General features: G+C 45.8%; 1 protein-coding gene across 1 annotated transcript; it reads right to left on the bottom strand.

The window, feature by feature from the left end:
- Positions 1-18,621: 18,621 nt before the first annotated feature.
- LMOD1 (leiomodin 1) lies at positions 18,622-65,903 on the bottom strand. Its single transcript, XM_075333831.1, has 3 exons — positions 65,448-65,903; positions 39,075-40,472; positions 18,622-19,345 (listed from the first exon to the last, which is right to left on the bottom strand). The coding sequence occupies exons 1-3, from the start codon at positions 65,673-65,675 to the stop codon at positions 19,319-19,321; spliced, it is 1,653 nt and encodes a 550-aa protein (XP_075189946.1). The 5' UTR covers positions 65,676-65,903; the 3' UTR covers positions 18,622-19,318.
- Between the last annotated feature and the right edge of the window lie 6,186 nt (positions 65,904-72,089).

The raw sequence follows: 72,089 nt of genomic DNA, 5'->3' as shown, positions 1-72,089 counted from the left end.
TCCATGGATGTCTCCTCGGGTAAGTCCTCATATCCTCACTCCTCTATACATAAAGTTAAAAGACAGCTGTAGGGCCTGAAGCTGGTGGACGCCTGGAGGGTTCTTCACCCAGACACGAGAGACTAAACCTACTACTCCATGCCACACCGACTTTACAGCAGGATTGACTATTTCTTCATATCCCAGACACTCCTAGATTTCCACTTAAACACAAAGATAGGCTCCATCCTTTGGTCCGACCACGCCCCTATATATCTTTCCATACAACTTGGCAAAGCAGAAAGGCCAGGATTCACATGGCGCCTCAATGAGAACTTACAGTGCCTACAAGTAGTATTCAACCCCCTGCAGATTTAGCAGGTTTGATAAGATGCAAATAAGTTAGAGCCTGCAAACTTCAAACAAGAGCAGGATTTATTAACAGATCCATAAATCTTACAAACCAACAAGTTATGTTGCTCAGTTAAATTTTAATAAATTTTCAACATAAAAGTGTGGGTCAATTATTATTCAACCCCTAGATTTAATATTTTGTGGAATAGCCCTTGTTTGCAATTACAGCTAATAATCGTCTTTTATAAGACCTGATCAGGCCGGCACAGGTCTCTGGAGTTATCTTGGCCCACTCCTCCATGCAGATCTTCTCCAAGTTATTTAGATTCTTTGGGTGTCTCATGTGGACTTTAATCTTAAGCTCCTTCCACAAGTTTTCAATTGGGTTAAGGTCAGGAGACTGACTAGGCCACTGCAACACCTTGATTTTTTCCCTCTTGAACCAGGCCTTGGTTTTCTTGGCTGTGTGCTTTGGGTCGTTGTCTTGTTGGAAGATGAAATGACGACCCATCTTAAGATCCTTGATGGAGGAGCGGAGGTTCTTGGCCAAAATCTCCAGGTAGGCCGTGCTATCCATGTTCCCATGGATGTGGACCAGATGGCCAGGCCCCTTGGCTGAGAAACAGCCCCACAGCATGATGCTGCCACCACCATGCTTGACTGTAGGGATGGTATTCTTGGGGTCGTATGCAGTGCCATCCAGTCTCCAAACGTCACGTGTGTGGTTAGCACCAAAGATCTCGATCTTGGTCTCATCAGACCAGAGAACCTTGAACCAGTCTGTCTCAGAGTCCTCGAAGTGATCATGAGCAAACTGTAGACGAGCCTTGACATGACGCTTTGAAAGTAAAGGTACCTTACGGGCTCGTCTGGAACGGAGACCATTGCGGTGGAGTACGTTACTTATGGTATTGACTGAAACCAATGTCCCCACTGCCATGAGATCTTCCCGGAGCTCCTTCCTTGTTGTCCTTGGGTTAGCCTTGACTCTTTGGACAAGCCTGGCCTTGGCACGGGTGGAAACTTTCAAAGGCTGTCCAGGCCGTGGAAGGCTAACAGTAGTTCCATAAGCCTTCCACTTCCGGATGATGCTCCCAACAGTGGAGACAGGTAGGCCCAACTCCTTGGAAAGGGTTTTGTACCCCTTGCCAGCCTTGTGACCCTCCACGATCTTGTCTCTGATGGCCTTGGAATGCTCCTTTGTCTTTCCCATGTTGACCAAGTATGAGGGCTGTTCACAAGTTTGGGGAGGGTCTTAATTAGTCAGAAAATGCTGGAAAAAGAGATAATTAATCCAAACATGTGAAGCTCATTGTTCTTTGTGCCTGAAATACTTCTTAATACTTTAGGGGAACCAAACAGAATTCTGGTGGTTTGAGGGGTTGAATAATAAATGACCCTCTGAATAAACATTTCACAATTTAAAAAAAATAAGAAATAAACATTATTTTTTTGCTGCAGTGCATTTCACACTTCCAGGCTGATCTACAGTCCAAATGTCACAATGCCAAGTTAATTCCGAATGTGTAAACCTGCTAAATCTGCAGGGGGTTGAATACTACTTGTAGGCACTGTATTGCAGGATACGTTATGCTTGGCAGACGTGACCCAGACAATCTCAAACTTCACACTGGATCACATGGCTGACCAATCTGCCCCATCCATGAAGTGGGAGGCATTAAAATGTGTCTTGAGAGGAGTCCTCATAAAACATGGCAGTCGGCTTAAAAAGGAAAGAATGGAGAAGATCAAAACGCTTTCTTCCCAGATCTCTGACCTAGAATCCGCCCACAAATGCACAAATGCGCAGGACATATTTGGTCAATCTACAGCCAGGCAGAAACTACTGTCCATCTTAGACCAGAGAACACGATGCTGGAGGGAAAGACTTAAGGGCAAGTTCTACCAGTATGGGAATAGGAGTGGCAGGTTTCTGTCCAGAGCACTACACCCCCGCAACTTGGCTACTCACGAACCATTCATAAATGATAAACAGGGGAAAAAAATCCAGAACATAAAGGGGATATTACAATGCTTTAGGGAATATTATCAAAATTAATACAATATTAAGGGTCATTTTTCTGATCTCCCTAAACAACAATTAATAGAGAAAATAAAAACGTATATTCGCTCTACCAAATTACCAGAGCTGGACCCAATAATAACCACAGGCCTAGAGGAGGACTTCTCATTAGAGGAGGTAACAGACGTCATTAAAGATTTAAAGATTGGGAAAAGCCCAGGGCCTGATGGGTTTACAGCGGGTTTCTATAAGCGCTTTATTGACCAATTGAACCCCCGATTTTTGTCCACTTGTAATTACGTATCCAATGGCGGATCCTTCCCGAAACAGGCACTGGCAGCCCACATAATTGTCCTCCCCAAGCCAGGTAAAGACCCCTCCCAGTGCGGGAGCTATAGACCAATATCATTGATCAATATAGATATTAAAATGTATGCCAAGCTCATTTCAAATAGACTGCAGCCGCTTCTTCCCTGTCTGATTAGCACTGATCAAGTAGGATTTGTTAACACAAATAACACAATACGTGCAATATCCCTGATTGATAGAGTGTGGAGGACTGGATTACCCACGTGCATCCTGTCGGTGGACGCAGAAAAGGCCTTTGACAGGGTGCACTGGGAGTTCATGTTCCAGGTCCTTGAGGCGGCAGGTCTGCAGCAAACAATGCTACATAGGATCTCAGCTTTATATACTCTCTGCTCAGATTAAGTTTAACGGGGGTATTTCCCATTCCTTTGACATCAAGAACAGAACGCAGCTGGGGTGCCCGTTGTCCCCCCTGCTCTATGTTCTCACAATGGAACACTTGGCTGTGGCAATAAGGTCCAACCAATCAATTAAAGTGTTCCCGGCTCCGCGCAGGGAGGATAAACTAGCTCTCTTCGCCGACGACTTGATGCTGTTCATAACAAATCCAGTGATGAGCCTACCGAACATTATGTTGGAACTTCACAGATTTGGCTCTTTGAGCAATTTTAAAATGAACATGCACAAGTCGGAGGCGCTTAGTATTTCCCTTACGCACCAGGTGACCGATCAGCTTCGAGCGTCGTTCCCCTTTAGGTGGCAAGGGAAATCATTGTCATATCTTGGCATTGACTTGACTGCTGATGTCTCATCCTTGAACGGAGCTAATATCCTTAAAGTTTTGGGGAAGATAGAGGCGGATCTCCTGAAATGGAATAAGCTGCCAATATCCTGGTTAGGCAGGATAAATGCCATAAAGATGGATATTCTGCCTCGTCTGTTATATTTTTTCCAGGCAATTCCCATACCCTTGCCAGCTTCCCTTTTTTCACGATTAAAAACGGCCATAACCAGATTCATCTGGGCACACAGACGCCCTCGGCTGGCCTATAGAGTCCTGAACAAACCTAGACTTGCGGAGGGGGGCAGGCCTTCCAGACCTCAAAAAATATCACCTTGCTTCATTGGGAACATGCCTTCTGGATCTCTACCATAACAAAACCTCCAAGCGCTGGGTGGAGGTGGAGATATCTCAGACAGACTGCGCCCCTCTCGTAGCGTTGTGGTTGCCAGCCCCCTCGCACCCGTGCACTCAAGGCAGGCCATTCCTCGTAAAGAACTTGTCCTCATTTCTCAGGAGTTCGAACGCACTCCTGGGCATTTCCACTATATCTGGACCACTGACACCTTTACATAATAATTCTCTACTCCCGACAGATTTAATAGGCAACATATTTCTTCACATGTCCAGTGGCATGGTGTCCATAATGAGGGATCTAGTGTCCAATGTGGGTATGAGGCCCCTTCATTCTTTCTTTCCTGACAACCGCACTCCCGCAGGAGCTTGGTTTGGTTATGAGCAATTGAAGAGCTTTATTAACTCCCTTTCACCACAAACTACCGTATTTTTCGCTTTATAAGACGCACCTGATTATAAGACGCACCCCCAAATTTGGTGAAGGAAAAGAGAATTTTTTTTTTTTAGTGTTAAATGGGGTCCATCTTATAATGCCAGTGTCCCTCAACAAATCATATAGGATATATGTCCCTCATAGCCCCCCATCCTAAAATTAGCCCCCTTAATCTGGATATGGCCCCCTTATATTGAATATAGCCCCCTTGTGATGGCACACGTTCCCCTGTGCTACCTATGGCCCCTATGGATTGCATACATTCCCCTGTGCTGCCTATGGTCCCCTATGGATTGCATACATTCCCCTGTGCTGCCTATGGTCCCCTATGGATTGCACACATTCCCCTGTACTGCCTATGGTCCCCTATGGATTGCACACGTTCCCCTGTGTTAGATATCGCCCCCATAGTGCTGCCCATGGCCCCTATATAGATCGCAGAAGTCCCCCTGTGTTAGATATCGCCCCCATAGTGCTGCCCATGGCCCCTATATAGATCGCACAAGTCCCCCTGTGTTAGATATCGCCCGCATAGTGCTGCCCATGGCCCCTATAGATCGCACAAGTCCCCCTGTGTTAGATATCGCCCCCATAGTGCTGCCCATGGCCCCTATATAGATCGCACAAGTCCCCCTGTGTTAGATATCGCCCCCATAGTGCTGTCCATGGCCCCTATAGATCGCACAAGTCCCCCTGTGTTAGATATCGCCCCCATAGTGCTGCCCATGACCCCTATAGATCACACAAGTCCCCCTGTGTTAGATATCGCCCCCAGGCTACTGCCCATAGTAAAATAAAACCCTCTTTCCTTACCTCCTCCAGCGTTTATCTCCCTCCTGTCTCCCTCCGTGCTTCTCTTTCTCCACTTCCTGGTTCTCAGTGCGGTCATGTGATCGGCACAGCAGCCTGAGATCTCTGCCTGCCTGATCACAGTGGAAGCAGGGACACGGAGAGAAACGCTGCAGGGGTAAGTAAAGATTTTTTATTTTAGAATGAGCAGCAGCCTGAGGGCCAAATCTAACACAGGGGGGGTATGTGCCATCACAGGGGAGCGCAGGTTCATATAATATGCACCGCTGCCCCAGCCCCTCACTGCGTGCGATTTCAGCACCATTGGAGATGGACAGCGGCTGTGCATATTATATGAGCGGGAGCAGGAGATCAAAGGCTGCAGCCCGCAGCGTTCCCCTGTGCTCCAGAGCTGCTGCCCCCACCTCCCCTGGACCCTGCAGTGTACATATATATATATATATACCCCCCCCCCCGTATATTCGGCTTATAAAACGCACCCCCTACTGTCCCCCAAAATTTGGGGGAACAAAAGTGCGTCTTATAAAGCGAAAAATACGGTAACTTTTATAGGCCCTTGACGCCCTTTGAGTCTCTGTGTCTGGGGGGAGAGCCTCTGGAACACACCATTGCCCTGCTATACAAAATGTTCCAGATTGAGTTGTCTGGATGGGAGGATGATGCCCCTTTCTTCTTGAAATGGGAGGTAGATTTGGGGAGACCCCTCACGCGTGAGGCACGCTCAAAAATATTACTCTTTACCCACAAGTCGTCGCTGGATGTAGCGTCACAGGAACGGGGCTACAAAATAGTTTCTAGGTGGTATCACTGCCCCCCCAGAATTCATTCCATGTTCCCATCTGTCTCTGAAGAATGCTGCTGGAGATGCTCAAACGATAGAGACTCATACATCCACATGTGGTGATCTTGTCCTCTCATACAATATTTTTGGCTAGACGTGTTTGCCCTTCTGAATAAAGTATCATCCACTAGGTTTGAGCCAACGCTGGAACTGGCTCTTCTATCCTTAAGCAATATCTCGATCGCCAACTTCAAGAGAAGCCTGTTAAGGCATTTTTTGACGGGGGCAAGGAGATTAATCCCAAGGTACTGGAGGCAGACCAAAGTGCCCTCGCGGGCTGAACTGGTGGCCGAGATGAACCAGATCTATAGGATGGAGGAGCTGGTCGGCCAGGCGTCTGACTTGGGGGAACGAGTGTTCAGACTGTGGGCGCCATGGATTATGTATAGAGAGACACCAGACCTGGTACTATGGCTTCAAGCTTCAGTTGAGGGCGTGAGACCTCTGTGATTGTCCATTCCACATAACAAAAGTGCCGGGGGCTGCACACGACCCAGTCGAGACATCTTCTTCGTCCTTCTTTTCTTTTCCCTCTCCCCCTACATTTCCTCCTTTCTCATCTTTCTTTCCTCTTTGTACATTTTATGTTATGTTTCCATTGTTAGAAAGGATTGTCATCTCAGGGACTTTGTGCATCTACGTTGCCTCCCGTTTGTAAACGAGGCTGCATAAATTTTTGTATGGGGGTCGGATTGTTGGTCACCCAGTGGGCATCATCTCCAAAGCAAAGCTATTACATGGGTGATGATGGTCTGACCTGAAGTGTGTAATGAAAGGAATTATTATGCAAGTAGAAAAGTGTTGTATTACTTATTACCTCCAAGATTTGAGTTATTCTACTGTATATCATATGTTGCCTATCCTATAACTTGTAAACATGTTCTTTATTCGAATAAAATCTGATTTACACAAAGCCCACAGCCACAGGCTGCAGCCCCCAGCTGTCGGGCTTTATCTTGACTCTGTAGCAAAATAAGACCGGAGTCACACTTGTGAGGGACGTGCGCGAGTCTCGCATCGCATTACCCAGCATGGCCTGATGCTCTCTGGACATGAGCGTGCAGCTGCATAGAAATACATGCAGCCAACCCGCTCTTGTCAGGAGAGTCTGCGACTGCCGGGTGATGCGATGCGAGACTCGTGAGAGTCCCTCGCAAGTGTGACTCCAGCCTAAGAGGAACCAGATGCGGCTTTTTTTTTCTTTCAATTATTTAAATAAAAAAGATTAAAAAATGATGTGCGGTTGCCTCAAATTTTGATACCCAGCCAAGATAAAGCTGACAGCTGGGGCTGGTATTCTGAGGCTGGGGAGGTCCAGCCTAAAAATATCAGCCTCCAGCCGCCCGGAATTATCGCATTCATTAGATGTGACAATCCTGGCGCTTTACCCCTCTCTTCCCGATTGCCCTGGGGCATCGGGGTAATAAGGAGTAAATTACAGCCCACAGCAGCCTCAAAGTCCTGAATTAGTGATGGCAGCATCTATGACACCCAATCGCTAATCTGTAAGTGTAGGTAAATAAACACAAAAAATCCTTTATTTGGAATAAAATATAAAAAAAAAACATATTTCTCCGCTTTAATAAACTATTGTCCCTATTGAACAACCGGTTAATACTGTTCATTGATCAGTCCAGCATTGTGTAAGAGTATCAGAGCAATTGCTAATAGTGCAACCAGGGTGTGGCCAAGAGTTACCTGTAGTGGCCCTACCTCACCGCGGAGGTTGGCACCCTAAACCTAGACGCTGTGGCGCCCCCGCTCGACGATGGCAAGTCTTTTATAAGTGCAACTTTCCCACACTCCCCCCTTTCCCAGATCAGCTGCACATTAAATCAGCGGAGGGAAAGAAGGGTGAGCCATCGTTGGCTCACCCTTCTTTAGGGACAGTTGATTTCCCCCCTTTTTTGACACTTTGACCTGTTAATTCTGTAGAAGGGTCCTACTGTACACTGGCGAATTTGGGACTTTGTGTCCTGTTTATGTGTGTTTGTTTGTCTGGGGAATGTTTTAATTGTATCAATAAAATTGTACTTTTAAGGGTTTTTTTTCTTTGGTCTAAATATTTTGATTGTCCCCCACACCAAGTTTATATGGTCTTTGTATATTTTAATCTCACAGCGAGAGCCATAGAGTCTGACTGCCCGCTGTAAGCTCTAGAGAATGAATGAGCTGCAGCAATCAGTGGTGATGTCACTCCCGTTATTTGCGGTCACAGCTGGAGGTTTCCACCTGTGACCGCAGGTAACCTGACCCCAGAGGACCTCTGATGACCTGAATAAACTCAGTGAACTCAACTGCATCTCCTGGAAGAAAAACACATTTTTTTTTTTGCCAATAGATGTAGATTTGGTGCTGAAATGTTAACACCATATTTCTGCACCCATTCTACACCTCCTGGCAAAAAATTGCATCACTACTGCATCATAACTCATGAGGTTTTGATGTGTTTTTTTGCCAAGAGGTGTAGATTAGGGGCATGAATATAGTGTCAAAATTTCATCACCAAATTTGGATCTTTGGCCCAAAAATGCAAAACAACTGTTTTTTCTTCGGGAGGTGCAAATTTGATGCTGAAATCTGGTGCAGACCATTTCAGCACCAAATGTGCACCTCCTGGCACAAAACTGCGGCAAAAGTATAGAACATATATAAAACATACCAGGGAGGTACAGACCCCCGAGATCAGTGGCGCCAGCTCCTGCAGTTATACACCCAGTATATAGAACATAGCAGGGAGGTACATACCCCCAAGATCAGCGGCGACAGTGTGGTACCCCTGAGGCTTCAGTTGCCACAGTGTACTGCACCTCACCAGAGGTGTAGTATTCATGCCGGGTACAGAGGAGATCATTGCCAGTAAACCACCACAGTCCACCAAAACACAGTTAGTTGCCCTCTCACCGGGACTGGGTTATGGTAGGGTCATTCAGATGGTCACCACAAGGTATGGGACCTCCCATCCACTAGTTCATTATCCTGGTGGGAGGAGCTACACAATGGGGAGTAAGGTGACACGCACACACAGACATCCAGTCAGTAACAGCCTGTAGCAGTCTGGGACAGTTACGCACAGACCACGCAACAAGTGAGACATGGGGAGAACATGGTTGCTGAGGGGAGAGCTGTGCCATAGCTCCCTCAGGAAAGAGCGCATAGAACAGGATGTGGAGCCCTAGGCTGGTGGGCACTGCACGTCCCGGCAGCAGAATCCGTCAGGCGGAGGATTTCAAGTCTTCTGGCCCACACAAAGTGCCCAGGGCACAGCAGCATATAAAGCCAGGAGTCGTGACAAAAGAGCGGCACCAGTAACGGACTCGCGCTGCCTGCTATACGGGACAGGATTGGAGCCCATCCAAGGACTCGGGTCCCAGCGTAGCTTCAAGCCACAGGGTCTCACACAGCGCAAGTAGGAAGGACTCACAGAAACAAACGTCGGTTCTGACCTCCGAACTATCCGGGATCGGCTGGAGCCCATGCCAGTGAAGTCCGGCAGTCCAAAGGTGGTGGCATCTCAGTGAGTAAAGAACTTTAACTGCAACCCCTTGTCGTCCAATCCTTCCCGCACCTTAGCTGCACAGCAGCAGGAGACTACTATTCCCAACCTACCTGTGGGCTTGAGCTCTGCCTGTGGAGAGCTGTACCAATCTAGCTGCATTACCATCTGCCCTCAGAGGAAAACTCTTGCAGCGGCGACTGCTAGTGTAGGTGTAGATTAGGGGCATGAATATAGTGTAAAAATGTCATCATCAAATTTGCATCTCTTGGCCCAAAAATGCAAAACAACTGTTTTTTCTTCGGGAGGTGCAAATTTGATGCTGAAATCTGGTGCAGACCATTTCAGCACCAAATGTGCACCTCCTTGCACAAAACTGCGGAAAAAGTATAGAACATATATAGAACATACCAGGGAGGTTCAGACCCCCAAGATCAGCGGCTCCAGTTCCTGCAGTTATACACTTAGTATATGGGTGCGCTCACACGAGCCGTATGGCTTGCACGTGTCTCGCATCGCATCACGTGGCATGGCCTCACAGTCTCCTAAAGGGAGTGGGTTAGCTTCATGTATTTCTATGCCCTGTCCGGAGAGTATGTGGTTGTGCCGGGTGATGCAATCCGATACTTGTGCGAGTCATACATGACGTGTGAGCGCACCTTATTGAATATATCAGGTGTCATGATCCAGGACCAGGAATCTCCGCTCCAGAGTTTCCCAGACCCGGCCTAGTCATGTCAGGGGTTAACTCCCATCAGCCTCGTTCTGATTTCAGGTGACACTATATCTGGTCTCTGCAATTGCATCCTGGTGCTGGTTATAGTTTTGCTCTGCAGCCTGTGACTTGCTCTGGTGAGAATTCCTGTTTGATCTGACTCCTTGTTACTGTGCCCTGACCTGTACCCTTCCCCGCTCGTCTGTCCCAGCCCATGACTTCCCGCTCCTGTATGTTGTTTCTATTTCCCTCTGCATATCTGATCTCCCGGCTTCCAACTCGGTTCTGTTTTCTAACTTGGTTTTGCTCCTCCTTTTGCAGTGACTTGACTTTCTTGGCTTTAGACTCTGACTGTTTGACTACTCTATTGCCGCTGGTGGTTTGCCGGGTAACTGCCTGCTGAAGTTACTCTGCTGTACTTCAGCTGCCTTTCTGTTACTGTGTTACTTTGTCTCTCCCTCACTACTCTGCTGCCACCTAGTGGGGAATACGCTTTACTACGTCCTACCAACCCTTTGTACAGCGTGACATCAGGGAGGTACAGATCCCGAGATTGGTTGCAGGGAGACGGGCTGGGGGCGCGTCTCACTGCAACCAATCAGAGACAGCAGGCCGATCGGTGGGCAGGGAAAGTAATACATATGCAATAGAAATGATGATCGGCCCAGGAAGTGAAGGAAAGGCCGCAGGAGCAGTGTACAGCTGTGACAGAGCCTTAGTAGGTATGAAGCGCTCGCTTCATTCTTATTTTCTTTATTTTTCGTTTATTTTTTTTTATTTTGTCGAGTGCTCTATCCGGATCAAACACCCGAAATCCCGGGCCAGGCGCCTTTGAAACCACGTGGATCTGGACTTTTAGGCTGGGGCCACACAAGCGCTACTCCGAGTGCATTGCATGACACTTGGCTCCTGCTCTGCTGGAGTGTAAACCGAGTGTCATGCCACTGTGCTGCGATCCTGCGTTTGCAGCATAGCTGCGGAGGAGAAGGCTTCTGTGGGTTGGTTAGAGAGATGGGCCTTGTGAGGAATCAGTTCTGCAGGAGGGTTCGAGTGAAGAGGATGTGGCTATGTAGTCAAGCAAGTTAAAGAACCCAAAAGTATCCTCGTAAGGTAAAGAGCCTATGGCTCAGCCTGACAGGCTTTGAGAGTCAGAGTGCGGAGCCCCCATTGCTCGACATCCTCACCTTCCTACAAGTGGCGCTGCAAGCAGGGTCTTTCCCAACACAACCCCTCAAGACGGGCTGTGAGGAAGACTAAGATGGAAGGACTGTTGGCCGTAGAAACAAAGATGGTATGATATGGCCTGGGACTGACTGCAAGCACCACCCATCATCTGTGGTACAGAGGGAAAAGAGCACAAACCTGTACCCTGTATGCTCGGAAGGCGATGGGGATTAAGAATTGCCCTGTTTTCAGTAGCATCTGCTCCCGGCGGGTGCATCAGAGAGACATTGTAAGGTGTTAAATACTGTTTGTATAGAGTCTAGTGCAAGGGTACAAGGGAAACACAGAGACACAGGTTTGCTAAACAGTTCTTGTATTACTTCATACAAGTAAGTGCTCATACAAGTAAGTGCACAAAACATGAAGGGTTAAACAGTTGCAGGGTGCAGAGGCTGGGAACAAATTAAGCAGGAATGGATCCTCAAAGTTCAGCAGAAGTGTCAAAGTAAAATTCAGTCTCTCTTACTGTACTTGTAAATGTCCATGGCAGAGCAGAAAGGTTCCTGTGTGGACACGAGTTTCAGAGATCCAAAACAGAGGCTGGCAGAAAAGTAGTTCTTCCAAAGACTTCAGGAGATCAGGTTACAGGCAGACTGCAAACAGGATTCAGAAGCACTGGTCCATCAGCTGAGATGGCTTAAGCAGGTAATTGGCAGGAAACAGGGCAGGAACATAGAAACTGAGGAATTTATATTGTCTGAGGGCAAAGGTGAGGGAAACAGAACAGGAAGCAAGATGTCCAATGAAGAAAAGACAGATTAAAGCAAAATGACAAAACAAGGCAAAAAGTCAGAAAACCTCACAGACAGAGCCCACCATTCCCATGAAGTTGATGGGGAATGAGTGGCAGCTCTAAAGAAACGGGAGGAGGAACCAGAAGAGGACCCACCCTGGAGAGTGCAGTCCGTAAAATGGAGACTCCTTCAAGACAACTGTTCCTTGCTATTGTGGTTCCTGAAGTCACGGTGAGAGCACCCTCGACCCTGAAGTCCTTGCCCCGACACCCTCCATCCGAGAAGCCCCCGAACTTGCATCAGGCGGAAGCCAAGTAGGTGGTCCGAGTGATTGCAAGGAAGAAGAAGTGGGAGACATGTGTGCGCACCCAGCTAGCACTTCGAGGCGGCAGCACCATCGGTGGCTGTGTTCATTCAGGAGGACAGGTCCAAGGAGAAGGTGTATATAAACGCCTGCTCAGTGTGCAAGAGTCTCGCTCCAACCTGGGGGGCCTGACTCTGCTTTGTGAAAGAGGGTGGGCCCCGTGGGTGGTACGCGATGGTCCTCATCCATGCAATGACTGAAGGGGTGTTCTGGGAGGTATTGTGGGCAGAAGAAGAGAACCACAGCAAGGCCATTCGAGCCTCGCTTATGCTGCGCACCAGCCATCCCAGAAGAGAGATGGAGGCCAGTTTCTTGGGATCTGCCCTTGAAGGTCGGCAAGAGATGGGCGAGTCAGTCAGTCACTTGTCTATCGTGAACGTCACCCAGGGTGCGCATTTGAACTTATACATGAAAGTCTAAGACCACCTGGGTCTGAAGGACGTCCACAATTCTTGTATTGGCTGTGAGAGGAGCTGATACCACTGCGGCCCCTGTTGTACTTGTTGCACCCTAAGTACGAGATTGTTCAGTGTCTTGTTGGAGCGGGTTGGGAGATCTGGCTCCCTGAAGAAGTTGGCCTGGAGCGGCCGAAGTTTGAGTTGATGTTTTTCCCTCCCCAAGTTGTTTGCATCTGTTGCACTCACCTCTGCTGCAATGCAGAATTGTTGGGCCGGTGACAAACTTGTCCATCCCCTGTGCTGTGGAGACTGCCCAGGCCCCATGGACTTGGCCTCCACTCTGAAGACATTGCCCCTTTGCACCAAGGATTTTGCCCCATGGAACTTTACCTACAACTGGTGCTTTTGGACAGTGTTCTATGTTAGGGACTTGCACCCGCAGAGAAGGGACAAGGAGAGGACTAGTGGACCCTGAGGAGTGGAACCAGGACCGCGACTGTCACATGTTCTGCGGGCAGCCTGTTTTACTATTTTACTCTTTTTAACGTTTTTACTAAAAATGGACTTTGGCCTCTGGTCATCATATTTGTTTACTCTAAATCAATGTTTTTTTTCATATATATAATGTGTGTAGCAAGGTTGTGGTCAAGGATGACCACATTTAAGAGAGGAGACATGTAGGAGGTTGTTTCTGTTCACCTCCACCCATACTATGTTACACTATTCCCCTGTATTGCAATTGTCATTGTAATGTTATAAAGTTCTGCTGCTAGTATGATGCAGTTCCTTGATGTAGCAGAGCCAGTGCCATACAGTGCTCCCTAGCATTGAGGCCCGATAATGTAAAGAGAATGTTTATGTAATGTGTTATGTGCTGTACATGAGTTAACATGTCAGATATAGCAGAGTGGAGAATGTAAAGCATAGGAATCTTATGTAGATAGATTTTGTTGGTAACAGAAACAGTTCATGTCAGGGTCAGCTCACTGAGGGGAGGAGTAACAGATGGCCAGTGGGTTAGTTAGAGATGGACCTTGTGAGGAGTTAACAACAATTGTGAAGAGGATCCAGGGCACTACTCAGCACGTACTAAGTCCATTGAGGAAAAAATCTCTTGTCCAGGAGCCAGAATCAATGCAAGACCGGGGTGCATATATATAGAGGTCAGTTGTCATTCAGTATGAACATAGAAAAAATATCGCACTCACCGGTTTTTTTCTGTGCATGGTGCCGTTTATTCAATGGTGGAGGTTACATATGTGGAGAGGGCTGGTGGGGAGAGGGAGTACACGCCGTACGTGGCAGACGACGGCCGTTTCGCACCTGTCCGGTGCTTCAGCTGGTCTGATTAGGTATGACATCATGTCTGCTGTTGCATTCAAGAAAGAACGTATTAGCGTCCTCCCTCCCCGCTAAAACTCCTAGCCCTAGCTCCTAGACAGGTGTGAAACGGCCGTCGTCTGCCACGTACGGCGTGTACTCCCTCTCCCCACCAGCCCTCTCCACACATGTAACCTCCACCATTGAATAAACGGCACCATGCACAACAAAAAACCGACTTGTGAGGAGTTCAGGCCGCTTTACACGCTGCGATATCGGTACCGATATCGCTAGCGTGGGTACCCGCCCCCATCTGTTGTGCGACACGGACAAATCGCTGCCCATGCCGCACAACATAGCCCAGACCTGTCACACATACTTGCCCGGCGACGTCGCTGTGACTGGCGAACCGCCTCCTTTCTAAGGGGGCGGGTCGTTCAGCATCACAGCGACGTCACAGCAGCGTCACTGAACCACCGCCCAATAGAAGCGGAGGGGCGGAGATGAGCGGGACTAGAGTTGAGCGGATCGGCCATAATCCGGGTCCGGCGGATCCGGATCGGGTTGCCGCCGAAGTCCGGATCCGATCCGGAATCCGTGGCCATGTAAATGAATGGGGAGCTGGATCCTCGACTAGAGAGAGAGAGAGAGATACCGGATCCGGATCGTGCACCCCGAATCCCAGGTACTGGTCGGACTCGGATCGAGCGCTCAACCCGTACGGATCCGGATTTTGCGGATCCGGGTCCGCTCAACACTAAGCGGGACGTAACATCCCGCCCACCTTCTTCCTTCTGCATTGTGGCTGGGAGGCAGGTAAGGAGAGCTTCCTCGTTCCTGCGGCGTCACACGGAGCGATGTGTGCTGCCGCAGGGACGAGGAACAACTTCGTTCCTGCTGCAGTAACTATATTTGAGAATGGACCCCCATGTCACCGATGAGCGATTTTGCACGTTTTTGCGACGATGCAAAATCACTCATAGGTGTCACACGCAACGGCATCGCTAATGCGGCCGGATGTGCGTCACCAATTCCGTGACCCCAACGACTTCGCATTAGCGATATCGTAGCGTGTAAAGCCCCCTTTAGTTTTGCAGCAGGGTTCGAGTGAGGAGGACATGGCTATGTAGTTGTCAAGGCTGTCTCTCTATAGTGTGAGACTAGTGACAGATTCAGGACTAAAGATTCATGTCCATGCAAGACTCTCAATATTAAATGTATTTCCTTTCTTTCAGCGGTCTAAGGGTCAATGTCAGTTTTGCTTTCCAGCAGGTTCTGACTCCTGGCCTCAGGTGTTTCCAGTTTGGAACCACTCCCAGTCCCTATACAGTCATATGAAAAAGTTTGGGCACCCCTATTAATGTTAACCTTTTTTCTTTATAGCAATTTGGGTTTTTGCAACAGCTATTTCAGTTTCATATATCTAATAACTGATGGACTCAGTAATATTTCTGGATTGAAATGAGGTTTATTGTACTAACAGAAAATGTGCAATCCGCATTTAAACAACATTTGACCGGTGCAAAAGTATGGGCACCTCAACATAAAAGTGACATTAATATTTTGTAGATCCTCCTTTTGCAAAAATCACAGCCTCTAGTCACTTCCTATAGCTTTTAATGAGTTCCTGGATCCTGGATGAAGGTATATTTGACCATTCCTGTTTACAAAACAATTCCAGTTCCGTTAAGTTTGATGGTCGCCGAGCATGGACAGCACGCTTCAAATCATCCCACAGATTTTCAATGATATTCAGGTCTGAGCACTGGGATGGCCATTCCAGAACATTGTAATTGTTCCTCTGCATGAATGCCTGAGTAGATTTGGAGCGGTGTTTTGGATCATTGTCTTGCTGAAATATCCATCCCCTGCGTAACTTCAACTTCGTCACTGATTCTTGCACATTATTGTCAAGAATCTGCTGATACTGAGTTGAATCCATGCGACCCTCAACTTTAACAAGATTCTTGGTGCCGGCCTTAGCGACACACACCAATGCATGATGGAACCTCAACCAAATTTTACTGTGGGTAGCAAGTGCTTTCTTGGAATGACGTGTTTTCTTGCTTCCATGCATAATGCCTTTTTGTATGACCAAACAACTCAATCTTTGTTTCATCAGTCCACAGCACCTTCTTCCAAAATGTAACTGGCTTGTCCAAATGTGCTTTTGCATACCTCAGGCGACTCTGTTGCGGCGTGCTTGCAGAACCGGCTTCTTTCGCATCACTCTCCCATACAGCTTCTCCTTGTGCAACGTGCGCTGTATTGTTGACCGATGCACATTGACACCATCTGCAGCAAGATGATGCTGCAGGTCTTTGGAGGTGGTCTGTGGATTGTCCTTGACTGTTCTCACCATTCTTCTTCTCTGCCTTTCTTGTATTTTTCTTGGCCTGCCACTTCTGGGCTTAACAAGAACTGTACCTGTGTTCTTCCATTTCATTACTATGTTCCTCACAGAGGAAACTGACAGCTTAAATCTCTGAGACAATTTTTGTATCCTTCCCCTGAACAACTATGTTTAATATTCTTTGTTTTCAGATCATTTGAGAGTTGTTTTGAGGAGCCCATGATGCCACTCTTCATAGGAGATTCAAATAGGAGAACAACTTGCAAGTGACTACCTTAAATACCTTTTCTCATGATTGGATACACCTGCCTATGAAGTTCAAAGCTCAATGAGGTTACAAATCCAATTTAGTGCTTTAGTAAGTCAGTAAAAAGTAGTTAGGAGTGTTCATAACAAGAAATTGATAAGGGTGCCCATACTTTTGCACCGGTCAAATTTTGTTTAAATGTGGATTGCACATTTTCTGTTAGTACAATAAACCTCATTTCAATCCAGAAATATTACTCAGTCCATCAGTTATTAGATACATGAAACTGAAATAGCTGTTGCAAAAACCCAAATTGTTATAAAGAAAAAAGGTTAACAATAATAGGGGTGCCCAAACTTTTTCATATGGCTGTATATACCCTGTGCTCCCTGTAGAGGATGCTGGTTATTCTCATTCGTTTGGATGCTTGGCCTGTAGGTGGAAGGAGCTGGTGGAGCCCTTATGTTGCTGTATAGGCTGCAGTCCTCGTTCTGACTGCAGCTGTCCGTTGTTGTTTCCCCTGCATGTCTTTCCTTGCCTTGGTGTTTTATTAGTGCAGTGGTGGGGCTAGCGTCCTTCACCTGCCAGCTCACTAGCCAGGGCTATTACAGGGTCTGCCAGGGTCTCAGGTATCCTGTGTGGCGACAGGTGCCCAACCTGAACAGGGACTGGTCAGGAGTGCAGGGTACAAGCTGAAGGTGAGTGAAGGAGGTGTCCCATCTTCCCCCTCATTAGCACTAGGGCCCGCCGTTGTTATAGTTTCCACAGTGCACCCTTTGTTATGTGTCACGTTGTACGCCATACTTCCCATAGTCACTATTGTGACAGTGGTCGAGCCAGTCAGGGAACCCGGAGGTATCCTCCTAAAGTGCGGAGCCTACGGCTAACCCCGACTGGCTCAGAGAGTCAAAGCGACTAGGAAACCGTCAGGACAGAGAATCGGACAACGGTGACAACAGTGGGGGAAGGAGGCACTGGTACCCAGCAGCTTGTGGACTAATTCCAAGATAGCGGTTATAGAACGAGAGCGAGTATCCCAAACAATTATACAGCAGAACCATAGAGAACCATAGGAGTGAGGCCATGTCTGTCATAATGGTGAGAAGAAAAATAAACTGTTCAAGTTATGGTTGACAAAAATAACTCCCACGTCAAGTGTTTCACTACTGCGTCTACAACAGGCACGGGAAGCGGAGTGATGGACACCACCCTGAAGAGAACAGTAAATGCCATACACCCCAAACGCACAGACTCTTTCTGGCGTGGAAGTGCGGAGCCCCCATGGCCCGGCGTCCGTGCCTTCCTACACACCTCTGACACATAAGCCTTGTTTTTAAAGTTCAATTCAGTTCTGCAATTAAAGGTTAGGGTACATAATTTATGCCTTGAAGATGAAGAATGCCTTCATCTTTGGTAATTCTATACAAACATTAAAAATTCTGACTATGCTGACAAGGTGAACACGAGACCTACAAACTACGTGCAGTATAACAAACAGGTATTAAATTACTCAGGTGTAATATGATCTTTTTTAAGGTACAGATCACTGCGAATATGAATAATTAAACACCGCTTACTCTGTTTCTCATCTTTCACAGCCATTCCAAAAAGAGAACAGAAAAAAAAGTCTTGTAATGTACATTCAACATTCTTCTTCTCCGGCTAAGACATATTACGTAGATGGCCTTAGCTATCGAATCATTCTTAGCTTTGTCTCCTTCCACACTCACCCTCCCTAACCCTGAGAACAAGTAATGAGTGGCTCTGATTTCCATATATGGAAAATTGAAGCATAGAGTATCTTTTCCCTGTCGGAGAGATTTGCGGTGCCAAAGAAACACATCATGGAGAAACTTGCAGAGTAAACCAAGTATTCATGCATATCTAAAGTTTATTGAGCTTTAAACAATCTTTTTCACAATAGATTTACAGTTAGTCAAAAAAATATATCTGTGCGAATAAAGCATTTTAAATAAGAGTGATACTCAGTACCCATCTATATGTTCTCACACAGCTGGCGCGCCATGTATCTGTTACCAGTTCACGGTGGAGAGGGTAACAGAGGAAAGTGCTTCATGCACTAAGTGACCGGGAAAATATGTTTTCTTTCCAACAAATTGTGATTCTCCATTTATTGTGGGTGTATAGTATACAAAAGAATGGCAGAGTCCGGGTTAAGACTTCAGGGAATAATTGAATAGTTGTAAAAAGAGACCTTCAAAATGGGCTTCAGCAATATTCAACAATCATACATACAGGAAAAGAGCTTGAAGGATTCCCATTCCTCACTGATCCCTTATTAATCCCAATACATGTGGTGTAAACCATATTATCCAATTGCCGGTGGGTAAAATTGTGGCTCGTCAATGCAAATGATGATCTAGTGGATATTTAAGCCGCCAGTCAGTCACGTTGATAGGATACAAGAACGCATTCATTCGGAATGTTGGCTGAGGAATATTGCAGTTGGACCCTTAGGCAATTGGAATTATTGCTGCAAGAACAGATGTGGATTTAGAAGCGTAAGAGGAATCTGCTTGTTGTTCAACCCAAGAAGATTTTCCCTTGGTAATCATGTATTTACTTCAGCCATTTGGGCACTTCCACCTTAAAAAAAACAAAAACAAACGACAGCGTCAATAACATGTTGCAAACAACATTAGTCTGTAGCCAACGTTAAAATTGTAAAAGGAAATTCATAATGTTTTTAATATCAGTTAAATTAACCAAATAGAAGGAGGGAAGGCAGAGCTGTTCATTAAGACTGGCATAACGCACGGAATATAAATCTGATGCATTAAGCGGCATGCAAGACAAGATGAAACAGGCACGTTTCATGTGAAAATGAGTAAAAAGACATAGACATTGCATTACTGCTTTAGAAATATTTGTAAAGAGAGATTCTCAGCTTATGTATTGGCCAATCCATGTGAGCTCGATAACCTCGACAAGGTAATCTAACTGTAAATGCTTCTACAGGGTCTGACTAATGGTGCACGCTCAAGATTCATTCCCATCCAGGCTATCGACTCAGTTCTTCTCAGCCAGAAAGAGTTCTCCCATTCTGTGCCAAATATCAACCTGCGAGTGGGCTTGGTACATAGTGAACGTCTGTCCTGCTATGTCTTGGAGGGTCTGTCCACTCCCATCATGTTGGGACTTCCTTGGTTGAAAAGTCATAACCCTGTGATTAACTGGCAGCCTGGGAAAGTAGTCAGTTGGGGCAGTTTCTGTGAAACCAAGTGCCTGTGTGCTACCATTTTTGTGCTACTCATTAAAAACCAACCACCCTGTCCACTAGTAGTAACAACCAAGGTGTCTAAGAAAAGAGATGGTGCGCTACCGGCATCTCTGGGGAAGATTAGACCTCAGTGCGGCCCTGGTAGAGATGATCAGGGGAGGGTAGTGTTTCCCGCTAAGTGTGCGGTACTGAAGCGTAAGGTGTTAAATGGATGGAGAGATTCTTCTGTTGTCAGTTTTTCCTCTACCACCAGGTGCATGCCTGAAAATAAATGCTCAGATCCAGACCTATGTAAGGCTATGAAAAACAGGAGGAGAAGGGAGTTTTTGAATGAAAAAATAGTTTATTATAAACAAGGAGGGGTTTTGGCAAGGACATTAAAAACAAGTATAGAGGGCAGGAGCAACGGCAAGTAAATATAGATATCAACACAATAGTGCATACATGATGACGTCAAGCATGGAATTAAAATGCAGAGAACCTGCTGAACAAACAGTGGTCCCTTATGACATTATATTAGATGAACTACCAAAATATAAAGTGCTACAGTGCAAGTGAAAATCAATATCAGGTTAGTCATAAATACAAATTCATATAATTGCTCTTACATGCATAAGCAATTCCCTGCATAGGACATCCTATATGCAGAAAGCATAAAAGGCCTGTCCTGGAGGAGGTCAGAAACACCGCAAAATGATATATACTTATTAAGGTAGGAATAGGATGGAGTCACCAGCGCCGCGTTCACGCCCAGAGTACAAGAGATACCCCCCAGCCCACCTGTGTAAGGCTATGTGCGAACGTTGCATCTTTGTGGTGACCACAAAGATGCACGTTTTTGGTCCCAAAAAGAGGCTCCCTCGGCATGCATTTCTTGCCACGTTTTACTGCGTTTTTTACAACACTTTAACCCAATTCGCTTTTTAAGTCAAGTCTATTGACTGGAAGGGCTCAAAAACGCTGGCAAAAACACAGAAAGGCTATGTGCGCACGTTGCGTAAATACATGCAGTTACGCTGCGCTTTGTAGCGCAGCGTAACTGCATGCGTCCTGCGTCCCCTGCACAGTCTATGGAGATTGTGCAGGGGCCGTGCGCACGTGGCGTTTTAGAGCGCAGCGCTTCGGCTACTGCCGAAGTGCTGCGTTCTAAGAAGTGACATGTCACTTCTTCCGTGCGCTTTGCCGGCAGCTCCTGCTCTGTCTATGGGAGGAGCTGTAGGCAGAGCGCATGGAATCGGCTTTTTTTTTTTTTTTTCACTGCGGACATTTCTGCAGCGATTTAAAGCGCACGTGTGCTCTTCAGATCGCTGCAGAAATTTCTGCAGTGACTGTACGCAACGTGCGCACATAGCCAAAGAATTGACATGCTGATCTTTGTGGTCACCATAAAGACGCAGCCACACAAAAGCTGCAACGTGCGGACAGAAAAACTGAAATCTCATAGACTTTGCTGGGGAAGGAAATGCATGCCGTTTTGGTACCAAAACTGCACCCAAACAATTGCACAAAAACGTGGCAAAAACGCAGCGTGCGCACAAGGTCTTAGAATGACTATGTGTGGGTGTTCACTAAAAATACCAGATGGAAAAGTGTTTCTGAGACTCTAGGCTAGTGGTTTATTGGTCTCTTTAGAGTTACTGACATTCTTAACCCTATGGCCATACGACTGGAGCTACGCCCTGCACTTAACACCCATGACTTTGTCCACAGGTCCTTGCACAGGAAATGTGTTGTGTCTCCAACTGGTAATCGGAGGCACTTTTTCACATTGGAAGTGAACAATTTTACCAGTCTTGAGAGTCCTGAGGCTTCTCGTTAATGGACGGGTCGTCTCTCTATTTTTTGAAGACTAATTTCAGGGATTCAGGATTCAGGGTTGGGATCCCTCATTTCCATCTGGGACTCAACATTTAAACATGATTTCATTTCCTTCAGTACATAATGAGTTAATATCAGTTTTGTTGTCCAGCAGTCCTAGCTGAGTGTTTCGGCTGCAGCTACTTTGTAGCCATGCCCCTTCAGGTTTAAGTAGAGGTGTTAGGCTAGGTTCACTCAGTTCATTTTGCAGCGTTTTTTAACATTATTAAAACATTTTGCCTTGGTTTGTCACCATAGTGACGGGTGGACTTGCAAATACCCTAGATCTGCGGGTCTAACCGGGTTAACAAAAAACCCGGCCCGAAATTGATCCAGGGTATTTGGCCAGACATCAGTCTATGGGGACAAGAAGCCGGCACTTAAAAATGGTGGTGGAAAGGATAGGGGGACTGGAACAGTTGCACTATACTTACCGACACACCAGCGCGGCTGTACACTTGCACGGCCCCTCCTTCACTTCCTGAGCCGCTCATTACCTTCATTGCATATTAACAGCTTTTCCCACCCACCGGCATCTGTGATTGGTTGCTGTCAGACGCACCCTCAGCCTGTGAGACAGCGTCTGACTGCAACGAATCACAGACCCGGTCTGCGGGTCTATCGTACAGTGAAAAATAAATAAATAAAAACATTGACGTAGGGTCCCCTCATATTGTGGTACACAGCACAGATAAAGCATATGGCTACAGGCTGCAGCACCCAGCCATGTGCTTGTCTTGGCTGTGTATCAAAATAAGAGGGACCCCATGCTGTTTTTTATTTAAATAAATAATTTAAAAAAAAAAAAACAGTGTCCCTCCCAATTTTGATACCCAGACAAGATAAAGCCCAGACAGGATAAAGCCTGACAACTGGGGACTGGTATTCTCAGGCTGGGGAGACCCAGCCTAAAAATAACAGCTTGCAGCTGCCCAGGATTGTTGCATCCATTAAATGCAACAATCCCAGCACTTTACCCAGCTCTTCCTGATTGCCCGGGTGTGGTGGCAATTGGGGTAATATCAGGGCTTAATCGCAGCTCACAGCTGCGACTAAAGGGAGGTTTACACGCTACGATATCGTTAATGAATTATCGTCGGGGTCACGTTGTTTGTGACGCACATCTGGCGTCATTAACGATATCGCAGTGTGTGACACTTATGAGCGACCTTAAACGATCGCAAAAGCGGTCAAAATCGTTTGCCGCAGAGAGATCGTCCTGAAACAAAAAATCGTTTTCTTTTTTTTAGCGATGTTGTTCCTTGTTCCTGCGGCATCACACATTGCTGTGTGTGACACCGCAGGAACGACGAACATCTCCTTACCTGCCTCCACCGGCAATGCGGAAGGAAGGAGGTGGGCGGGATGTTACGTCCCGCTCATCTCTGCCCCTCCGCTTCTATTGGACGCCTGCCGTGTGATGTCGCTGTGACGCCATACGAACCACCCCTTTAGAAAGGAGGCGGTTCGCCGGCCAGAGCGACGTCGCAGAGCAGGTATGTGCGTGTGACGCTGCCGTAGCAATAATGTTCGCTACGGCAGCGATCACACAATATCGCACGTACGACGGGGGCGGGTGCTATCGCGCTCGACATAGCTAGCCGATGCTAGCGATGTCGCAGCGTGTAAACCCCGCTTAAGCCCTAGATTGGTAATGACAGGCGTCCATGAGACGCCCCCATTACTAATCTGTAATACGTGTAAAGAAATAAACACAAACACTGAAAAAAATCATTTATTTGAAATGACATACAAAAAACACCCTTTTTCACCACTTTATTAACCCCATAAACACCCCTGCAAGTCTGCCGTAATTCACATGAGGTCCCACGACAATTCAGTTCTGCTACATCTGAATCTCACAGCGAGTGCCATAGAACATGACTGCCTGTTGTCAGCTCCAGAGAGAGAATGAATGAGCTGCGCGTTCAGCAATGACGTCACTCAGGTGATTTGCGGTCACAACTAGAGAGACTTGTGACCGCAAATAGCCTGAGTGAAGTCACCGCTGAATGCGTGGCTTATTCATTCTCTCCCTGGAGCTCACAGCGAGCAGTCCTGTTCTATGGCACTCGCTGTGAGATTCAGATGTAGTAGAGCTGAATCGTCGTGGGATCTCGTGTTGTTTATGGGGCTAATAAAGTGGTGAAAGAGTATGTTTTTTGTATTTTATTTCAAATACAGGATTTTTTGGTGTTTGTGTTTATTACTTTTCACTTATTACAGATTAGTAATGGGGTGTCTCATAGACACTTGCCATTACCAATCTAGGGCTTAGTCACAGCTGTGAGCTGCGATTAATCCCTGATATTACCCCGATTGCCACCGCACCAGGGCAATCTGGGAGAGCCGAGTAAAGTGCTGGGATTGTTGCATCTAATGGATGTGACAATCCTGGACAGCTGCAGGTTGCTATTTTTAGGCTAGGTCTCCCCATCCTGAGAATACCAGCCCCCAGCTGTTGGGCTTTATCTTGGCTGGGTATCAAAATTGAGGGGACCACACACTGTTTTTTAAATTATTTATTTGAATAATAAAGAAACAGCATGGGGTCCCTCTTATTTGATACACAGCCAAGATAACCACACGGCTGGGTGCTGCAGCCTGTAGCCATATGCTTTATCTGTGCTGGGTATCACAATATGGAAGGAACCTACATCAAGTTTTTAATTTTTTTTATTTTTTTACTGTACGATAGATCTGCAGACCAGGTCTGTGATTGGTTGCAGTCAAATGCTGTCACACAGGCTGGGGGCGCATCTGACTGCAAACAATAACATACGCCGGTGGCTGGGGAAAGCAGTGAGTGTACATGAGGCTAATGAGCGGCTCTGGAAGTATGAGGGTCCACAAAAGCAAGTACGATTGAGCCTAGAATTTACGAATGTATGGACTCCTTCCAGGTTAGTGGGTGTGACTGGCTTGGTTAGTGAGCTTGGCAATGGAATCTCCCTTCCACTATAATCATACAAGGGGGGGCTTCACCTCCCCATGTGATAGGTGCATGTTGAAATGATGTCATGCTGGAAGGAAACTGTACACTCCAGCATCTACAGAGCAGGTACAGCGATGACAAAGACTGGTAAAGTATAGCGCGCTTGCTTTATTTTTTTTTCTTTATTTTTACTTCTTTTTTTTATTACACGAGTGCCGGATCCAGGTCAATCTCCTGGGCCTGGAACTCGAGTATTTCTGAACCCCCGAGGGTCTGAACTTAGTCCACCAATCACAGAAGTGCAAAAAAAATGCTGTAAAAACCATACCAAAATTGCAGGAAACTACCAGGAGACTTCTGCCACAAGATTAGGTTTTGGTCAGGAAAAAACGTACTAAAAAATGCCCTGTGTAAATATAGCCTTACCCAGCATTCCTTTCTGAAGATACAACTTAAGTTGTTTTTTGGCCGCTTGGCGGAAGAACCTCTGAAGGAGGTTTCCAGAAGCTGGACTTTATCCTTTTGGGTTGCTGTTTTACCCCTGTTTGTCTCCCCTACCCTCTTGTCTTATTAGTACAGCAGAGGGTTTAGTGAACCTCACCCGCCTCTCACTAGTCAGGACATCTTTAGGGTTTCCCAGGGTCTCGGGGTGCTGCTTGGCGACAGTTGCGTAGACTGTATAGGGACTGTCAAGAACAGTAGGGACAGCTACAGGTGAGGATAGGAGGTGTCCATCTACCCTCTCACTAGTACCAGGGCCCACCATTGTTACTGTGTCTTCAGTGCCCCCCCCACCCCCTGTTTGTGGTGTTGTTTTGGTGTTTTTTTGTTGTGCGTCAGACTCCTTTTGGTATGAATGCACCTGCCAAGTGTTAAACGGGACAGATTGCTGTTGGTTTGCTCTATGATGTGTACTGACCTTCAGTATTTGTTTTAATATGTAGTCATGTAGAAAACATCAACAACATTTTTAGTGAAAATGGAAACAAAAAAGATTTTCACATCATCTTTTTTTTTTAATTTAGCTCTTCATTTACAGCATATCACAAAAGTGAGTACATTCCTCACACTGAAAATATGACACTTTGGTAGTCAGTAAAGTAGTCAGTGTACAACTTGTATAACTTTGTAAATTTGATGTGTCTTCTAAATAACTCAACACACAGCCATTAATGTCTAAACCGCTGGCAACAAATGTGAGTACATCCCTAAGTAAAATGGAGCAAATTGTGCCCAATTAGCCATTTTCCTTTCCCATTGTCATGTGACTCATTAGTGTTACAAGGTCTCAGATGTGAATGGGGAGCAGGTGTGATAAATTTGGTGTTATCGCTCACACACTCTCTTATACTGGTCACTGGAAGTTCAACATGACAAAGAATTCTTTGAGGATCTGAGAAAAAAAAAATTGTTACTCTACATAAAGATGGCCTAGACTATAAGAAGATTGCCAACACACTGAAGCTGAGCTGCAGCATGGTGTCCAAGACCATACAGCGGTTTAAGAAGACAGATTCCACTCAGAACAGGCCTCGCCATGGTCGACAAAAGTTACGTGCACGTGCTCCGTATCACATATAGAGGTTGTCTTTTGAAAATAGAAATGGAATGGTTAAACAGTTTAGTGAACTACACCTCACGTGTGGAGTTAAAACTGTGAATGTTCCTTGCTATTTCATACACCTGATGAAGGGTATGGATCGCCCCAGAAATGCATTGTTTTTAACTGTACTTGGAATAAACCCAACTTTTACACAACCTTGCCTATGGTCCCTGTGGAAGCACCTGGTGTTATCGCCAATTTTCACTTCATCTAGGAGTCTTTTCAAAATAGACTTATGAGTGCTGCTACTATAGCATTGTTTCAGAGGTTAAAGGGGTGGAGGTTCCACCTGTCATTACTCAGACCATACACCACACACTGCATCAAGTTGGTCTACATGGCTGTCATTCCAGAAGGAAGCCTCTTCTAAAGATGATGTACAAAAAAGCCCACTAACGGTTTTCTGTAGACAAGCAGACTAAAACATGGATTACTGCAACAATGTCCTGGGGTCTGATGAGACCAAAAATAAACTTATTTGGCTTAGATGGTGTCAAGCGAGTTTGGCGGCTACCAGGTTAGGACTACAAGGACAAATATGTCTTGCCTACAGTCAAGCATGGTAGTGGGAGTTTCATGGTTTGTGGCTGCATGAGTGCTGCCGGCTGTGGGGAGCTACAGTTCAATGAGGGAACAATGAATGCCAACATGTACTGTAACGTATTGAAGCAGAACATATAGGGATGTATTTTTGGCACACAGTAGAGATAATGATATGCTAAGTAATTTTAAAAGAATGCTTTTAATTTTTGAAAAAAAAGTAACCCCTAACAACGTTTCATCTCATTTTGGAGCTTTTCTCAAGCTATGGCCATCAAGGTTACAGCTGCAGTGATGTCACGGTGGATGAGTGTGACATCACCTGGAGCGTGAATAGTTAAGGAGAACAAGAATGAAATCCAGGTGAGAATGCGCTAGGGCGGTATTGCCGAGTGGAACGCCGAGCTTAAATAGGAACTGGCCGCCTCTACTGTGTGCCAAAGTTATCTCCCTATATTTTATACATTTTACTTCTGAGCACCTTCTTCGTACAATGAGCAGAGCCTTAATTTATGTATTAATATTGAAGCAGAACATGATCCTCTCCCTTTGTATTCCAACAAGATAACAAACCCAAACACACCTCCAAGACGACCACTGCCTTGCTAAAGAAACTTAAGCGGGCTTTACACACTGCGATATCGGTCCCGATATCGCCAGCGTGGGTACCCGCCCCCATCTGTTGTGCGACACGGGCAAATCGCTGCCTGTGCCGCACAACATCGCCCAGACCCGTCACACATACTTACCTGCCCGGCGACATCGCTGTGACCGGCGAACCGCCTCCTTTCTAAGGGGGCGGTCCGTGCGGCGTCACAGCGACGTCACCGAGCGGCCGCCCAATAGAAGCGGAGGGGCGGAGATGAGCGGGACGTAACATCCCGCCCACCTCCTTCCTTCCGCATTGTGGCCGGGAGGCAGGTAAGGAGAGCTTCCTCGTCCCTGCGGTGTCACATGGAGCGATGTGTGCTGCTGCAGGAACGAGGAACAACTTCGTTACTGCTGCAGTAACGATATTTGAGAATGGACCCCCATGTCACCGATGAGCGATTTTGCACGTTTTTGCAACGATGCAAAATCGCTCATAGGTGTTACACGCAACGGCATCGCTAATGCGGCCGGATGTGCGTCACCAATTCCGTGACCCCAACGAGTTTGCATTAGCGATGTCGCAGCGTGTAAAGCCCCCTTTAGAGTAAAGGTGCTGGACTGGCAAATCATGTCTCCAGACCTAAACCCCACTGAGCATCTGTGGGGCATCCTCAAATGGAAAGTGGAGGAGTGCATCCACCAGCTCTGTGATGTCGTTATGGAGGATAGAAGATTCCAGTGTCTCCTGTGAAGCTCTAGCGAACTCCATGCCCAAAAGAGTTAAAACAGTGCTTGAAAAAAAATGGTTGCCATACAAAATATTCAGCGTTTGAGCACAATTTGGCCATTTTCACTTATGGGTGTATTTTTTTTTGCCAGCGGTTTAGACATTAATGGCTGTGTGTTGAGTTATTTAGAGGGCACACCAAATTTCCAATATACAAGCTGTTCACTGACTACTTTACACTGTATCAAATTACCATATCTTCAGTGTTGTCACATGAAAAGATATAATAAAATATTTACAAAAATATGATGGGTGTACTCACTTTTGTGAAATACTTCCCATATACAATAATCAATTTACTCTTTAAAAGGGGTTTATACGGCCTTTTATAAATGTCTATCTTTATGACTTAACCCCTTTTGTATTTAGCTTTAATATAAAATTCCCTTCTATTCTTCTTATACCGTGTGCAGAATTATTAGGCAAGTTGTATTTTAGAGGATTTTTTTTATTGATCAACAACTAATAATAATAATAATAATTTTATTCATTTTTATAGCGCTATTAATTCCACAGCACTTTACATACATTGGCATCACTGTCTCCATTGGGGCTCACAATCTAGAGTCCCTATCAGTATGTCTTTGGGGTGTGGGAGGAAACCGGAGAACCCAGGGGAAACCCACGCAAACATGGGGAGAACATACAAACTCCTTGCAGATGGTGTCCTTGATGGTACTAGTGTAATGGGATCAACAATTCAGACTGCATCATTAATGTAGAAATGGATTTGAATATTGCTTCAGCACTTGCCCACAAGGGGGCAGTGTCAGACTGTGCAACCACAAACACAGAGGTGGGAAATCCCCTACTGCAGCTTGTGTGTTTGAACCAGGAAGAAAAAGTGCGTGAAGATTATTCAGCTCCGGAGCTCAGCCAGAGGAGAGCTGCGTGTGGTCTTCCTGAACAGAGGGCTCTTTTGCCACCGGAGTCTTGGAGGAATCACCCTGTGGAAGTGGTTTCTGCCATTCCCGGTCTGCAGGACTTTGTTTGCACCAAGGATCTAACCGGACTGCAGAGCATCACACCCTGAGTGCAAGTGCAGGGGCTGTGATCTACCTTCTTCTGCTCGGTGTGCCCCGGGACTAAGAGACTGACTAGAATCCGTTACCAGCGGGAGAAGATCAAAGGAAAAGACCGAGGAGCTGCATCCCTTCAGCGTTGCACCGGGACCCATCATCGTGAGACCCCAGGCCTGCGACGTGGGAGCGGCATCTTCTTCCGGGACAGACTGGTACGTGATTGTAGGGAAAGTTAGGGAAAGTTGCCACCATTTCTTTGTTGTTTTTTTTCCCTTTCCTCTTGCTGCGTACCCGGAAGGAGTGAAGATCCGGGGACTCCACTATACACATGTGCGCAGATAGTTCGGTTGATTGTATTATAAATATGCTTCCTAGTAAAGAAATGTTACTACCGGTAAAATCTGAGTATGGGGATTTTGTTGGAATAGAGCATACACACACACCCGCGGCCCTACCACCGGTCGCTTCATGTGGCGTAGTCGGCAGGATGTGTGACCAACAAAATCATCCCCCGGTAGTAACATAACCGGACAGCTCCCCCGCCGTCTATTGTCAATCAGGTGAGAAAGTTTGACGGACGGAACTATCCTGTAACTGAATGGACTGAACAACTTAAGATAGTGGGGGAAATGTATAACACTGATCCTAAGACCTTAGCAGAAATGGCCATGCTAACATTAGAGGGGGAAGCGTGGACGACAGTCAGGCTGGAGACGGTTAGGGGCCAGCGTACGTTGGATGACTTGGTGCGGGTGCTGGAGAACACCTATGGGCCAACCACATATGCGGGAACGTTGCGCTATATGTTCTTCCGGCGTACTCAACTCGAGTCGGAGGACATTCCTCAATATGCCAATGCCCTTCAAGTGCTGCTAGAACAAGCCTGTAGAAAAGAAGAACAGATAGCTAGTACGGGTGCCCGTGACCTGGTGTTGAGAGATCAGTTCGTGACCGGATTGAGAGACCCGTACCTTAACCGCTCATTGCAAGATCTACTCCGGATAAATCCGGCCTTTACGTTCGCTGAGGTCAAACAAGAAGCTATAGAACGTTCAAGGGGACCTGTCGTGGAGACACAGACATATACCGCGGCTTGCAGGTCCATATCTGGTATCGGGACTCCGAACAGCGACACGGAAGAACTGAAGCAGATGGTGGCAGAGTTGCAGAAACAGGTGTTACAGCTCACCCTAGACCAACAGGCGGGCCGGCAAGCGAGACAACAACCCAGCCGGCCGATGGGAAGATGCTGGACATGCGGCGATCCCCGCCATAGAGCCAACCGTTGCCCCCAGAACTTTCAAGTTCATCCACGGTCCGATCTACCAGAACCAGCAAGTCATGTCCCACAACAGCGGCCGCCTTTAAACTAGACGCCCCTGCCAAAGAGGCTCACTCGGCAGGGGACGCCAAAGAGAGGGGTGTAGGAAAACAGAGCCAGCCACGGAACAAACTTGCATCAAATAGCCCCACCCTGGAAGTATTACTGGAAGGGATCGCCGTACAAGGGTTAATGGATACTGGGTCTCAGGTATCCACCATCTCCGAGCAGTTCTACGAAGAATGTCTAAAGCCGCGGGTTGCCTATGACCCTGATACCGCCATCAAGATCAAAGCAGCCAATAATCTACCCATTCCGGTGACGGGAGTTGCCTGGATGAACACCGAAATCTGTGGCCAAGATCTCGGGAAGAGAGGGATAATCGTGGTCAGGGAAGGCTTTGGATCAGAAACGCCCATGATTATTGGGATGAACATCTTGAAAGACCTGAATCTGGTGTTGTTTACCAAGAAGGGGCCCAAGTACTGGCAAGAAGTTACCGCACATAGGGCCACCCGCCGTGCCTTTCAGCAAGTGGTCCGGACCTGCAACCTCCAGCGAATGACAGAAGAACAACTGCCACTGGCCACGGTCACCGTACCCCGCCATACTAGGATCACCTTACCGGCGGGGAAAGAGACAGTTATCTCACTACCCCTTAGCACCACGAGACAGCTTGAAGGCGTGGAGGTGCTGATTGAGCCGCGCACCCCGAAGGAAGGGAAGCTGAATCCACTAGTCGCTCGAACTCTAGCAGTAGTGAGAAAGGGAAGAATTCCTGTCAGGCTGGGCAACACGGCTAACGTGAGCGTTGACCTAGAAGCCGGGACACAGCTCGCCCGAGTCTACGCTCTAACCGAAGAGGTGAACCCTATGAGCCCCCTCCAGTTTGTACCGTCTACAGAGGGAGATTGGACAGTGACGGTCTCTGCCATGGCCGCTGTCGCGGGTGACACCAACGCGGGGCGAGAACTACGAGAGAAGTGTCAGTTGGACGTATCCCAATACTCCAAACGGGAGGTATCCCAGGTGGAAGAGCTACTTCAAGAGCATCAGGCGTCCTTTGCCCGGCATGACACCGACTTTGGGTGCACCACCAGTATCAAGCACGAAATCCCCACCGGTGACACTGCTCCTATCCGTGAAAGGAACCGCCAAATACCTCCCCAGCAATACCAAGAAGTGAAAAATCTCCTGAATTCCATGTTACACCCTGGAGTGGTACGAGAAAGCCAGAGCCCCTGGGCTGCACCGGTGGTGTTAGTCAAGAAGAAGGACGGATCCCTGAGATTCTGTGTGGACTACCGCCGTTTGAATGCTTGCACCATCCGGGACTCATACCCTTTGCCAAGGATCGAAGAATCCCTGACAGCCCTGAAGAAAGCCAAATACTTCTCTTCGTTGGATCTGGCCAGCGGATATTGGCAGGTACCTATGCATGAGAAAGATAGAGAGAAGACTGCTTTCATCTTACCCATGGGCCTGTACGAGTTCGACCGGATGCCCTTTGGTCTGAACAACGCGCCGGGGACTTTCCAGCGGCTGATGGAGCGCTGCTTGGGAGACTTCAACTTCGACTTCACCCTCATCTACCTGGACGACATTGTAGTCTATTCGGCCACATTTGAAGAACACCTGCAGCAGCTGGGCCGTGTGTTCAGTAGGTTGAGAGAACATGGCCTGAAGTTGAAACCCAGCAAGTGCCGTCTTCTGCAGCCCGAGATCAATTACCTGGGCCACCGGATCTCAGCCGAAGGTGTCCAGCCATCTTCAGAGAAGATAGCCGCCGTACGGGATTGGCCGCAGCCCACAAACGTCAAGGAGGTCAGGGCTTTCCTGGGGTTGGCCGGCTACTACCGCCGGTTCGTCAAAAACTTCGCCCGGCTTGCTGCACCCTTGCATGACCTGCTTCGAGGGACCACCAACAGCCCCAGAGGACGACCCATCAGCTGGGGACCCAGCCAGGAAGAGTCCTTCCAAGCCCTAAAGGGTGTCTTAAAGTCTCCACCCATCCTGGCATATGCGGACTACAACCTGCCCTTCCAACTACACACCGATGCCAGTCTACAGGGTCTAGGGGCAGTACTTTCACAGGTCCAAGAAGGCAAGGAACGGGTCATAGCCTATGCCAGTCGGTCCCTACATGAGGGCGAGAAGAACCCCACCAATTATAGCTCGTTCCGGCTGGAGCTGTTGGCCCTAACGTGGGCTATAGCGGAGAAATTTGCAGGATACCTCACGGTGGCTAAAGTACTAGTCCTGACCGATAACAACCCGTTGGCCCACTTAGAAAATGCGAAGCTCGGAGTCATGGAGCAGCGTTGGATGGCTCGGCTCTCCAAGTTCAATTACAAGATCAAATATAGGGCTGGAGCTGAGAATCAAAATGCGGACAGCCTGTCTAGAGTGTCATACCCCTTACTCAACCGAGACCGGGATGAAGAATTAGAAGGGGACGAGACGCCTGACTTTGCAAAGCTCGCCCAACAGATGGTGGATTACCGCCAGTTCGTTGTAGGCGAAGCTGGAACTCCAGTGGGGGTCGCCTTGCCACCCCAGGAGTGGGGCAGGCTCCAGGACCAGAACCCTGAATGGGCTCTATTCAAACAATGGGTGAAGAGGCAGCAGAAGCCTCCCGCCGATATACGGGCACGACTGTCTACCGGGACCTTGACCCTGCTCAGTCAGTGGGACCGGCTGATTCTGAGAGAAGGAGTGCTATACCGGAAGGTTCTCTTGTCGCACATGCTGGAGGAATGCACACAAGTTGTGGTGCCTGATCAATTGGCCCGTGAGATGGTGGCCCAAGCCCACAAAAGGAATGGACACTTCGGAATAGACAAGACCTTTCGGTGGATTCAACAGTCCATCTATTGTCCGGGACTCCGCAAGCTGGTTGAAGACGTCTGCCAGACCTGTCGCACCTGTGAACTACACAAGTCCCCTGAGCAGCGTGCACCTGTTCAGACAATTAAAACATCCAGACCCCTTGAGCTGTTGATGGTGGACTATCTGCTGATTGGGACGGCGAGCAGTGGCTATCAGTACTGCCTAGTCATGGTGGATCACTTCACAAAATTCGCTGTCGCGGTCGCTACCAAAGACCAGACGGCTGAATCGGCTGCTCGGGCCATCTGTCGACAGTTCATCCACGTCTACGGGTGCCCGGAGAGGTTGCACTCCGACCAGGGGGCTTGATTCGAAGGCCGAGTCATTGAAGAGCTGCATCGGATGTATGGGATCCAGAAGTCGAGGACCACTCCTTACCACCCACAAGGGAACGGTGCATGTGAACGCTTCCACCGGACTCTACTCCAGCTGATCCGCACCTTGGCCGATGATAAGAAAGACCAATGGCCCCAATTCCTTCCCGATCTAGTATGGGCCTACAACAACCAGGTCCACTCCGTGACTGGTTACACCCCACACACCCTTCTCTTTGGCCGCCCCGGAAAAGGGGTCCATGACCTGAACCTATTCCGCCCTGGAGATGATGTCTGCCATAACTACCCCTCCTGGCTAAATGCTCACCGACAGAAGATGGAGACTGTACACCGGCTGGTGAGCCAACAAATCCGGGGCCAGATACATGCTGACCCACTCCCCGTGCAAGAGCAACCCTTGAAGTTAGGACAGCTAGTCTTGCTCCGTATCAAGAAGCCACAAGGGAAACTTCGAGCCAAGTGGGAGACTGAAGTCTACCGTGTAATCGAACGCCCCTACCCCAACGGGCATGTATACCGAGTGCAGGGTGAAGACAGTCGCAACATTCGCACTGTGCACCGAAATATGTTGCGTCCCTGCCGATCCCAGCCTGACTCCCCTACCACAGTACCCGGAGGGGGTGACGCTGCCAACACGACTGACGTCACGGACGTTTCCCAGCATAGTGATCACGTCGATTCTGAGACCGGTGACCCACCTACACAACCCAGTTCTTCCCCCGAAGTGCTGACTGAAGTGGGGCGTAAAGACAGTGACAGGGAAGGGAACAACCGACCCTTGAGACGCACTGACCGCACCACTGCTGGGATCCCGCCCGGGCGGTCTTACAGGGACCAGTATGTATGGCCCACTTCTCAACCAACCCCTGTGACATCTGCAGTCATCGCTGGCTGGGAACCGACGGTAGTTGACAGGGACTGCCAACCTTTAAGTGGGGGGGTATGTAATGAGATCAACAATTCAGACTGCATCATTAATGTAGAAATGGATTTGAATATTGCTTCAGCACTTGCCCACAAGGGGGCAGTGTCAGACTGTGCAACCACAAACACAGAGGTGGGAAATCCCCTACTGCAGCTTGTTTGTTTGAACCAGGAAGAAAAAGTGCGTGAAGATTATTCAGCTCCGGAGCTCAGCCAGAGGAGAGCTGCGTGTGGTCTTCCTGAACAGAGGGCTCTTTTGCCACCGGAGTCTTGGAGGAATCACCCTGTGGAAGTGGTTTCTGCCATTCCCGGTCTGCAGGACTTTGTTTGCACCAAGGATCTAACCGGACTGCAGAGCATCGCACCCTGAGTGCAAGTGCAGGGGCTGTGATCTCCCTCTTCTGCTCGGTGTGCCCCAGGACTAAGAGACTGACTAGAATCCGTTACCAGCGGGAGAAGATCAAAGGAAAAGACAGAGGAGCTGCATCCCTTCAGCGCTGCACCGGGACCCCTCATCGTGAGACCCCAGGCCTGCGACGTGGGAGCGGCATCTTCTTCCGGGACAGACTGGTACGTGATTGTAGGGAAAGTTAGGGAAAGTTGCCGCCATTTCTTTGTTGTTTTTTTTCCCTTTCCTCTTGCTGCGTACCCGGAAGGAGTGAAGATCCGGGGACTCCACTATACACATGTGCGCAGATAGTTCGGTTGATTGTATTATAAATATGCTTCCTAGTAAAGAAATGTTACTACCAGTAAAATCTGAGTATGGGGATTTTGTTGGAATAGAGCATACACACACACCCGCGGCCCTACCACCGGTCGCTTCACTAGAACCCAGGACCCTAGCACTGCAAGACTGCAGTGCTAACCACTGAGCCACCGTGCCACCCTCAATCAACCTAAAAGACTCATAAATATCAAAGCTTAATATTTTTGGAAGTTGGAGTGTTTTTTCTTTTAGATTTGACTATCTTAGGAGGATATCTGTTTGTGCAGGTAACTATTACTGTGCAGAATTATTAGCAAACTTAATAAAAAAACAAATATATTTCCATCTCACTTGTTTATTTTTACCAGGTAAACCAATATAACTGCACAAAATTTAGAAACAAACATTTCTGACATGCAAAAACAATGCCCCAAAAAATTTGTGACCAATATAGCCACCTTTCTTTATGATGACACCCAACAGCCTACCATCCATAGATTCTATCAGTTGCTTGATCTGTTTACGATCGACATTGCGTGCAGCAGCCACCACAGCCTCCCAGACACTGTTCCGAGAGGTGTACTGTTTTCCCTCCCTGTAGATCTCACATTTTATGAGGGACCACGGGTTCTCTATGCGGTTCAGATCAAGTGAACAAGGGGGCCATGTCATTATTTTTTCATCTTTTAGACCTTTACTGGCCAGCCACCCTGTGGAGTAGTTGGATGTATGTGATGGAGCATTGTCCTGCATGAAAATCATGTTTTTCTTGAACAATACCGACTTCTTCCTGTACCACTGCTTGAAGAAGTTGTCTTCCAGAAACTGGCAGTAGGTCTGGGAGTTGAGCTTCACTCCATCCTCAACCCGAAAAGGTCCCACAAGTTCATCTTTGATGATACTAGCCCATAGCAATACCCCACCTCCACCTTGCTGGCCTCTGAGTGGAGCTCTCTGCCCTTTACTGATCCAGCCTCTGGCCCATCCATCGGGCCTATCAAGAGTCACTCTCATTTCATCAGTCCATAAAACCTTTGAAAAATCAGTCTTAAGATATTTCTTGGCCCAGTCTTGATGTTTTATCTTATGTTTCTTGTTCAAAGGTGGTCGTTTTTCAGCCTTCCTTACCTTGGCCATGTCCCTGAGTATGGCATATCTTGTGCTTTTTGATACTCCAGTAACGTTGCAGCTCTGAAATATGGCCAAACTGGTGGAAAATGGCATCTTGGCAGCTTCACGCTTGATTTTCCTCAATTCATGGGCAGTTATTTTGCACATTTTTTGCCCAACACACTTCTTGCCACCCTGTTGGCTATATGCCATGATACGCTTGATTGTTCGGTGATCACGCTTCAAAAGTTTGCCAATTTCAAGACTGCTGCATCCCTCTGCAAGACATCTCACAATTTTGGACTTTTCAGAGCCCGTCAAATCTCTCTTCTGACCCATTATGCAAAAGGAAAGGAAGTTGCCTAATAATTAAGCACGCGTTATATAGGGTGTTGATGTCGTTACACCACACCCCTCCTCATTACAGAGATGCACATCCCCTGATTTACTTAATTGGTAGTTGGCTCTCAAGCCTATACAGCTTGGAGTAGGACAACATGTATAAAAAGTATCATGTGTATGTAAAGCGCTGTGGAATTAATAGCACTATATAAATGAATAAATATTATTATTATATATGATCAAAATACTAATTTGCCTAATAATTCTGCACACAGTGTATATCTGTTTTTTAACTTTATATCCTGGGATGTTTCAATTGAGAGAATACTTAAATGGTGGGCACAGGAATAGATGGCTCTGCAGTCACTCTAGTCAGTCTTTATCACCTCAATGAAACAAGACCTCATCAATGGGTTGGAGCTGTCGTGTACTTCTGTCACTGTCATCCCTGGATGACGTCCTGTTTCGGAAGCATGATAGATAAGTAACCGCAGCTCCTGTACCCACCGCTTGCATTTTCAGTGGGCGCCGCCACACTTCTGTTATCATCACCATCCCTGCTTCTGATACCACTCCCTCTTTCCCTAAAATGTATTATCATTATGGGGTGGTGATAAAGCAGCATGATTGACAGCAGTGCAGCCCCATGATGATGATTCATTTCAGAGTGACAATTGAAGCTGTGGGCGGTTACTCACACTGCTTCTATCACTGCCCTATGTTGATGATTTATTTTAGGGAAGAAGATGGTGGTGACAGAGGCAAGAGCTCTTGCAGCATCAACTGTAGATCAAAAAACACACCAAGAAATCCATCTCTTCAGGTGAAGGAACCAAAGGATTTATTTCAACATGCAGGTATAAAAATAACATGATTTGTGATTTTTGTACCTGCATGTTGAAATAAATCCTTTGGTTCCTTCACCAGAATGTTTTTTTGATTTACTGGGCTGTGGCAGTGACTGTCTGTGCTCCAGGGAAGAGGCCGGGAGTGAGCACATACGCAGTGAGCTGATATTCCTTTTGAACTATCAACTGTAGAGACAGGCATCAGAGACAGAAGCTGCAGTCATTTCCACATCACCCCCTCATACAGGAAGTTAAAAGGGAACTGCGGTGACAGAAACTGTGGTTACTGTGGTGCCGCCCCATGATGACGTCATATATCATTGGAGGGTGATAAAGTTGCACAGACGGGGAGGACAATCCTCCTGTGATATCCCACTTGAGACTCCACTCAAACGAAATGTCACAGGACATAAAGAAAAAAAACCATCAGTATAAGTGCACCCCACCGGTGCAGTGCATTAAGGCCACGTCTCACTAAGTGACATCGCTAGCGATATCGCTGCTGAGTCACGTTTTTTGTGATGCAACAGCGATGTTGCTAGCGATGTCGCTGTGTGTGACATCCAGCAACGACCTGGCACCTGCTGTGAGGTCGCCGGTCGTTGCTGAATGTCCTGGTCCTGGACCATTTTTTTATTGTTGCTCTCCCGCTGTGAAGCACATATCGCTGTGTGTGACAGCGAGAGAGCAACAATCTGAATGTGCAGGGAGCAAAGAGCCGCCTTCTGCGGACGCTGGTAACCAGATATTGGCAAGTATAGACGTTTGTTTTTTTTTACTGTACTGTTTTTTAGTCGATTAACACAAAGACTGTGAAGACTTGTGTTGAAATCTATAAAAAAAATCTATTGCGTTTTAATGAAAATAATATATTTTGAAAGCATAACTTTACCTTGTAACATACCTTTTTAAAGAGTACCCATCACCAGAATAAACAACTTTTTATTAATTGAGTAATGAAAGAAATTCAAAACTTTGTAAATATAATTAATACAAAAAATAGAGTAGTTGATTTGCATAACATGCAATGTCCAAATGCAAGCTATGAAAATTGCCTACTTTCTGCTGAAAGTTGCTCCCCGGCGGCATGTGAGCTCATGGTTCCCAACTTCTGCAGCGGTGCTACATGACACCCCAATACTGAACACTTTCTCTCTGCCCTAAACAGAAAGTTCAGCATGCTGACCAAACTCGTTACTACACACTGTACTTTCTGCCATTCAGTTGATTAACCAAAAGATTGTGAATACTTCAATGTTTAAATCTATATCATATAACTTACCTTTTTAAGCTGCTTGATATTACTGGTCCTAATAGATTCAAGAAGCTGATCTCTTGAGTTCTTCTCTGAAGGCCCAGTCTTGTCTACTATTCTCCTCTGGGAAGCAGGGGACAATGAATTTCTAATGTTGTCATTAAAAAGTGGTGGTGCCAGAGGTGCCAGAGGAGCCATTGGTGGAGGAGGTGGTGGAGGGGCAGGTGGTCCTAATTTTTTGGAAGAGCCCTTTTGGGGATTGTTGGTGACTGGCTTTACCAAAGGTTTTTTAGGCTCTTTTGGAGGAGGAATTACTTTGGGAACTTCTAAACATTTCTTCGTGTTTTCTGCTTCTTTTAATGCTTTCTGCTCTGCCATCCTTCGTTGCCTTTGCTTGTCCATGTTGCGACTTAGCAAGTTAGTAACAGTCATACGGGGTCCTGCTAGTTCAAAGTGGTACCCAAGTTTCAAAAGAGTGGTGTTTTCTTTTAATATCTTTGCTATTTCCATCTCCGTTTTCCCACCACATATGTGGCGCTGATTATGGAAGCGAAGTTCAGTAAGTGTGTCATTGTGTTGCAGAGCTCTGAATATGGCCAATATGCCCTTTCCAGTGATGTGGTTTGAGTCTAGATTGATACTGGTAACGATCTTATTGGACTTCAACATGGCAGCAATAGCCAATGCAATATGGTCATCAGCTCGTGTATTGGCCAAGGAAAAGATCTTAACCACAGTGTTGAACTCTAAGGCTTCTGTAAAACTCATTAGTGTTTCAATGGTAATACAGTCTGAATTGTTTAGGTTGAGCTCTGTTAGCTCAGCTTCATTATTTTTCACTTTTTCTAGAAGTTCATCAAAAATACTTGATGATTCATCATCTTTGTTCTCCTCTGTTGCATTTTTAGATCCATTTTCGTTTCGCTGTAGTTCTGTGCTTCTCAAATTCTTCTTTTCTTGTTCAGTCACTTGTTTTTCCTTTGTGAGGTCTTTGTTAGCTGGGGCACTCTCTAGTTTCTCTTTTCTCTCTGGGGTCTTGTCTGAAATTTTTTTCTTCTCTAATTTGTTTTCATTTTGTACATTCGCAACTTCTTTTTTTTCTGCAGTTTTCTCTGTTTTATCATCAGCAACTAATTTTTCCAATTTATCCTTCCCTATTTGTTTTGCAGCTTTTTCTTCATCTTGCTTTTTAGGTGCAGTTTTTTCTACTTTTTCTACGGCACTACTGTTTTTCTCTTGCCGAAATCTCTCCCTCATTTTGCTGACTCTTTCATCTTTTGGTTTCTCTGTATCTCTACTTGCCTTTATTTTGGTGTCTTTTGTATCCTCTAGTTTTTTATTTGAAACAGCGTCTTTTCCAGGAATTTCTTTTACTTTGTCTTCTTTTTGTGACTCTTCTTTTGCCTTTACCGAAGATTTTCCACTCTGAAAAAGTTATTTGAAGTCAGTTAAATTTTAAATTTCTTTTAAAATGTTATACATTTTAAAAATATAGCGAGATTAAATAATTCAGGTCTTATAAATGAGAGTAAATAAAAAGAGGCTATTATTCTGAGCACTTACTTGTTTTTTATCAGTAACAAAAATAAAAAGCTAATCAACAAAACAAATAAATTACATAACATGGGGGTGATTCATCAAAGTGTTTTTGCCAGAAAACTGTTGTAAAAGACTGTGAAAAGTCACAATTTTTTTTTTCGACTTTTGGCATTTTCCGCCAGTTTGAATCCGCTCCACCAAAATGGGTAGAGCTGGGGAGGAACCTGGACGGGATGAGGCATGGCTATGCTCAAATGTAAAATTCATTAAAAGTGCCAGTGTTTCTTACACCAGAAATATTACTACAGCGCCTGACTATAGTAGCATTTCTGGCAAGGCACATGGAGGCACTGAATTAAGGTGGTATGCCTCTCTTAATGAATTTGGCGAACCTTACTCCAGTGAGCCGTTCATTAAGATTGGTGTTAGCAATACCAGTTTTAATGAATCAGCTCCTAGGTGTTTCTTAAAGAGCCATATGTTTAGAAAATTGTCTTTTGCATTAATTATGCAATTTTCAACAGTACCCCCCCTCCCCCTCTGTGCCGGAGGAAAAAAAAAAAAACAAAAAAAAGAAAACAACAGTTTGGAGATGTGCCTTGACTTACATGGAAGAGTTTTGAGTGTTATTTCTTTATGCATGCTCTGTAACATGAACACGAATCATTGAACAGGGAGGAGAGGTGGGGAGTTGTGAAGATCAGCTAATTTGAATGTAGATTGTATGTATATATACTGTATTGTGCTATAGATTTAGGCAGGTGTGGATTTTTCCTGGCAGGATGTAGTTATGAAACTGTCCATTTGGGGATGTCCAGGTGTAGATGGGCCCCTTCAGCTGGGTAAAGAAGGTGTTTGAGATTCTATGCTTGTTCTCTAGATATATACAGCAAGTAAAATAAGTATTGAACACGTCAACAATTTTCTAAGTAAATATATTTCTAAAGGTGCTATTGACATGAAATTCTTATCAGATGTTGGTAGCAAACCATCCAATCCACACAGGTCAAGAGATAAACCGTAGATGTCTATAAACTAAATGTAATAATGAGAAAGGGCAGATTGAAAAAGTATTTAAAACATGCAGAAAGAGAGGTGCAAAAAACCCTGCAAAGTCATGACACCAGCTAAAATCTGTCCGTAATTAGAAAGCAATCATGCCACTTATTGAAAAATATTATCAACTGGTTCAACTGACGGCGTACAAAAAGGTGTCTCATTACTAAAGTACCACATAACAAACATCTCATGATGGGTAACAACAGTGATCTGTCTCAAAATGTTTGTACACTTTTTGTTGCAAAACATACTGATGGAATTGGTTACAGAAGAATTTCTAAAAGACTGAAGGTTCCAATGAGCACTGCTGGAGCCATAATTTGGAAGTGAAAAGAACATCGTTTCACCATAAACTGTCAACGTCCAGGTGCTCCTCACGAGATTTCAGACAGAAGAGTGAAAATTATTAACAGAAGATTTGTCCAAGAGCCAAGGACCACCTGTCAAAAGCTACAGAAAAACCTCGAATCAGCAAATACAATTGTTTCAAAGAAAACAATAAGTAAAGCACTCAACCGCTATGATGATATTGAAGATGAAATGAGAGTGGATATTTCAGCAGACAATGATCCCAAACACATAGCCAAGGAAACTCTTAATTGGTTTAAGGGAAAGAAAATAAAGATGCTAAAATGCCCCAGCCAATCACCTAACCTGAATCCAGTAAAAATTATGTAAGAAACTAAAGTTCAGAATTCATAGAAGGAGACCACAGAACCTTCAGGATTTTAAGAGTGTTTGTGTGGAAGAGTGGCTTAAAATCACACCTGAGCAATGTATGCGACTTGTTTCTTCATAGAGCAGGTGCCTTGAAGGTGTCATCACACACAAAGCCTTTTGTACAAATAATTCTATAGATTTCAATAAGCGTGTTCAATTCTTTTTCCCCTGTGTCATTTCTCATTACTACACATTATTAAATTTATGGACATCTATGGCTTGATTTCTTTACCTGTGTGGATAGGATGGGGTGGCACTGACATCTGATGAGAGATTAATGTCAATAACAACTTTAGAAATATATTTACTTAGAAAACTGGTGATGTGTTCAATACTTATTTCACTCGCTGTATGTATATTATATACTACATATAGTATAATATAATGTAATATAAGTTATATTATATTACTGTGCCAAATTTTTGGGGTGGTGTAGAAAAAATGCAACAGAGTAAGAATCCTTTCAAAGAGAGAAGCGTTAAGGCTATGTGCGCACGTTGCGTACAGTCACTGCAGGATTTTCTGCAGCGATCTGAAGAGCACATGTGCGCTTCAAATCGCTGCAGAAAATGTCCGTAGAAAAAAAAAAAAAAAAGCCGATTCCATGCGCTTTGCCTGCAGCTCCTCCCCTAGACAGAGCAGGAGCTGCCGGCAAAGTGCACGGAAGAAGTGACATGTCACTTCTTGAACGCAGCGCTTCGGGCAGCAGCCGAAGCGCTGCGCTCTAAAATGCCACGTGCACACGGCCCCTGCACAATCTCCATAGACTGTGCAGGGGATGCAGGACGCATGCAGTTACGCTGCGCTACAAAGCGCAGCGTAACTGCATGAATTACGCACACGTGCGCACATAGCCTAATAGTTTCTTTTTATCAAATAAAATGGAAAGTGAGTGATTAAAAGAGGAATCTAAATTTGGTGTGACCACATTTTGCCTTCAAAGCAGCATCGGAGCATCAATTCTTGCAGGTATACATGCACACAGTGTTTGAAAGAACTTGGCAAGGAGGTTATTCCAAACATCTTGGAAAACTAACCACAGAGGTTTGATCAAATCCTTCAGTCTCTTCATGTAATCCCAGAGAGATTCGATGATGGTGAGATCAAGGCCTTGTGGGAGCAATATCACCACTTCCAGGACATCTTGCCTTCAGTTATGCTGAAGAGAGCTCTTGAAGACGTTGGCTATATGTTTGGGGTTGTTGTTGCACTGTAGAATAATATTAAAGCCAATCAGACGCCTTCTTGAAGGTACTGCATGACGGATAAGTGTCTGCTTGAATTTCTCAGCAGTGATAACAACCTTACTCCTGATCAAATTATCAACTACATTTACAGAAACATAACACCAAACTTACAAGAATCTCCACCATGCTCCACTATTGCTGCAGACACTTATTATTGTAATGCTCTCCGGCCCTTTGTTGCACAAACTGTGCTCTGGTATTTCACATTTTGACTCATCAGCAGGGTTGCCAACTTGACTTTTTATTTTTTTCTGGACAGCTTACTAAAAACATGACCAGACAATATTTTTTATGGACGCATTGGAAAACCATAATAAATCATTATGATTATTGATGTCTAGAACCTATAAGTCTGATATGAAGACATTTACTATATTCATTGTAAACTGTGAAATGCAGATAATTGCAATCAAAATAATTTGTATGTTTCTTTAGCTCCCAAAAAATCATGGATGCCTTAATTCTTTTTTACAGACAGGGCAAAAAAGTGACCTTATTTTTCATACTGTTCTGGAATTTCTGGATGGTTGGCAATCTAGTTCAGCAGTCTAGGGCACTTGCTGACAAATTTCTGCAGCACGGTTCTTATATTTTTATGGCAGAAGAAAAAGAAAATTTCCAGCTCACCCTTGGTGTGACATCCCGCATAGTCTGGACAATGACGAAGCATGGTATCCCGCTACTGCTGGGTGTAAAGAGCACACATGAAAAGAGGTAATTGATCAAGCTTCCAAGAGACAAACTGGATCAAATCCATACTTTAATGAAAGATGTTAAAATCTGAACATTCTGAAATGGACACTTGCAGGAATGCAAAGTGTAGTATGTAGATATAAAATCAACTGGAATGACCGGTGTATCGGCAAACAGGTATTTGGCCTGTTTTTTTCAATAAGATGCCCAAAGATAGTCCATCATAAATAAAGGCCGCTTTACACGCTACGATATATCTAACGATATGTCGTCAGGGTCACGTCGTTAGTGATGCACATCCGGCATCGTTTGATATATCGTAGCGTGTAACACAAATGAGCGACTGTGAACGAGCAAAAATACTCACCTTATCGTTGCTCGTTGACATGTCGCTCATTTTAAAAAAATCGAACGTCCTTCTGTGCTCCGGTTGTTCAACGTTCCCGAGGCAGCACACGTCGCTCCGTGTGACACCCCGGGAACGCTGAACTGCAGCTTACCTGCGGACGCCGGCAATGCGGAAGAAAGGAGGTGGGCGGGATGTTTACGTCCCGCTCATCTCCTCCCCTCCGCTTCTATTGGCCGGCCGCTGTGTGACATCGCTGTGACGCCGCACGAACCGCCCCCTTAGAAAGAGCGACATCGCAGGGCAGGTAAGTCCATATGACATGGTTAAGCGAGGTTGTGCGGCAAGGGGAGCGATTTGCCCGTGCCGCACAACCGACGGGGGCGGGTACGATTGCTTGAGATCTCGCTAGCGAGATCGCAGCGTGTAAAGCCGCTTTAGTTTCTTAATCATTTTAGAAAAGAAAGATGTTGGATCACCAATTTTCATTAATGGACCCCCTTTATCTGACATTTTAATTACTAGGTAATCTCTCTTGCACAAGTTTTCTAGTGTTGTAAAGTCTGTCATTGATTTCTTGTAATCTGTTGATATTCTTGTAGTTTTTTTTTTTTATATCCTTATTCCTTAATGATATTCTCCTGAAAGTGATCCATAGCTGAAGTTCTAGATTGTACAGGGTAAAATCAGTTTTTTTTGTATTGAACTATGAAGTCATATCAATATGCTGAACTTGAGATCCAGACGAATCTAAAGAGCGCTTTACACGCTACAATAAATCTTACGATGTGTTGGTGGGGTCACGTCGTAAGTGACGCACATCCAGCATCGTAAGTATGATTGTAGCGTGTAAAACCTCCGTTCAATTGCGATTGAACGAAAATCCGTTCATCGCATGCACGTCGTTCATTTCTCAAAAATTGAACGTGCGGTTGTGCAATGTTCCCGAGGCAGCACACATCGCAGTGTGTGACACCCTGGGAACATTGATCGACAGCTTACCTCCGTCCGCGGCTCCCGCCGACAATGGGGAAGGAAGGAGGTGGGCGGGATGTTTACGTCTCGCTCATCTCCACCCCTCCGCTTCTATTGGCTGGCTGCCGTGTGACGTCGCTGTGACGCCGAACGTCCCTCCCACTCCAGGAAGTGGATGTTCGCCGCCCACATCGAGGTCGTATGGACGGGTAATTACGCGTGACGGGGGTTAATCGTTTGTGCGGCACATTCAACAAATTGAACGTGCCGCACATACGATGGGGGCGGTTACGATCGCATACGATATCGTATGCGAAATCGTAACATGTAAAGCAGGCTTAAATCAATTAAATTGATCAAGCCAATCTATTCTTTAAAGTCCATGTTTCTGAACTCATTTTGAGGAAGTGCACATTCTGCTACCAGACTGTTAACATTCTAGTCTAACCAAAAATGTTTTTTGACCTTAAGATCTCGAATGAAATGGTTAGGGGTACTTTGCACACTACGACATCGCAGGCCGATTGCTGCGATGCCGAGCACGATAGTCCCCGCCCCGTCGCAGCTGCGATATCTTGTGATAGCTGCCGTAGCGAACATTATCGCTACGGCAGCTTCACATGCACTTACTTACCTGCCCTGCGACGTCGCTCTGGCCGGCGACCCGCCTCCTTCCTAAGGGGGCGGGTCATGCGGTGTCACAGCGACATCACACGGCAGGCGTCCAATAGAAGCGGAGGGGAGGACATGAGCGGGATGTAAACATCCCGCCCACCTCCTTCCTTCCGCATAACCGGTGTCAGCCGCAGGACGCAGGTAGATGTTCCTCGCTCTTGCGGCTTCACACACAGCGATGTGTGTTGCCGCAGGAACGAGGAACAACATCGTAACATCGGTCCTTCTGAAATTATGGAAATGACCGACGCTACACCGATGATATGATTTCGACGCTTTTGCGCTCGTTAATTGTATCAAAAATGATTTACACACTCCGATATCGACAGCGATGCCGGATGTGTGTCACTTTCCATTTGACCCCACCGACATCGCACCTGCGATGTCGTAGTGTGCAAAGTACCCCTTAATGTCCTTAATGGTAGAAAAAACATCCGATTCTTATTTGTTGGGTCAAAATTGAGATCTTATAATAAGCTATTCTCCATCAGATTCCATCAGTGAAACAGATGACAAATTAATCACATTTATTGGTGGGTTTTCTTCCGACTTCTCAATTTGCTCCCAAGGAGAATGCCTGTGTTTACGTCCCCCCCCCCCTTTTTTTCCATTTTTTTTACTTTTGGAAAAAACGTGTTTTTTGTAATAATTAAGTTGTGACCTTTTAGACATGTGGCTATCATCTGCACAATCAGTGTAAAGGTCTGATGATTCCACATCTGAAGAAAAAGGTGACTTGAAATTTTCGAGTTTCTCTAGATCTATGAACATTACAATGTTTGAGTGTTGATTTAGGGGTGGTTATAGTTCTAGCCTATCAACCCTACTCATATACAGTCATATGAAAACGTTTGAGCACCCCTATTAATGTTAACCTTTTTTCTTTATAACATTTTGGGTTTTTGCAACAGCTATTTCAGTTTCATATTATAATAACTATAATACTCTAATAACTCTAAACTCTAATAACTGATGGACTGAGTAATATTTCTGGATTGAAATGAGGATTATTGTACTAACAGAAAATGTGCAATCCGCATTTAAACAAAATTTGACCGGTGCAAAAGTATGGGCACCTCAACATAAAAGTGACATTAATATTTTGTAGATCCTCCTTTTGCAAAAATAACAGCCTCTAGTGGCTTCCTGTAGCTTTTAATGAGTTCCTGGATCCTGGATGAAGGTATATTTGACCATTCTTGTTTACAAAACAATTCCAGTTCTGTTAAGTTTGATGGTTGCCGAGCATGGACAGCATGCTTCAAATCATCCCACAGATTTTCAATGATATTCAGGTCTGGGGACTGGGATGGCCATTCCAGAACATTGTAATTGTTCCTCTGCATGAATGCCTGAGTAGATTTGGAGCGGTGTTTTGGATCATTGTCTTGCTGAAATATCCATCCCCTGCGTAACTTCAACTTCGTCACTGATTCTTGCAAATTATTGTCAAGAATCTGCTGATACTGAGTTGAATCCATGCGACCCTCAACTTTAACAAGATTCCTGGTGCCGGCATTGGCCACACAGCCCCAAAGCGTGATGGAACCTCCACCAAATTTTACTGTGGGTAGCAAGTGCTTTTCTTGGAATGCCGTGTTTTTTTGCCTCCATGCATAACGCCTTTTATGTATGACCAAACAACTCAATCTTTGTTTCATCAGTCCACAGGACCTTCTTCCAAAATGTAACTGGCTTGTCCAAATGTGCTTTTGCATACCTCAGGCGACTTTGTTTGTGGCGTGCTTGCAGAAACTGCTTCTTTCGCATCACTCTCCCATACAGCTTCTCCTTGTGCAATGTGCGCTGTATTGTTGACCGATGCACTTTGACACCATCTGCATCAAGATGAAGTTGCAGGTCTTTGGAGGTGGTCTGTGGATTGTCCTTGACTGTTCTCACCATTCTTCTTCTCTGCCTTTCTGATATTTTTCTTGGCCTGCCACTTCTGGGCTTAACAAGAACTGTACCTGTGTTCTTCCATTTCCTTATTATGTTCCTCACAGTGGAAACTGACAGTTTAAATCTCTGAGACAACTTTTTGTATCCTTCCCCTGAACAACTATGATGAATAATCTTTGTTTTCAGATCATTTGAGAGTTGTTTTGAGGAGCCCATGATGCCACTCTTCATAGGAGATTCAAATAGGAGAACAACTTGCAAGTGGCCACCTTAAATACCTTTTCTCATGATTGGATACACTTGCCTATGAAGTTCAAAGCTCAATAAGGTTACAAAACCAATTTAGTGCTTTAGTAAGTCAGTAAAAAGTAGTTAGGAGTGTTCAAATCAAGAAATTGAAAAGGGTGCCCATACTTTTGCACCGGTCAAATTTTGTTTAAATGCGGATTGCACCTTTTCTGTTAGTACAATAAACCTCATTTCAATCCAGAAATATTACTCAGTCCATTAGTTATTAGCTATATGAAACTGAAATAGCTGTTGCAAAAACCCAAATTGTTATAAAGAAAAAAGGTTAACATTAATAGGGGTGCCCAAACTTTTTCATATGACTGTACCTGATTGTTTGAATAATCAAATAAATCCCAGTTGAACTATTTATTTTTTTAGGTAATGATCTGATCTTCCATTTCTTCAATTCTGAATCTTATGTTTCTGAAAAGATTCAAAATCCTCAGAGGTCATAGCAGGTTTGATGGACTCTGTGTGTTTGGTGATTTCCCCTGGACTTTTGCCTTATATTTTTATGCATAATTGAGTCGCTTGGCCTTGTTTTCATGTTGAAAGTTTGTTTTTTGGTCACAATTCTACCATGAAGGCCACTTCTTGACAGAGTTGTATGAACAGTAGATGGGTGTAGCTGGGTCACTCTGGTTGCTGTGTGAAGCCCCACAGGTGTAGTGTCGGTGCATTACCTTCAGGGACTCCACGTAGCTGGTGCTGGTCACAGGTAGGGAATCTTCGGTTTTGATCGTGACGCCACTCTCAGTATTGCGGTCAGTAGGGACCGCCACTGCAGGTTGAGGGTCGCCTGGGGCTGATGGTGTGTGCAGTTAGTTGGAATAGCCTCCTGAGAGTGAGGCAAGCCCCAGGGCCCGGTGTAGGTTTGTAGTACCACAAGTCGCAGAATGACTCACACAGGCAGAACTGTCTTTCAAGGGCTTTACTCACATTTGATGGCAGGGTGAGTAGCCCGGGCGTAGCTGGGATGAACCAGATGGGAACCAGGTATCTTTCAGGCTGACTTTATGAGGGTGACTACTGACTCGCCTTCCTTAGCCCTTGGTGGTTTGGGGTGACCCCGACTTTGAGTCCCTATGGGGGTCACCCAGGGAAGATGCTGCAGCCTCTCTCCCCCTTTTGTTTGCCGTTTGCTTGTTCCCCGGACCAGGCCACTCCAGCTGCTTGCCTCCTGTGACCTATGGGCCCTCACTGCGGTTACGTGGCTGCGGCTTTTGTGGTGTTGTGGTGTGGGCTTTGAGAGCCCCACACCGGCAGGTTTAGCAGAAGAAAGCTGGATCTATCTTCGCTTCGGGATCTGCCGCCCGGTTGGGCCTGGTGCTCTCTAGCAGTCTCCTTACTTCCCACTCCGTGCTTTCTCTCTAGCTGAAGCTGGCTTTCAGGTAGCACTCCTAGTTGACCGTTCTCCCCCGTCAGTAGCCACTGCGCGGGCGCTGTTAGACAGCATCAACCCCACAGGTCTGCTCCTCACTGAGCCCTCTGGAGTTCTCCTCTAACTGACTCACTGCTCCTCCTCTCCTGTTCTTGCCTACGCCACCTAGCAACCAGACTCTCCACCACACCCCTTGAGAGGAGATGGAGGCTTTTGACCCCCTGCCACTATTCCAGTGGAGGTATAGGCTTTGCCCCCTCCTGGGACCCCCAGGGGTCCTCTCATGGGTACATGTGTGAGACCTGATCACTATGCGCCTGTGTTCCACACCCCGGTCAGCCTTCTGGATTACCTGTATTGTACTGTCCCCAGCATGGGTGCAGTACTCAGTGGTGCCTGACCAGGTCAGGGGCGCCACATTCCCCCTTAGTTATCACCAGCACGTCCTCGGGCTGCAAGACAACATTTTAAAATGCATAAAACATTAAAACATGGTAAAACATTTAAAAGCACCAGGTACCATACATCACCACCCTCCACCCACAAGTCCGTTAACCCACCCAAAACCCTTTCACGTTGGCCGCGGCTTCAGCCACTTCTGGCAGGATGTAGAGGCGGCTTACATGGGCTGGTGGTTTCAGGGTATACCTGGCCTGGTGGATCCGCGCCTTCAGCCTCTTCTGGCAGGATGCAGAGGCGGCCTCCACAGTTGGTGCTGACCAGGTACCCTCTTTGTGGTGGTGAGCCAAGGCCCCATAAACAGGCGTGCTCTCTGGTTGCAGGTGAGCCAAGGCCCTATATACGGACGGGCTCCTCCTGGTTGCAGACGAGCCAAGCCCCTAAACAGGCTGACTCTGGTGGCGGTGGTGCCCTCTGGTGTAACTATTTACACTGCGAGAGTTTGTGGCTATAGCCAGTTCATAGCCTTAAGGTTTATTTCTCACAATAGTTTTTGTGGGCACATTACTTAAACTTGAACGTTGCAAAACAAAACTTTTCAAAACTTCAACTAGTAACTTCTTTCTTTACTTTACTTTACTTTACTCCTCTTTACCAGGGCTTGAGCCTGTATGGCTGCGGCACCTGTTGCTTTCTTGCTCTTTGTCGTCGTCTGTGGTCGTTTCATCTATAGGTTCCTTGTCTTTTCTTTCTTGATCTTCATCTGTGTCTTTATCTCTGTCTTTTCTTTCTTGTAGCATGGGGTGGCTGTAAGGTTTACTGGTACATAATGCTACGTCAAGCGCGTACAGTCCTCTTTCGCCTTCATGCATAGTGAATTGTACTGAATCTCCCATTTTTAGGTTTCTGCCAGGGTGTCCTCTAGGCAGATGAGCGCTCACATCTCTTCTGTTGACAAATATCCCTTCTTTGATACCAGGGGCTACAATAAAGCCGTATCCGCTTTTCAAGTTGAAATCCTCCACTACTCCTCTGCAAAGGGGTCCTCTGACCTGGGCTCTGGACCTTCTCAGTAACCTTTTCTCCTGTAGGTCTCTGGCTGTGACTTCTCTCTGTTCTGGAGACTGTGGTGCAGGGGACAGCGTTGTCCTGTTGCGACGCCCTGTCTTGCGGCCTGAACTCTGCGTGGTACAGCTTGCAAACTCCCAGGTGAGACTTTTAGGCAGATCTTCGTCAGCGGACGGTGTCAGGTCTTCCTCATCCCAACGGGAATAGGGCAACATCTCCGGCTCTGAGTATGGATTCACTGCTGGTGGCTCCGGAGTCAGCTCCTCAGCTTCCTGGCCTCCTCTCCCCCTTAGTTCTTCACTGCACTCTGGTTGTGGCAGCGCTGGGGATGAGTGGTCCTCAGCTGGTCTGGGCAGTGGACTCTCTGGCGCGGCTGCAGGGGTTGCCTGAATCTCCTTGGGGGTATGCGGAGGGAGCAGATACCGATCCACCATCTCTTGTGGGAACTGGGCCTCTAGGTCAGCCTTCAGCTTCCAGTATTCGGGGTCCTCTCCTATCAGGGTCTTCCTAGCAGGGACCTCTTTGGACTGGGGAGCGGTGTCTGCTCTGTCCTTGCAGGCCGGGGTAAATGATGAGGTAATCTCTTCTTGGCGGGCCGCGCCTGGCATGGCGGCGGCCTGGTCTTGGCGGGCCGCGCCCTGGATGGCGGCGGCCTGGTCTTGGCGGGCCGCGCCCTGTATGGCGGCGGCCTGGATCGGCGTCGCAGCTGCGATGGGATCTGTGCAGGCTGGGCTGGGCGTCGCTGCAGGGACCGGGTCTTGGTGGGCCGCGCCTGGCGTGGCTGCGGCCTGGTTCAGCACCTCACTTGCGGCGCGGACGAGCGTTGCTGCGGCGGTGGGGTCTCGGCGGGCCGGGCCTAGCAGGGCGGCGGCCTGGGTCAGCGTTACGCCTGCGACGCGGATGAGGGTCGCGGTGGCAGCCGGTTCTTTGCGGGCCGGACTGGGCGTTGCTGCAGGGACCGGGTCTTGGTGGGCCGAGCAGGGCATCGCTGCGGCCGCTGGGGCTTGGAAGGCCGCACCTGGCGTGGCTGCGGCCTGCTTCAGCGTCGCCGCACCGGACGCCTCTTCGGGGACCGCGGGCGTGGCAGCAGGGGTCGGGGCACTTGCGCTGGCCGGGGCATCACTTGACTCACCCACCGGTGGCAGCATCGGGGTCTGCGTCGTCGCCGTCCTGTCTGGCACTCGGCGCGCGGCTCTCCTTTCATAGGCCCGAACCGCCGCGGTCATCTCCAGCATTTCCATTCGTTCTTCGCGGATCTGCTCCACAACCCGGTTCTCCAGTCGGTCGCAGAACTGGGCCAGCTCCCGATACCACCAGGCAGCGGAGCCCGGTTCTGGATTTCTGCGGTCAGACGCCATTTCTTCTGCGCCGTCTTCTGCACGACTCTCCAGCTGTGGACTCGCCGTTGCCTCTGATAGCAAGCTTTTTAGTTTCTGCTCTGCCTCTTTCAGCAGCTCCTCTCCCAGCAGCAGGCTTGTGGCTCTCTTTCCTTCCCGCCGTCTCTGGACGCTTCCACTCTCATAGCTGGCAAAGTCCGAACTCTGCAGGGGATCTCTGGGTAGCCACACCTCTTCGTGGGCGGTAACTTCTCCCAGCGCGGGCTGCTGTTGTTTTTCAGCGCGCTTTTCATGGTGGCAATATGGCGGCGCTTCCAATTTTTCAAGCGGACCGCCCAGGCACATGGTCACCTGTCTGGACAGGTCTAGTCCTTATCCTGTTCGTGACGCCAGATGTGAAGCCCCACAGGTGTAGTGTCGGTGCATTACCTTCAGGGACTCCACGTAGCTGGTGCTGGTCACAGGTAGGGAATCTTCGGTTTTGATCGTGACGCCACTCTCAGTATTGCGGTCAGTAGGGACCGCCACTGCAGGTTGAGGGTCGCCTGGGGCTGATGGTGTGTGCAGTTAGTTGGAATAGCCTCCTGAGAGTGAGGCAAGCCCCAGGGCCCGGTGTAGGTTTGTAGTACCACAAGTCGCAGAATGACTCACACAGGCAGAACTGTCTTTCAAGGGCTTTACTCACATTTGATGGCAGGGTGAGTAGCCCGGGCGTAGCTGGGATGAACCAGATGGGAACCAGGTATCTTTCAGGCTGACTTTATGAGGGTGACTACTGACTCGCCTTCCTTAGCCCTTGGTGGTTTGGGGTGACCCCGACTTTGAGTCCCTATGGGGGTCACCCAGGGAAGATGCTGCAGCCTCTCTCCCCCTTTTGTTTGCCGTTTGCTTGTTCCCCGGACCAGGCCACTCCAGCTGCTTGCCTCCTGTGACCTATGGGCCCTCACTGCGGTTACGTGGCTGCGGCTTTTGTGGTGTTGTGGTGTGGGCTTTGAGAGCCCCACACCGGCAGGTTTAGCAGAAGAAAGCTGGATCTATCTTCGCTTCGGGATCTGCCGCCCGGTTGGGCCTGGTGCTCTCTAGCAGTCTCCTTACTTCCCACTCCGTGCTTTCTCTCTAGCTGAAGCTGGCTTTCAGGTAGCACTCCTAGTTGACCGTTCTCCCCCGTCAGTAGCCACTGCGCGGGCGCTGTTAGACAGCATCAACCCCACAGGTCTGCTCCTCACTGAGCCCTCTGGAGTTCTCCTCTAACTGACTCACTGCTCCTCCTCTCCTGTTCTTGCCTACGCCACCTAGCAACCAGACTCTCCACCACACCCCTTGAGAGGAGATGGAGGCTTTTGACCCCCTGCCACTATTCCAGTGGAGGTATAGGCTTTGCCCCCTCCTGGGACCCCCAGGGGTCCTCTCATGGGTACATGTGTGAGACCTGATCACTATGCGCCTGTGTTCCACACCCCGGTCAGCCTTCTGGATTACCTGTATTGTACTGTCCCCAGCATGGGTGCAGTACTCAGTGGTGCCTGACCAGGTCAGGGGCGCCACAGCTGCCAGTTCTAAGATGCTGGCTGCTTGATATCTTCTGACTTAGAACGAAAGTAAGCATGATATGTCTTTCAGCTGTTTCCTTGGCCAACAACTGCATGCATAGTCCTCAACATTGCCCACTTCTGGGTGTCCTCAATGCTGAAAAATACAACCATCATGCAATACCATCAGGAAGGCATCTGGCTGGCTCCAAATGTATTCTGCAGCAGGACCACTTACCCAAATATACAATTAATGTCCTTAAGAACTTAAGAATTTGAGCAAGTCTTCTTCCAAAAGAAGATCTGTGGTTAATTCTCCAATATATTTGGAACAACCTCCCTGCTTAGCTAGTTCAAAAACTGTGTGCAAGTGTACCTAGAACAATTGATGCTTTGATGCAGTTTTGAACGCAAAGGGTGATCACACCAAACATTGGATTACCGTGTCTTCAGTCTTTTCTTCCATTGAGAACATCTGGGACGTCATTGGTCGGCAATTGCAAAGGGAGCTACCAGCACTAAATCTTGATAATATGTGGACAGAAGTGCATTCAATGTGGTAGAACAGTCCTCAGGCAGCCATTAAAAGGACTCTGTCACCAGGTTTTTGCCACCTAATCTGAGACCAGCATGATGTAGGAAAAGAGACCCTGATTCCAGCGATGTGTCACTTACTGAGCTGCACAGTTTAGCTTTTATAAAAGCATTGTTTAATTAGCAGAAGATTACCATTAGAGGACTACTTAGCCTGCTGCCAAGTAGTCCAGCAGCTGCCTTAGCTCATTATAATCTTGCTCTACATTCCAATAACTGCTAGATCTGCAGCAGAGAAAACACTGATTTTATCAAAATGACAATAAGTGATACATCACTGGAATCAGGGTCTCTGTCTCTACATTATGCTGCTCTCAGATGGGGCGCAAAAACCTGGTGACAGAGTGCCTTTAATAACTTCAATGATAACAGTTAGGTTTTCTATTCCTTAACATGGCTAGCATCCTGTGATTTCAATGTTGAGAGTGCGCGTGTGTGTTGTATTGTGTTATACTTGACAAACAACTGTGTTATATTTGGTACAGCCACTACATGGCCATAGTGTAGTGATCGCTGCCCTGGTACCTGCTGGGTAAAAAAGGGTTAATTGCAGGGAGGAGTGTAGTTAACAAAAAAGGCAAGTAACTGGACAGGAGAGTCCCCAGTGAGAAGAAAGAGATAAGTAGCTGCAGTAGGCCCAGCAGGGAAGAAACCTGTTGAAAACAATTTGGTCGGACCTTAGGTTTCAAGCTTGGACCCCGGCAGGTAGGGTCCTAGTGTGGGAAGGACTGATTGTAATTGTGTGTCTAGGGGAGGGTTAGGTCTGTAAAGTCTGAGTGGCATCTGTTTCCCTGGAAGGATACCCAAAGAACCCCCTCAAGAGATAGATGGTTAGTGTGACCCTAAAGAGAGGGTGGAAACTGACCGTGAGAGCAGAGGAGTGTTGTCGTATAGGCCTCTTCACTGGCGAAAGCTAAATCCCTGTGGGTGGGACGAAGTGTGCTAAAAGGACTTTTTGAATTTGCGAATGTACAATGACGTCCTTAGAGGAGATGAGTTGCTTAGAGATCTTCAAGGAGACTCAAGTACCAGAGAAGAGGTCGGCCTGCAAAGTGTATAACGTAACCGTTGCTATGGGAAACCCCGTCAGCAGTAAATGTGCCCGCATACTGCGTGAAGAAGATTGTTGTATGAAGCTGCAAAGTAAAGTTCCAGTGACAAAAAGAAACCTACAAGTGTCTGAGTTAATGTCTCAGCAAGTAAATGGACTTTTATTGTTTAATTGTACTGGAGAGGCGACTGGAGCACGAGGTGTTAATATCGGGCTGTGTTGCGGCCAAGGAGCCTCTACTGAGACTACAGTGGCCCCGTTTGCCCCTCCAACACACACATATACATTTACTGGTGTCCAGCATAAACATCTTAGAAAACACTGAATAAATGTATATTTGTTTGTATACGACGCTTATGCTGGGAATCAGTGGAGTGTATAAGTGAAAGAAAAAGGACATATATGTGCTATACTTTTCAAGCAAACCTGCCTGTGAGATGAGTGCCTCCTGAAAAAGGGATTTCTACAGAACACGAAGTGTCAATTATTAGGTTCTATGAAAAAAACATCAAGTTTGAAGAACGTTTCTAAATAGATGCTGATGTGGAGACTTGAAAAAAAATCTTAAAATCTATAAATGTTTCACATAAAATCTTGACCTTAACAATTGGTCATTTTTAGTATCTTTGGAAATCACCATGTTAGCTAGTCTTTTACATGATTTTTTAAATCAATTAAATCCATATTAATAACATGCCGTAGATTTGTTGCAGAAATCACTCCAACAGTCCATTCATGTGCGTGAACTTATAGAAATTCAAGTGTTTGTCACCAAAAGAGCCCTCTCAAGATGAATGGAATCAATTTTTATATTTTAATTTTCACATACTGGAGAGGGGGAGATTGCTGTGATAAATCATATTTGTCTATCTAGCCATCTGATCAGGGCCGGCTCCAGGTTTTTCTGGGCCCCAGGCGAAAGAGTCTCAGTGGGACCCTTACACATACAGACACGCATATACACAGATACGTACACATATAGGCATACATACATACTCAGTGGGGGGCATACACATTACTAGGGGCAGTGGGGATGTAGCGCTGGCGTCTCTGCAGGGATGCCGACTCACTCACCCTCACGGCCGGACTGCGTCCTGCTGAGCACTTCCCCAGCCATCCACGTGTGCTGCTATCCCTTCATTCTCATGGGACCTGTGCACGATGCACAGGTCCCACAGGTAGGTGCTTAGGGTGCGCACACAAACCAGCCCTCTTTTTAAAGGGCCGGCTCGCCATTTCTCAGAAATGTCTCAGCCTACTCCCTATACTGTGTCTGTATACATGTATACATTCTCCCCAACTTCTCTCTCCATAATTGTTAATCAGATTTATTTCACCCCCTTCCTCTAATCACAATAAATCTTCAGTTCTTCAGCTCCTTTGGAGAACTTAACACCAACGCTGTCAGACTGTCAGCCACCTATGCGGTGCCAGCGAGTGACGTCAGCAGTGTGATCAGCTGATCTGATCATGCTGCTGACGTTACCCTTACCCGGAAGAGCCGGCGGTTAGGGCTTCAATTGTTCTGGTGTTTAGGGATACAAGTACAATTGATCGCGGGGATCCGGGACGCTGCACCTTCTCTTAATCATCTGTTAACTTGACATCTGGCTCAGAGACCAGGCTGACTTCCTCTATGGGGGCGGCAAATGACCAGCCTGATGGCACCTCCCCTGCCGGCAGTGTTGGGAGCACATGACTGGCTTGCTTCCCCCCTGGATACGGTTTTTGAGTGTAATGGTGCTATATGTGAGCATTTAGGGCCGCGATTTAAACTTTTGCCCACGGCTCCATTTTCTCTAAAACCTACCCTGCCCATACTCAAATTGAGTTAGCCATTATATTTAACATAATCCATGGAGACTTTTAGCATATGTTACACCATGTCCTACAGTTATTATGCCATAATGCTTTTAGATGCCAATTTCATTTAAAGGGAACCTGTCACCAGATTTGGTGACTATAAGCTGCAGCAACCACCACTGGGCTTTATTACTGTATACAGCATTCTAACATGCTGTATATAAGAGCCTAGGCCGCTGTGTAGAATGTAAAAATAACTTTATAATACTTACCTAAACACGCCGGCATTGAGGTCATGCGCAGGTGCACTACAATACTTTGATCTGCCCTGCTCAGGACCGATCAAAGAGCGCCTGTGCAGGACCTCAATGCCTCGCGCGTGTGCATGATATAGGACGCGTCATGCACCCTGGCTTCAGAAGAAGGAGGACAAAGATGGCAGAAAGAGGAGCCGCTGCACCCCGTGAACAAAGACACCCATTTGACGAGCCTGCACCATATTAACCGTTTAGGTAAGTATTATAAAGTAATTTTTACGTTCTACACAGCGGCCTGGGCTCTTATATTCAGCATGTTAGAATGCTGTATATAAGAGCCCACTGGTGGTGTCCGCAGTTTATAGTCACCAAATCTGGTGACAGGTTCCCTTTAACTATAGCTTGTCTTTATCCTCTTCATGATTGGAGATTTTCCATTGTTGCTGGTTTGACCTCCCCTTCCCCCACCTCAATACATTGTTCTTGGAATGTGTGAGACTGACTTTTCAGAAGTGAGGTCTCCCCCACTTGACCAGTAGTCACAAAAGGCCTCCCTCTCTACCCGCAGAAAAGATTCATGTTACGAGTGGCAGAATTTAAAGATAGCCCTTGACTACTTCTGTCTGGGAAATAGATCTTGATCCTCTTGGTGACTGAATCTGGATACATTTGTTGAGTCTGGAGGAGAACACATGGCTGGGAAATGTATAAGGGGGAGAGAACAGAAGTGACTACAAATTAACCACTCCTCCACTTAATTAACCTCGTGCACACATTGAGTGTTTGATTTGTTTTTTACCTCAGTATTGGATACAGAGGAAAACTATAATAGAAACACGAGCAGGGTCGATCTGGCCCACCGGGGTAGTGGGGAATCCCCCAGTAGGCCCTGGGCCCTCAGTGGGCCCCCGTGCCTTATATAGTGCGGGGCCACTGTACAGGGCCGCGGGGCCGCCTGTGTCTCAGGGCCGGCGTTTATTGGTGGGCAGACTGGGCAGCTCATCCAGGGCCCCCACGCTCTAGGGGCCACCAGCCTTTCAATCAAAAACTTCAGTGATCGTACAACCTGTTTAAGAGCTTGTTTTTTGCATGTTGAGCTGCCATTTTTATTGAAACAATTTTGCGTTACATACATTTTCATAATTTTTTCACTTTGGTGGGATTTGCGGCGACTGAGAAACAGCAGTTTTGGTTATTAGATTTCTTCTTTTTAGTCAGCATTTAAACATTTATTTTGATAGACCTATTTATTTATTTTTTTTATATTATTATTTTTTCTGACTTGGGGTGATTTAAACTCTTTTTGTTTTTTGATATTTAAATATTTATTTTGTACTCTTTTTGTGGGACTTGAACCTGCAACCTTTTCATTGTTGTGGGGGCAATCAGGTCAGTTAAATCCCGCTGTTATAAATTGCCCTGTATCCCCCCTGCCAGCCTCCTGGCAAAATCAATGGACCTGGTGATGATATAGCATAAATGTATACAAGATGTGAATACATCAATGGGATTTGTATCTATCTTGAAAACATGGCCTTGACATGCCCATTTGTCAGAAGAGGGGAGGTTGGAATACAAACTCATTTGTCACAGGTGGAGGACCATGGGAACCTCCAGCTGTGACCCCAAATAACTTAAGTGACGCCATCGCTCATCGCTGCGGCTCTGACTGAAGCTCACAGTCGGCGGTCATGTTCTATGGCCACACGCTGTAACTTCAGGTGTAGCAGAGCTGGAATCATTGTGGGACTTTGTGTGGATTACCTGGATGTTTTGGGGCTTATAATAACTGAGTGAGTTTTTTTGTATTTTATTTAACATAAAGGATTTTTTTTGGTGTTTGTGTTTATTTCTTTTCCCTTACAGATTAGTAATGGAGGGTCTCAAGGAAGCCTGACATTACTAATTATCTAGGGCTTAGTGGCAGCTGTGAGCTGTCATTAACGCCTTATTACCCCAATTGCAATTGCACCAGGGCAATCGGGAAGAGCTGGGTAAAGTGCTGGGATTGTCACATCTAATGTATTCAAAAATCCTGTGTTCCTGAGGGCTGATATTATTAGGCTGGGGTGGCCCAATAAACATGGGTCTTGCCAGGTTGAGAGTACCAGGCCCCAGCTTTTGGGCTTTATCATAGCTGGATATCAAAATTGGGGGAGGCCGCACAACATTTTTTAAACTTATTTATTTAATTTTTTTTTTAAAAAAAGCTGCATGTGGTTTCTCTTATTTTGATACGCAGCCAAGATAAGCACATGGCTGGGGGTTGCTGCCTGTAGCCATATGCTTTATTTGTGCTGGGCATTATAATATGGGGGGACACTACACAAATTTTTTATTTAATTAATTAGTTTTACACCTCGTCATGATATAGACTGTCAGACACAGTATGTGATTGAAAGCACTCAGACATGATGTTACACAAGCTGGAGGCGTGTCTGACTGCAAACAATCAGATGCCAGGACCACTGGTGGGCGGAGAAAGCAGTGCATATGGATGAGCTATAATAAGTGGCCCCGGAAGTAGGATGAGTGGCCCGGAAGCAGTTGCAACTGCGACAGAGACTGGTCAGTATAACACACTTGCTCCAATCCCCTATCCTTTCTACCACCAATTTTAAGAGGAGGATTCTGGCTTACATAGGCTGATATGGGGACCAGGGACCGGTCAGATATCAGGGATCAATACCGGGCCAGAACCATTTTTTTTTTTTTTTGAAACGCAGTTAGACCCACCAATCTTGGTTATCTGGGAGTCCGCCCATCACTATCCACAATGTTATTAAGAAGTTTGCCAAGCATGGAACGGTCAAGAACCTCCCTGGATGTGGAGGAAAGCGGAAAATTGACAAGAGATGTCTTCAAAGGTTGGTCTGAATGGTGGAAAAAACACCACATAAAACATCCAAAGACCTGAAGGCCAACCTGGAACAGTCTGAGGTCATGGTTTCAACAAGTACCATACACCGCACACTAAACCAAGCAGAGCTTTATGGGCAAAGGCCAAGGAAGAAATCATTGCTGAAGAAAAGACATAAAAATTGAACAACTGATCTTTGCCAAAGAGTACCGCGACGAACCGCAATAGTTCTGGGAATATGTTCTGTGGACAGATGAAACAAAAATAGACTTTTTTGGCAATGCAAAGCAATAGTTTGTTTACAGACGACACAATGAAGCTTAGACTGGAGTCACATTAGCGTATGGCATCCAATGCGAGAGCAACAGATGCGATATGCTAATGACCCCCGGCTCAGGCTCTGCTGCGAGCGTGAGCCGAGTATCATGAGACTGTGACCTGATTTTGCGATCGGGTCACAGCTGCGAAGCTGAGGGCGGGTGCTGCGGAGGAGAGGGAGGGGTTAATCCCCCCATCTCCTCCATTGTCAGCCTGTGCGTATATCGCACTGCAGTTGGATAACATCCGAGTGCAGTACGATGTTTCTCTCACATTTGAATGGGTGCGAGTGACACGGCTCTCACAGACAATCGCAGCAAGCTGCGATTTTTTTTCCTCAGTCCATTTAGGGCTGAGGAAAAACACGCAGATCTGAGCTGCAGCATTGTCTTACATGGGGCCGAGTGCAATGCGAGATTTTATCAGATTGCACTCATGCGAGTCATACGCAAGTGTCACTCCAGGCTTATAATGAAAAGAACACCCTAACAGTTAAGCATGGTGGAGGATCCATAATGCTGTGGGGTTGCTTTGCTGCATCTAGTACTGGAGGCCTTGACCGTATCACAGGAATCATGAAATCACACAATCATCAAGAGATTTTAGAGCAAAATGTCCTATCCAGTGTAAGAGAACTTGGTTTGAGTCAAAGATCATTGGTCCTTCAGCAAAACAATGACCCAAAGCACACATCCAAAAGTACACAGTAATAGTTGAAAAAGAAAAATGGACAGTTTAAAAATGGCCAGCAATGAGTCCTAATCTCAATTCCATTGAACATCTTTGGGGTGAGCTGAAATCTGCCTTTGGGAAAAAGAACCCTGCAAACATTCAAGAGCTTGAACAAACTGCAAAGGGAGAGTGGGAGAAAATACCAGCTGAGAAGTGCAGAGGCTTATGGATGGCTACAAGAAACGTCTGGAGGCGTGCATCAATCCCAAAAGGTGTGCAACCAAGTATTAATCAGGGGGGCCTTTATTGCTGTACCTGCTGTTTATTCTGGGTTTTTTTTGCTTTGAAATTGCAATTGCAATTGACAAACTGTTTTATTATTGTATTACTTTGAACCACTAATTAAAAAGCCCTGAGGATATAACTTTGGTACATTTCCATTTATTTCTGGAGATATTATACAATCTATGAAAAAATTAAGGGGTGCCAGTAGTGGTGAGCGGCATTGTAATACTACCTATTTGCAGAGGAGCTTCTAAAGGCCCAGTCACACACAACGACTTACCAGCGGTCCCAAAAACGATGCGACCTGATAGGGATCGCAGGTAAGTCGCTGGGAGGTCGCAGGTGAGATGTCACACAGTCAGATCTTACCAGCGATGCAGGAACAATACAGGTCGCAGTAGCGACCTGTATAATGATCTCAGCGGTCACTGTTACCCTGTCACACAGTGTCAAACACAGCGATGTGTTCTGCCCAGCAGGACATCGCCTTTGAAGAAAATGGCCTGGACCATTGTGCAATGACTAGAGATCTCTCACAGCAGGGGCCTGATCGTTGGTAGGTGTCACACATAAGATCGCTAATGGTATCACTACTGCGTCACAGAAACCGTGACTCAGCTGCGCTCTCGCTAGCGATCTCGTTATGTGTGACGGTACCTTAAGAGATAGCAGCTCATTAACAGGCAGCAGGACCCCCTGCAGGTACTGTTGAAGAGGTGTTGGAACAGCTTTAGGCCCCCTTCACATGTCAGCATAAAAATAGATTTGCGTGCCATGGTCCGATTTGACTATGTGTGCTTATTTTTATCACCCATCCATGTAAACATTTTTAAAAACCTATCATCCATGTGCCATTTCTGTTTTTCTGACATGAATATAGAAAATGAAATTACAAAGATTCTCCTCTACTTTCAATGTTAAACACGTACAGCACATGAACGGCACACAGATGCCATCCATGTCCTCTTGTACGTTTTTCACGGACTCATAGACTTCTATTGGCCTTACCATCCATGCTGTGAGAAAAAACTTACATGTCTCTGTGTGGTTCACAGGGACACACGTATGAGTCACAGACACACTGTACATGTGAAAAACAGAAACATGTGAAGACCACCATAGGTTGTAATGGGTACATGTGGTATTAATGAAAAAAACGGATGCCACATGTAATTGAAACACAGACATGGGAAGGAAGAGGCCTTAATGTGACATTATCTTAAGACTAATAGATGCGGAACACACATCAATTTCATGAATATGTGTCCACCAACTTCTGTCTGGTTGCTGATTCAGGCCTGGAATGAAGAGACACGAGACAACGTTTTCTAGACTGCTATAGAAAGAGCCCCTTACGTGAGCTGTTTGGATGAACAGTCTGGCATATAATTGATTTATGTCATATCATGTAGATATTACATAAATGTCTCTCATACTGAGTAGGGGGCTGTGGGAGCTCTCATACTGAGTGGGGGTATCATACTGACGGGCCTTCATACTGTGTGGAGATCATGATACTGTGTGTGGGGGGAGTCTATGTAGATATCGTACTATGGGGAGGGCACTTTAGGGACATAACGCTGTAAAGGTATATACTGTGTTAGTGGTTCTGGGGGGCACACACACTATGTGTGAGGTGAAACTGTGAGGGGGTTAATTAACTGTGGTGACACTATATCTGTGCATGTGTGGGGGGGGGCATTTTTGGAAGCATCATACTGTATAAATTCAATTGTAAGGCGCTGCAGAATATGTTTGCGCTATATAAATAGAATTAATATTATTATCCTGGCCATAAAATGAGTATCACTGATGAGAACACGAAGGGGCTTTAAGGCTATGTGTCCACGCTGCGGAAAATGCGCAGATTTTGCCGCGGATTTCTCGCGGAAAAGCCGCGGATTTTCTGAAAATCTGCAGCAGCGGCACTTCCAAGCCATTTCAATGGCATTTTGGAAATGCTGTGTCCATGCTGCGGATTTTTCCTCGGCGGATTTGCCGCGGATTTTGATCCGGAAAAATCTGCAGCATGTCAATTATTGTTGCGGATTTTGATCCGGATTTTGGCTATAGAATGGGGGAAAAAAAATTAAAAATCCGCATCAAAATCCGCGGCAAAGAAAAGGTGCGGATTTACCGCGAAAGTCGCGGATTTTCATGCAGAAAAATCCGCAGCAACATTCTACCGTGGACACATAGCCTAATAGGGACTACTGGGTAAGTGTCCTTTTCCTGCTTTCTAAAAGTTGGGAGAGGGGGCAATTAGAAATTTTGCTCTGGGGCACTGTGAACTCTATGTTGGCTACTGTGGTAAAGCCATATGTAGAAATATGAGAGCACCACCTCATTCTACCATTCATAATGGGTCAAATTTGCTAATACTGGTGAAAACTCATCAGTTGGAATAATCAGCAACAATAAGGCGCATACTACTGAACATAGACAATCAGTACCAAATGTTCTGGTGTCTTTAAGCCTCAGTCACATCTATGTTTCATGTACATGTTCTATCCATGTCTATAGATAGGCTATAATTGGTGCATGTTCTATCTACCTGCTCACATGTCCATTTTCAGCCACTTTGTGGATCAATCTTAGCTGTTCAAGTGCATAGGTCTAATGCTGTCTGTGTGTCATCTGTGGGCTGTCCATTTTGGACAGTTTAATGGGTACGAGAAGCTTCCAAAAAATGTTTGTTTTGCATATAAAAAAAGCACATGCCATGCTGAAGGTAAAAACACACATGGACTAAAATATGGATACAATTGAATCTACCACAGTGATGAAAAACATTTTTTTTCTCATACACAAATAAAAAAACCCCTCTCAAAACCCGAATACTGTGGCATTACTGACATAAAAGAAAAGGATAATATGGAGTTACTGGGGCAATATATGCCCTATTTATTGTTCTATTGTGTCCTCCATTTCCTTGTAGATTGTAAGCTTGCGAGCAGGACCCTCACTCCTCCTGTAACTGCTGAACTGTGTGTTACTGGGTGTCTTTATTGTCTGTACATGTCCCCGCTTAATTGTAAAGTACTGTGGATTATGTTGGCGCTATGTATATAAAATTATTATTATAATATGCCATACACCGTATTGCCACCTATTTTTAAAAAAATGGCGCAGCACCACAAGCAGCACATTTCATTTAGGAAACGTTTCTGAATCAGTCTTACATTGAGGAACGTGAGAACTTCACCACAATCTAATAATGTCATGTAATTTATGAGTTATGGTGAGACATCGATAATTGTCATGGTGCGTTTGAGTTATTTTCATTATCATGCTACTTCAGCCATTTATGAGGTTAATCTGTGTCATGTCTATAGAGGCGCTCTAAGCCATTATGGGTAAATTAGTGATATCCCACTGATAGATATCAGGAGACGTTACCTCTGAGGCAGCCTGCGCCAGTCTCTTGCTTTCCCTCTCCGCCTCTCTTTGACTTGATGCCCTCTCGGTCTGGTCCCTTCGCAGCCCTGCAGATACCCCAGCATCAGGGTCCCCAGCATCCAACTCCTTCTGAAGTTGCTCCATCTCCTCTGGGGACAAGGTGGACAACAAGTTGTCTATGTCTGGGTCTTCGCTTACTTGCCGCCTGTACCTGGCCACCCTAGACATGATGGCTGATTATTATAGTTAGAGCACAAGATTGAGATGAATACCAAACAATAAAAAGTAGTTATTGTCCACGGATAAATGACACTACACTCTTGAAAAACCTTCCTGACACAAGAAGAAGCCAAAAAAATTGGAGACCAGGTGAATGAAACCCCCCTGCTGTTCTAGAGCCAGGAGCCCTCAGGTGCCTGCTCTCCACCAGTGGATACTGAGCTGCTGTAGTCACCATCCACTGCCTCTCCTCCTCAACCCCCCTCCTCCTCTCCCTCCCAGGGGCGCAGATTCAAGACATTCTTGTGAATGTTCCACTCATGCCCAAATTTAGAGAGAGGATACATCGCTTTTTATGGAAATCACTGAGGGCTGGAAGTCAATAAACTGTACTTGTCATTTGATCAGGGATCCCTGTACCCACAGCAAAAGTGCATACACATCATGGGCTATATAGTTAATTATTGAGTACCTTCAGCCTGATTATTTGTTAATTACAGCAAAGATATAGACAATGCGCAGATATTAACACCAAGGCGCAATGCCATCATATCGACCATGTACAGAAAGCAGATACAACCAGTATCCAGTAGTGAAGTGTGGCATGGGATGGTCCCGCTGATAAATATTTGTATGTGGGATCCTGATTAATTAACAAATCCTTATTTGGTAAAGAAAATATCTCTGTTTACAGTCCGCTAGCTGAGGAATTAACTGCAGCTCCACAAGTTATTACTACACATGCCAGGAATGTGAGTCTAGGACCACATAGAACAGAACAGTGCCCTATACCACCTGCACTGGTGCCATGGGAGACATCACCGAGCTTAAGGGGGCACAAATCAGAGTGTGCTGTTCAACTAGCTGTAAAACAAGCAGCCATGCAGGGGCATACACAAATATCATAGGGTCCTAAAGCAATATAGTGTGGCACCCTCCTCTTCAACGAGGTTTATGTTCACTCTAATCCTACACAAGATCTTTATATGTCAGTATATCTGCCCTATGCAGAGGTAACAGATTTATCATAAGCACGATCTGTTGATTATCAAGGTTAATGAGTTGTTCAGAAGTTATTAAATTGCTTTAATTAGTTAAACAGCATGAACATAAGCAAGTTTGCAATTTACTTGCTTATTATATCTGCTGTCATTCTCTTGCAATGAGATTTTATAGTGTCAGATTTACTTACATAGTTACATAGTTACTTAGGTTGAAAAAAGACCTAGATCCATCTAGTTCAACCTTCCTCCACCAGTTCTACATTTGGTCACTAAGTCATTTATAACCAACAATGTTGTGTGTACTGAGGAAATCATCCAGCCCTTTTTTAAAAGCTGTTATAGTATCTGCCATTACTACCTCTTGTGGTAGGGCATTCCACAGTCTGACTGTTCTAAGGCTATGTGCGCATGTGTGCACTCTGCACCGCACCGAAAATGTGCGCTTCAGAGCGCAGCTGAAAAGCTGCGTTCTGAAGCGCATGGTGCCGGCAGATTTGTGCGCTCTGCATGCTGCCTCTCCCTATAGACAGCATGCAGAACGCACGAAAGAAGTGACATGTCACTTCTTAGAACGCAGCGATTCGGCAAGCAGCTGAATCGCTGCGTTCTAACATGCCACGTGCGCACGGCTCCTGCACAATCTCCATAGACTGTGCAGGGGACGCAGGACGCATGCAGTTACGCTGCGGTGCAGAACGCAGCGTAACTGCATGTAATACGCACACGTGCGCTCATACCCTAACTGTAAAGAACCCTTTCCTATTTAGCTGCCGGAATCGCTTTTCTTCCACTCGCAGTGAGTGCCCCCTGGTCCTTAGTATTGTCTTTGGAAGAAATAAGTCATGTGCCAGTCCTTTATATTGACCACACATGTATTTATACATATAAATGAGATCTCCTCTGAGACGTCTTTTTTCTAAGCTAAACATATCTAACTTTTTCAACCTGTCATCGTATGGGCGGCCTTCCATGCCTTGTAGTAGTCTAGTTACCCTCCTTTGAACTGACTCTAACTTCTGAATGTCCTTTTTAAAATGTGGAGCCCAAAACTGGATCCCATATTCCAGATGTGGCCTTACAAGTGATTTATAGAGGGGTAACAAAACATTGGGCTCACGGGATCTAATCTCTCATTTTATATACCCTAAAATCTTGTTTGCTTTAGCAGCTGCTGCTTGACATTGAGTTCTGCTGCTCAGCTTATTTGTAATGAGAATACCCAAGTCCTTCTCCTGTTCTGTAGTCTCGAGCTTACTTCCATTTAATGTATACGCAGTTATAGGATTACTCCGTCCTAGGTGCATTACTTTACATTTATCAACATTGAATCTCATTTGCCAAGTATCTGCCCATTCTGACATCTTATCCAGATCTTTTTGTAATATTGTACTATCAAGGTCAGTTTTTAATATCCTACATAGTTTGGTGTCATCAGCAAAGACTGACACTTTACTATCAATCTCATCCACAAGGTCATTAATAAAGAGATTAAAAAGAATTGGACCTAGCACAGATCCCTGTGGTACCCCACTGCTGACTATAGCCCATTTAGAGAATGTACCATTTATGACTACTCTTTGTTTCCTATCTTTTAGCCAATTCCTTACCCAGTTGCATATAGTTTCCCCTAGTCCTTGCTTCTGGAGCTTTAGTATAAGGCTATTTATCTATTATGCCACAGTATGGAAAATTCTGGAGGGATCACAAACTCTTTAACACCTTGATATATTATTACACAACAAACCTAAGTGAGATCTTACTGTAAGGCATTGTTTGTCCTTACTATTTAAGGAGATATTCAGGATCCTATTTTGTAAGTCATGTAGCCTAGGAAAACATACAATTTTGTAATATACATATTTTCACAATTGTTCACTTGACTCCTGTCTCTGCACAGACAAATGATAAATACAGTATAAGAATCCGTCTTTCATAGTGCAAATATGGAGTAACTGAATGGGGCTAAACATGGCCTCTGTCACGTGGCGTCCGGTATTTGGTTGCCAGCAGGGTTATATGATATAGGTCACATATCACATTCAGGTCATGTGACTTGGGCAGGGTTTCTTTGTTAGCAGTGGTTAATTTACATCATTGTCCAGGTGTGTAATGCCTGGATAGTGGTTTATTGAGGAGCAGAACTTATAAAGTATTTATACCTAACGCAACATATCTTACTATGTTTCTCCACCTTGAGGCATTGTTCTCCGTATGTCTTGTGTAGGTGTTATATTTTGTTAACCCCTTCACCACCCAACCTGTTTTCAGCTTCCTTTATTCGGTAATAACTCTGGAAGGCTGGACCCCAGTGATTTTCTGACATATTGTACTTTATTATAGTGGTACATTTAGATTGATATTTTTTGGAGTTATTTGTGAAAATATAAAAATATTGAAAAATTTGCAATTTTTTATTTTTTTTTATGTCTTTAAACCATAGAGTTATATCACAGAAAATAATTAACACATACTACAGTATGTACCACATGTCTACTTTATATCAGCATCATTTTTGAAACATAATCTTATTTTGTTAGGAAGTTAAAAGTTTAATCAGCAATTTCTAATTTTTTCAACAAAATTTACTAAATCAATTTTTTTAGGGAACAGATCACATTTGAAGTGACTTTGAGGGGCCTATATGACAGAAAATACCAAAAGTGACCCCATTCTAAAAACTGCACCCTTCAAAGTGCTAAAAAAACAAACACCATTCAATAGGTTTATATACCCTTTAGGTGGTTCACATGAAATAATGCAATGTAGAAGGAAATAATAAAATGTTACTTTAAACACAAAAATGTTGCTTTAGCCCAAAATTTTGCATTTTCACAAGGGTAACAGGAAAAAACCTCATCATACAGTTCATTTTGCAATTTCTCCTGAGTATGCAGATACCTCATATATGGTGCAAAACTACTGTTTGGGTGCTTGGCAGAGCTCAGAAGGGAAGGAGCGCCATTTGACTTTTGGAATGTGAAATTGGCTGGAGTTGATAGCGGATGCACAGAGCCCTTAATGTGCCTAAAAAACGGAAACCCTCCACAAGTGACCTCATTTTGGAAATTAATAATGAATACCTTGAACTGTCAGGTGCTTCATATAATTTTATAACGTTGAACTGTGAAAATAAAAAATCACATTTTCCCCACAAAAATGTTGCTTTAGTCTCAAATTTTTAATTTTCAGAAGGCTAGCAGGAAAAAATACACCATACAATTTGTCATGTAATTTCTCCTGAGTATGCTAACATCTCATATGAGGTGGAAAACTACTGTTTGGGCACACTGCAGGGCTCGGAAGGGACGGAGTGGTATTCGAGCACAAATTTGGCAGGAACAGACTACTGCATGCGCCATGTCACATTTGAAGAGCTGCTATGGTGCCAAAATAGCAGAAACAACCAACTTGTCCATTTTGGAAAGTACACCTCTCGAGGAATTTGTCTAGGAGTGTAGTGAGCTTTTTTAACTCACAGATGATTCATAGAAATGTATACCATTGGGTTGGGAAATGAAAAAATAATTTTTTTCAATTAAAATGCTTTTGAGCCCCAAATTTTTAATTTTCAAGGGCTGTTGGGAGGAAATGGAGCACATAATTTGTTACGCAATTTGTTATGAGTTCGCAAATATCATATATGTATATTTTCAGGCACAGTGCAAAGCTCAGAAGGGAAGGAACATCATATTGAAATGCAGGTTTTGCTGGAATGGTCATGTCATATTGGTAGAGGCACTGAGGTGCAAGGACATCAGAACCCACTATAAGTGACCACATTTCACAAACTGCACCACTCAGTGAATACATCTAGTTATGTAGAGAGGATATTGACTCCACAAGTGTCTCAAATAATTTTATACCATTTTGTGGTGAAAAGCTAATAATTGGATTTTTACCACTAAAATACTGTTTTAGCTCAGATGTTTTTATTGGCACAAGGAGAAAAGGATAAAAGAGGCCCCATAATTTGTTATAAAATTTCTGCGGAATGTGGCTATACCTCATAAAAGGCTGTACAGTACTGTTTGTCTACACTGCATTGGAAGGGTCGCTATTTCACTTTTGAGATTGTTCTAGAATAGTTTGCTGACTCCATTTGCAGAGCCCCTTATGTGCATAAACAGTGGAAACCCCCCTCAAGTGACCCCATATTTTTCATTTACACCTCACTGGGAATTCATCTATGGATGTAGTGACTATTTTTACACTGAGCCTTTTGCAGAGACAAACATGCAGTCTGCAGACAGACTGAAAATTGCAAATATGCCATTGTAGTGCCCAATACATTGTATTGTCCAATATTTTGTGCCCAGCTTGTGCTTCAGGAACCATACACCCATAAAATAAGTGGGCTCTCCTCACTACGTTAATGTAAAAATGTGGATGCTAACTACGATATAGGCACATTGTGGGGTTCAGAAGGGAGGAAGGAATTTGGATTTAGGAGCGCAGATTTTGCTAGATTTCTTTTGGTGGGAGCCATGTCACTTTTCCAGAGCGTTTGTGCTACCACTAATTTCGATATGTCATATATTTCTGTTAAAAGATGACAGACCCAAGTGGGGAATTGTTTTTTTGGTGGATTGAGTTGAAGCTTTTATTGGTGGCATTTTGGGGTAGAGAATATTATGGATCAGTTCACATGCATCTGGTGCTCTACACTGAGAACTTGCATCAGGTTTTCCATATAAATATCTGAAGCACGAGATTTAGGGCTAAGCCACACGGCGAGAAAATCGGTGCGAGTGGAGTGCGATAAAACATCGCATTCCACTCGGACCAATTCTAGCCTGTGTGACAGCACACATGAGCGATTATTTTCTCAGCCCTAATCGGACTGAGAAAACAATCGCAGCATGCTGCGATTGTAATCCGAGACTCTTTCTCTCGCACCCATTCAAGTGAATGGGGCGAGAGAAAAATCGCACTGCACTCGCAGTACACCGGTGTACTGCCAGTGCAATGCGAGAATGGCTATAGCTGACTACGCAGGAGAGAGGGAGAGAAATCCCTCCCTCCCCTCCTGAGTGCCGGCCCGCCCCCCGCAGCTGAGGTCTGCTCGCACGAACGGACCTCAGTTGCAAGGACACACGCATGACACTCGGCTCTGCTGTACTGCCAGCACGAGCCGAGTCTCATGCAAGGGGATCGCAGTAATCCCCGTGTGGCCCCAGCCTTAGATGAAGCCCCTGACGAATCCATTCACTAATGAGGCTGGCCAAGTTACTTCAGACTCTGATTGGTCTCTATTTAGTGGTGTCCGGCTTTTCAGAGGTATAGAAACCTGTAGCCAACCATACTTTTGTGCATGCCTAAAAAGAGTGACACCACTGATCATAGGCCAGACAGAATCCACAATGATTCCCTCAGCCTTATAGGGAATATTGCATATGTGGCTCTGTCTGAAACAAGTATT

Source organism: Anomaloglossus baeobatrachus, chromosome 2, assembly GCF_048569485.1.
Source record: "Anomaloglossus baeobatrachus isolate aAnoBae1 chromosome 2, aAnoBae1.hap1, whole genome shotgun sequence".
Taxonomy (NCBI): Eukaryota; Metazoa; Chordata; class Amphibia; order Anura; family Aromobatidae; genus Anomaloglossus; species Anomaloglossus baeobatrachus.
This window is presented reverse-complemented; position numbering and strand designations above follow the sequence as displayed.

Excerpts from the sequence above, each read along its gene's own strand:
- LMOD1 (XM_075333831.1), bottom strand. The coding sequence starts at position 65,675 with ATGTCTAGGGTGGCCAGGTACAGGCGGCAAGTAAGCGAAGACCCAGAC. Across the intron at positions 40,473-65,447 it reads TGGCGCAGGCTGCCTCAGAG|AGTGGAAAATCTTCGGTAAA; the intron begins GTAACGTCTCCT and ends TAACTTTTTCAG. Across the intron at positions 19,346-39,074 it reads ATATCAAGCAGCTTAAAAAG|GTGGAAGTGCCCAAATGGCT; the intron begins GTAAGTTATATG and ends GTTTTTTTTAAG.